This window comes from Panthera tigris, chromosome D1 (genome assembly GCF_018350195.1).
Source record: "Panthera tigris isolate Pti1 chromosome D1, P.tigris_Pti1_mat1.1, whole genome shotgun sequence".
NCBI lineage: Eukaryota > Metazoa > Chordata > Mammalia > Carnivora > Felidae > Panthera > Panthera tigris.
In genome coordinates, this window is record NC_056669.1 from 16717624 (window position 1) to 16786718 (window position 69095).

General features: G+C 52.2%; 4 protein-coding genes across 7 annotated transcripts; 1 reads left to right on the top strand and 3 right to left on the bottom strand.

Annotated features, from left to right (window-relative positions):
• The first annotated feature begins 18174 nt into the window (after window positions 1-18174).
• RNF26 (ring finger protein 26) lies at window positions 18175-20258 on the top strand. Its single transcript, XM_007072884.2, has one exon. It carries the CDS (start codon window positions 18856-18858, stop codon window positions 20155-20157), a length of 1302 nt encoding a protein of 433 aa, XP_007072946.1. The 5' UTR covers window positions 18175-18855; the 3' UTR covers window positions 20158-20258.
• A 2471-nt stretch (window positions 20259-22729) lies between these two features.
• Window positions 22730-24910, bottom strand: C1QTNF5 (C1q and TNF related 5). Its single transcript, XM_042958518.1, has 3 exons — window positions 24521-24910; window positions 23977-24233; window positions 22730-23613 (listed from the first exon to the last, which is right to left on the bottom strand). Exons 2-3 carry the CDS (start codon window positions 24188-24190, stop codon window positions 23096-23098), a joined length of 732 nt encoding a protein of 243 aa, XP_042814452.1. The 5' UTR covers window positions 24191-24233; window positions 24521-24910; the 3' UTR covers window positions 22730-23095.
• Window positions 24911-25052: 142 nt separating this feature from the next.
• On the bottom strand, window positions 25053-33217 carry LOC102951895 (membrane frizzled-related protein). 4 transcript variants are annotated; one of them, XM_007072882.3, is made up of 13 exons: window positions 30273-33217; window positions 30051-30147; window positions 29848-29961; window positions 29570-29728; window positions 29223-29436; window positions 28694-28824; window positions 28441-28566; window positions 28135-28211; window positions 27610-27758; window positions 27050-27180; window positions 26771-26902; window positions 25673-25800; window positions 25053-25565 (listed from the first exon to the last, which is right to left on the bottom strand). In XM_007072882.3, exons 1-13 carry the CDS (start codon window positions 30324-30326, stop codon window positions 25341-25343), a joined length of 1737 nt encoding a protein of 578 aa, XP_007072944.1. In that variant the 5' UTR covers window positions 30327-33217; the 3' UTR covers window positions 25053-25340. The 4 variants fall into 4 exon arrangements, with proteins under 4 accessions (XP_007072944.1, XP_042814450.1, XP_042814449.1 ...); XM_042958516.1 differs by lacking the exon at window positions 27610-27758 and adding an exon at window positions 27471-27529 and having other exon boundaries at window positions 30051-33217; XM_042958515.1 differs by having other exon boundaries at window positions 30051-33217.
• Window positions 33218-34399: 1182 nt separating this feature from the next.
• Window positions 34400-59911, bottom strand: USP2 (ubiquitin specific peptidase 2). Its single transcript, XM_042958380.1, is given in 15 exon segments — window positions 34400-36761; window positions 37035-37155; window positions 37326-37433; window positions 37652-37730; window positions 37883-37963; window positions 38047-38150; window positions 38370-38434; window positions 38610-38720; window positions 38823-38934; window positions 39118-39241; window positions 39734-39784; window positions 50778-50963; window positions 51192-51643; window positions 51646-52008; window positions 59688-59911. Coding segments are annotated over 14 exon segments (2004 nt in total). The 5' UTR covers window positions 51968-52008; window positions 59688-59911; the 3' UTR covers window positions 34400-36673.
• Between the last annotated feature and the right edge of the window lie 9184 nt (window positions 59912-69095).

Here is a 69095-nt window from a genome sequence, read left to right on the forward strand (position 1 = left end):
CTCTGTTCCTTCCCATATCCAACTTGAAGTGGGGTTCACTTTTTGAGCCCCCTATACACAATCCTTAAACCCACACGGCGGAGTACTATGCAGCTGTTAAAAAGAGTAATGATTTCTGTATGCTGATAGGAAGTGATGGCCAGAACACGATTTTAAATTAAAAAGCTAGTTATAGAACACAATACAGACAATGCTATTTTTTTTGTGTAAGAATGGGTGAACATTTGGGGCGCCTGGGCGGCTCAGTCGGTTGAGCATCCGACTCTTGATCTCGGCTCGGGTCATGATCTCGAAGTTTGTGAGTTCAAGCCCCACATCGGACCCCACACTGACAGCATGGGATTCTCTCTCTCTCCCTCTCTTTACCCCTGCTCATGCTCTCTCCCTTTCTCAAAATGAATAAATAAAACTTAAAAAAAAAAAAGCGGGTGAACATTTTATACATTACACCTCTATATTTATACTTTCAAATAGAAATGGTGAAAGGACCAAAACCAAATAAAAATCATTACCTGCAGAGGGATGGAAGGCACAGGCCCACCCCCAGTATTTGTGGGGCCAGGTCAGAGTACAAACGGAGGCTCACATATTGTATATCGAAATATTTGAGTTATTTGGAAGCTAACTATCAAATATGCTTTACCCTCTTACCTTGACAAATACACTTTCTAATGACAAAATTAAAAAATAGGTAAAGCTGTGGTTTTTGTATGACTTAAAGTCAAGAAAATATTCAAGGTAAACTAACTTTAGGTTTTTTGTCTTTTTTTTTTTTTTTTAGATTTTATTTTTGGGGGGCACCTGGGTGGCTCATTCGTCAAGTATCGGACTTCAGCTCAGGTCATGTTCTCACAGTTCGTGAGTTCAGGTCCCACATCCGGTGAGCTTGAGCCCTGCTTTGGGTGAGCCTTGCTTTTCTCTCTCTCTCTCTCTCTCTCTCCCCCTTTCTCTCTGTCCCTTGCTCACTTGTGCCCTGTCTCTCTAAAAAAAAAAAAAAAAAAAAAAAAGATTGTTTTATTTTTTATTTTATTATTTTTTTTAAGTTTCTTTATTTTGAGAGAGAGAGAGAAAGCACGTGAGAGCACAGGAGGGCCCAGGAGAGAGAATCCCAAGGAGGCTCTACACTGTCAGCACGCAGAGTCTGATGTGGGGGCTCCAACTCATGAACCTTGAGATCAGGACCTGAGCTGAAACCAGGAGTTAGACACTTAACAAATCGAGCCACCCAGGCACCCCTTACTTTATTTTAGATAGAGCAAGTGGGGGGAGAGGGGCAGAGGGAGGGAGAGAGGGAACCCAGGGATTCTCAGCATGGAGCCTGAGGCAGGGCTTGATTCCATGACGCTGGGATAATGACCTGGGTTGAAATCAAGAGTTGGACATTCAACCCACTGAGCCACCCAGGTGCCCCAAAGATTTTATTTTTTATAACTTTTTTTATTTGAGAGAGAGAAAGAGAATGAGTGGGGGAGGGGCAGAGAGAAAGGGGAGACAGAGGATCCAACTCGGGGTCTGTGCTGACAGCAGAGACCCTGACGTGGGGCTGGAACTCACCAACCATGAGATTATGACCTGAGCCGAAGTCAAATGCTTAACCAACTGAGCCACCCCGGCACCTCCCAAAGATTTTATTTTTAGTTACTTAAAATATACACTTAAAATACTCTATATCTAACGTGGAGCTCAAACTCACAGCCCTGAATTCAAGTCACATGCTCCACCGACTGAGCTAGCCAGACGCCCCATAAATTAATTTAATTATTTATCATTGCCTGTGCCTGGGTATTCTCACGACGGGCCTGCAGTGTTTGGAAGGAATAATACAATCATACACAACTCATAAATTATTATATATTTATCCCATGAAATTAATGTTTGCCTTAATTTTGGCAAAATCCCTAATTGTGTTGTTATAATAAAAATGTTCTCATGATGCATATTCTGTTGCCAGTAATGCTAAACTAATTGACCTTTCTTGAATGACTGTTGTTCTTAGATGTTTTAAAAAATTAGTTCCAATTTAAAGAAACTTTGCTCCAAACTGAAATTATTCCTACTATTTTTAAACCGGTGCTTTGATTCAGAATTGGCTCATAAATTTTACGTCATGTTCAAATCTGATACAGGAGTTACATATAATAAATATTTTATCCCAGAAAATATTTATTTTGTTTATTTTTTATTTAAAAAATCAGTCGCTTAACTGTCCGACTTCAGCTCAGGTCATGATCTCAGGGTTTGTGAGTTTGAGCCCCGCATCGGGCTCTGTGCTGACAAGTGAAGAGCCTCCTTGGTATCCTCTCTCTCTCCCTCTCTCTGCCCCCGCACCCTCCCCCCCGCATGCTTTCTCTCTCTTTCTCAAAAATAAACAAACATTTAAAAAAATTTAGGGGTGCCTGGGTGGCTCAGGCTGTTAAGCTTCCAACTTCGGCTCAGGTCATGATCTCAGGGTCCGTGAGTTCAAGCCCCACATCAGGCTCTCTGCTGTCAGGACAGAGCCTGCTTCTGATCCTCTCTCTCCCTCTCTCTCTGCCCCTCCCCCATGCGCTCTGTCTCTCCTCTCTTTCTCTCTCTCTCTCAAAAATAAACATTAAACTAAAAAATTTTTAATTCAGAAAATAAAAAAGTGAAAAATGTGATAAAATGTTAATACCCTGTGACACTAAGTAAAGAGTATACAAGGACTCTACTGCTATTCTTGCAACTTTCTGAATGTATGACGTTATTTCAGAATACAGTGAAATGTATACATGTGGAAACTGAAACAAGGAAATAAAAAATGTTTGCATGACCATAAAGGAAAAGATTCACATGCAAATATTCCCCAAACCAATGTCTATACAGAGACTTCTGGCCAAGATCAAGTTACAATCTCAATTGAGGAGAGATTTGAAGAAATATAGCAACATACTGCTTTTCAGAGTGTATTTTTTTAATTAAAAAAAAAGCTTTTTTAATGTTTATTTATTTTTCAGAGACAGAGTGTGAGTGGGGGAGGGGCAGAGAGAGAAAGAGGGAGACACAGAATCCGAAGCAGGCTCCAGGCTCCGAGCTGCCAGCACAGAGCCCGACTAGGGGCTCGAACTCACGGACCATGAGATCATGACCTGAGCTGAAGTTGGATGCTTAACTGACTGAGCCACCCAGGTGCCCCTCTAAATGAAAATATTTAAAAAAAAAAATTTTTTTTTTTTTAGTGTTTATTAATTTTTGAGACAGAGAGAGACAGAGCATGAGCAGGGAAGGGGCAGAGAGAGAGGGAGACGCAGAATGTGAAGCAGGCTCCAAGCTCTGAGCTGTCAGCACAGAGCCCGACACGGGGCTTGAACTCACGAACCGTGAGATCATGACCTGAGCCGAAGTCGGACGCTTAACCGACTGAGCCACCCAGGCACCCCTAAATGAAAATTTTTAATAATTTAAAAAAAATTTTTTTTAGTAATCTCTACACCCAATGTGGGGCTCAAAGTCACAACTCAGAGATCAAGAGTTGTACACTTTACCTCCTGAGTCAGCCAGGTGCCCCAGAAATTTTTTTAAAAAATTTTAAATGTTTGATTATTTACTTTGAGAGAGAGAGAGAGAGAGAGAGAGAGAGAGAATGAGCGCAAGTGGAGGAGGGGCAGAGAGAGAGAGCGCGAGAGAGAATCCTAAACAGGCTCCAAACTGTCAGTACAGAACCTGATGCAGGGCTCAATCCCATGAACTGTGAGATCATGACCTGAGCTGATATCAAGAGTTGGACACTTAACCGACTGCAGACGTCCCAGCCCCAGGAAATTTTAATTTAAAATTGTATTTGGTACAGTGTATATACATATAGATAATTATTTTTCTTATGACTCATAAGAGTAGATTGCATACATCATGCTCTGAGGTCCCTGAATACTTCACTATTTCCTATGAAGGCTATTCTCTCTCTTTTTTTACAGTTTATTTATTTATTTTAATTAAAATTTTTTTAAACGTTTATTTATTTTTGAGACAGAGAGACAGAGCATGAATGGGGGAGGGGCAGAGAGAGAGGGAGACACAGAATTGGAAGCAGGCTCCAGGCTCCGAGCCATCAGCCGAGAGCCCCATGCGGGGCTCGAACTCACAGACCGCAAGATTGTGGCCTGAGTCGAAGTTGGACGCTTAACCGACTGAGCCACCCAGGCGCCCCTATTTATTTATTTATTTATTATTATTTTTTTTTAATGTTTATTCATTTTTGAAAGACAGAGACAGAGCACAAGCAGGAGTGGTGCGGAGAGAAAGGGGGACACAGAATCTGAAGTAGGCTCCAGGCTCCGAGCCATCAGCCCAGAGCCCGACGCGGGGCTCGAACTCACAGACCGCAAGATTGTGGCCTGAGTCGAAGTTGGACGCTTAACCGACTGAGCCACCCAGGCGCCCCTATTTATTTATTTTTTAATAATCTCTCACCCATCATGGGGCTCGAACTCACAACCCTGAGATCGAGTCACATGCTCCTCCCACTGAGCCAGCCAGGCACCCCGAGAAGACTATTCTCTTATATAACCACAGAACGGTTATCCAATTTAAAAGATTCAAGTTGATACAAGGCATGTCTAATCCATACTCCACATTCCAGTTTGACAAGAGTCTCAATAACGTCCATTGTAGCAATTGTGTACCCGCTCCAGGATGCAGTTCAGAACTCTCCATAGCATTTAGTCCTCGGGCCTCATTATTCTCCTTTCACCGGCAGTGATTCCCAGGCTTTGTCTTTCCTATTTGTCAATTTGGATTCGTCTGATGTATCCTGGTGCTCAAATCATGGATATGCACCCAGGCTGGGATATTATGTAAGTAATCTGTACGTTAATATCCTTTGGTGGTTCTGGCCTGAACAATTTTCAATTTTCGCTATGACAGTTTGGAAATGGTGATTTTCTACCTTCAGCCTCTCTCCTGGTGTATCAGTGAGCATTGCATTGCAGAGAAGAGCTCTCCTTCCTCATTGATTTATCTAGTGTGTCAGTTTGGACTCATGGATTCCTATTTTATTCGATGGGTTTTATTCCATTACTGTCCTTAATTAATTAATTAATTTTTTTCTAATTTTTTTTTATTAACATTTATTTATTTTTTGAGAGTCAGAGAGAGAGAGCATGAGCAGGGGAGGTGCAGAGAGAGGGAGACACAGAATCGGAAGCAGGTTCCAGGCTCTGAGCTGTCAGCACAGGGCCTGATGCGGGGCTCGAACCCACGAACTGTGAGATCATGACCCGAACTGAAGTCAGTCGCCCAACTAACTCAGCCACCCAGACGCCCCTGTCCTTATTTATTTTGATGTTGAAATTAGCCCAGATCTGGCCACCTTTGAGCTGACTCTTGTGTTCTTTGACATCGCCACCCCCCCCCCCCCGCCCCCATACACCATAATTTTTGGCAATGCTTTCTTTCTGGCACACCAAATTTACCTTGTTCTCTGCCCCAGCCCTGTAATCAACCATTTTTCAAGGAATCTCAATTCCTTTTAGTGCAGAATGGTAGTTAGAAACCAAGACCTGGGCATTAGGTATGCCCCCTTGCTATGGGGATGTTACTGTTTCTTGGCCCTTTCAGTGGACAGAGCTAGGGGGAAAAATATGTAGGTATCATTTACATATGATCTATAGAATACATATATAAAATATCTATACATAAAATAATACACATATAATACATCTAATCTAATATCTATTATATATAATACATATCTAATCTAATATGTAATATATATGTGTATATATATATACACACACACACACACACACACATATATGGAAGCATGGGTTCATGGTGGTGACTTCCAATTCTGACCCAACTCCATGGGGTTCTACCTTGCCTTCCTGCATTCCATATTTACGGCTCCCTTTTTCCAAAGGACTCTGGCTCCCAGCAATATTTCAGAATCGCTATACCCATGGTACTACAAAAAGCAAAGCTAATAACAATAGTTCGAGAGGGGTCCTTCCGCCTCAGGCTGAGGGTCTGCAGTTAGTTCTTACTCCTCTCCTTTCTGGATGGTTATGTTGTTCATATGAAATACAGTTGGGTTCATTTGTTTCTGTTTGCATTCAGTTTGGGAGATTTTTTTTTGGTAGTATTTTTATTGATTTAATTTAATTTTTTAAATGTGTAGAGCATTAGCATGCTTTCAAAAGTCAAAATTTTGCAAAAAGTATACTAACTTTTTAGTGGCACCACCTCCCCTTCCACCCCATTCTTCTACCTCTTGTAAATAATTCACCTTATCGTTTTTCTGGTTTAACCTTTCTATGTTTTTATTTCTTCAAAAATAAGCAGATATATATATTCCCTTATCTCCCCCTATTTCTTACACAAAAGGTATCATACTACAACATTTTGCACTTTGCTTCTTTTTCACTTGTAAGCTGGAAATCACTCTAAGTTATACAGATCTTCCTTATTCCTTATTTATTTATTTATTTATTTATCTTTAAATAGGCTCCATGCCCGACATGGGGCTTGAACTCATGACCCTGAGATTAAGAGTTGCATGCTTGCAATCCCTATAAAAATAACACCAGCCTTCTTCACAGAGCTAGAACAATCTTAAAATTTGTATGGAACCAGAAAAGACCCCAAATAGCCAAAGCAATCTTGAAAAAGAAAACTGAAGCTGGAGGCATCACACTCCCAGACTTTAACACATATTACAAAGCTGTAATCGTCTAGACAGTATGGTTCTGGCACACAAACAGACACTCAAATCAATGGGACAGGATAGAGAACCCAGAAATGGACCCACAAACGTATGGCCAACTAATCTTTGACAAAGCAGGAAAGAATATCCAGCGGAATAAAGACAGTCTCTTCAGCAAGTGGTGCTGGGAAAACTGGACAGCAACATGCAGAGAAATGAACCTGGACCACTTTCTTACACCAGACACAAAAAGAAACTCAAAATGGATGAAAGACCTCAGTGTAAGACAGGAAGCCATCAAAATCCTCAAGGCGAAAGCAGGCAAAAACCTCTTTGACCTTGGCGGCAGCAACTTCTTACTCAACACGTCTCTGGAGGCAAGGGAAACCAAAGCAAAAATGAACTATTGGGACCGCATCAAAATAAAAAGTTCTGCACAGTGAAGGAAACAGTCAGCAAAACTAAAAGGCAACCGACGGAATGGGAGAAGATATTTGCAAATGACATATTAGATAAAAAGTTAGTATCTAAAATCTATAAATAACTTCTCAAACTCAACATCCAAAAAACAAATAATCTGTGAAGAAAGGGGCAAAAGACATGAATAGACACTTCTCCAAAGAAGACATCCAGATGGCCAACCGACACATGAAAAAATGCTCCACATCACTCATCATCAGGGAAATTCAAATCAAAACCACAACGAGATACCTACCACCTCACACCTGTCAGAATGGCTAATATTAACAACTCAGGCAACAATCGATGTTGGCGAGGATGCGGAGAAAGAGGATCTCTTTGGCACTGCTGGTGGGAATGCAGACTGGGGCAGCCACTCTGGAAAACAGTATGGAGGTTCCTCAAAAAATTAAAAATAGAACTACCTACGACTCAGTAATTGCACTACTAGGTATTTATCCAAGGGATACAGGTGTGCTGTTTCGAAGGGACACATGCACCCCAATGTTTACAGCAGCACGATCAACAACAGCCGAAGTATGGAAAGTATGGAAATAGCCAAATGTCGATCGATGGATGAATGGATAAAGATGTGGTATATAGGGGCGCCTGGGTAGCTCAGTCGGTTAAGCGTCCGACTTCGGCTCAGGTCATGATCTCACGGTCCGTGAGTTTGAGCCCTGCGTCGGGCTCTGTGCTGACAGCTCAGAGCCTGGAGCCTGCTTCAGATTCTGTGTCTCCCTCTCTCTCTGACCCTCCCCCATTCATGCTCTGTCTCTGTCTCAAAAGTAAATAAACATTAAAAAAGATTAAAAAAAAAAAAGATGTGGTATATATACAATGGAGTATTACTCGGCAATCAAAAAGAATGAAATCTTGCCATTTTCAATTACATGGATGGAACTAGATGGTATTATGCTAAGCGAAATTGGTCAGAGAAAGACAAATATCATATGACTTCACTCATATGAGGACTTTAAGAGACAAAACAGATGAACACAAGGGAAGGGAAGCAAAAAGAATACAAAAACTGGGAGGGGGACAAAAACATAAGAGACTCAAATATAGAGAACAGACAGAGGGTTGCTGGAGGGGGTGTGGGAGGGGGGATGGGCTAAATGGGTAAGGGGCATTAAGGAATCTACTTCTGAAATCATTGTTGCACGATATGCATTATATGCTAACTAACTTGGACGTAAATTAAACAATAAATAAATTAAAGAAAAAAAAGAGTTGCATGCTCTACTGAGACAGCTGGAGGCTCTCCCCCCCCCTCCCCCGCCTTTTTTTAAACAGCTGCATTGCATGCCATTGATTTACCTACCACAGTTTTGTCAAACAATCTCCTGTTTGGACTTGTGGATAATTTCCAATATTTTGGAATTACAGATTCCAAATACAGATTCCAAATTACGCTAATTTTTACTTTGTTGAAAGTGTCCAGGACACCTGTGTGCCTCAGTCGGTTAAGCTGCCTCAGTGAAGCATCTGACTCTTGATTTTGGCTCGGGTCATGATATCAGGGCCATGAGATCGAGCCCCACATTGGACTCTGCACCAGGTGTGGGTCCTGCTTGAGATTCTCTCTCTCCATCTCCCTCTGCCCTTCCCCGATTTGCGTGTGTTCCCTCTCTCTTGAAAAATAAAAATAAATAAAAATAAAGAAATTGTCTTAACAGTAAATTCATGGAAGTGGATTGCTGGGTCAAAGGGTAAATGCATATATAGAACGAGGAGACAGAGAATCCCAAGCAGGCTCCGCGCTGTCAGCACACAGCCCAACATGGGGCTCGAACCCACGAACCACAGGATCATGACCTGTGCCGAAGTCAAGAGTTGGATGCTTGACACACTGAACCACCCAGGCGCCCCCAGTATCACCCGTTTGTGATTGACTTCTCTCGCTTAGCATAATGTTTTCGCGTTTCATTCATGTTGTAGCATGTATCAGAATTTCATTTGTTTTTATGGTTGGATGATATTCCATTGTATGCATAGACCCCATTTTGTTTGTATATATTCTTTTGTCAACGGACACTTGGGATGCCTCTACGTCTTGGCTGTTGTGAATAGCGCTGCTATGACCCTGGGTGTGCCAAATCTCTTTGAGACCCTGCTTTCGGTTCTTTTGCACGTATTCCCAGAAGTGGGGTTGTTGAATCGTAGGGTAGTTCTATTTTGAAGTTTTTGATGAACGTCCATACTGTTTTCTATCCTGCTGCACCACTCCGCAATCCAACTAACAGCGCACGAGGGATCCAACGGCTCCACATCTTTGCCAACACCTGCGATTTTCTGTTTCCTTCATAGTAGCCAACCCACTGGGTAGAAGGGGACACCCCGCCTGAGCCCTACTAGTAACCTTTCTTTTCCTTTAAAAAAATTCGTTTTTAGTGTTTATTTTTGACAAAGAGAGAGACAGAGCATGAGCGGGGGAGGGGCAGAGAGAGAGGGAGACACAGAATCCGAAGCAGGCGCCAGGCTCTGAGCCGTCAGCACAGAGCCCGACGCGGGGCTCGGACTCACGGACCGCGAGATCATGACCTGAGCTGAAGTCGGACGCTCAACCGACTGAGCCACCCAGGTGTCCCTGCTAGTAACCTTTCTGATGACCAGAGATGCCAAGCATCCCCCCATATACCTGCTGGCCAAATGCACATCATCCTTGGAGAAATGGCCATTCAGGTCTCCCACACAATCCTCCTCTATGTGATTTTCTGCTACTGACTGGGAGGAACTCTGCAGACACCAACCCCCATTAGATACATGGCCTGCAAATACGATCTGTCCCCTGCTTGATAGACTTGCTCCCTACTCTGTTGATTGTATTGCTTGATGCATAAGAGCCTCCACATTCAATGGAGTACGATTTGTTTAATTTTTCTGTTTTGTTTATGCTTTTCATGTCGGATCCAAGAAGTCACTGCCAAGTTCAATGTCATGAAACTTTTCATGTATGTTTTCTCCTAGGAATTTCATAGGTTTGGGTCTTATGTTTAGGTCTTTCTTCCATTTTCGGTTAACTTTTGTAAATGGTGTAAGATAAGGGTCTAAATTCATGCTTTTGCATGTGGATATCCAGTTTTCCCAACATCATTTGTTGAAAAGACTGTCCTTTCCCCCACTGAGTGGTTTTAGCCCTCTTGCTGAAGATCCTATGACCAAGTATGCAAGAGTTTACTTCTGGGCTCTCTCTTTATTGGTCTGTATGAATTTCTGTCTTATGTCATTACTACCCTGTCTCGATTATTGTAGTTTCGTAATAATGTACATGTAGGTATTATAGATACTGCCCTCCTCCCATTGGCTTGGTAAAGTCTTGCTTTCCTACCAGCAATGTATAAGAGTGCCTGTTCCCCCAGAACCTTGCTAACAGAGTGTTCTGTCACGTTTGTTTCCTTACGAGTTTATTAGAATAGAGCTCCCTTAGATTTAGAAAGTATTTTAGAATTTAAAAGAAGTTAGTTAATCCTTTGGGAAGTAAAACAACTACTAGACAGGCACATGCAAAAGAATTAATCTAGACACAAACCTTGCATGTTTCACAAAAATTAATCTCATAGACCTCAATGTAAAATGCAAACCTTTAAAACTACTAGATAACGTAGGAGAAAATCGAAACGATCTTGGGTTTGGCGTGACTATGAAAGAGAAAATTGACAAGTTGGACTTAAAATTGAAGATTCCTGTTTTGTGGAAGGCACCGTTGAGAGACTGAAGAGACAAACCACGGACTGGGAGAAAATATTTGCAAAACATACATCTGATAAAGAACTGGCATCTAATGGGGCCCCTGGGTGGCTGAGTCAGTTAACTGTCCGGCTTTGACTCAGGTCATGATCTCCCGGTCTGTCAGTTCAAGCCCCAAATAGGGCTCTGTGAGGACAGCTCAGAGCCTGGAGCCTGCTTCAGATTCTGTGTCTCCCTCTCTCTCTGCCCCTCCCCTGCTTGCATTCTGTCTGTCTGTCTCTTTCTCAAAAATAAATAAAGATTAAAAAAAAAAACAACCCTAGCATCTAAAATATACAAAGAACTAGGGGGCGCCTGGGTGGCTCAGTCATCTGACTTCGGCTCAGGTCATGATCTCACAGTTTGTGAGTTCGAGCCCCCCATAGGGCTCTGTGTTGTCAGCTGGGAGCCTGGAAACTGCTTCAGATTCTGTGTCTCCCTCTCTCTCTGCCCCCCCCCCCCACTCACGCTTTGTCTCTCAAAAAATGAATAAAAGTTAAAATTTTTTTTTTAAATATACAAAGAACTTAACAGACACCTCATCAAAAAAGATATACATGGGAATGCAAGCTGGTGCAGCCACTCTGGAAAACAGTATGGACGTTTCTCAAAAAGTAAAAATAGAACTCCCCTACGACCCAGCAATTGCACTACTAGGCATTTATCCAAGGGATACAGGTGTGCTGTTTTGAAGGGACACATGCACCCCCATGTTTATAGCAGCACTATCAACGATAGCCAAAGTATGGAAAGAGCCCAAATGTCCATCGATGGATGAATGGATAAAGAAGATGTGGTATATATATATATATATATATATATATATATATATACACATACACAATGGAGTATTACTCGGCAATCAAAAAGAAGGAAATCTTGCCATTTGCAACTACGTGGATGGAACTGGAGGGTATTATGCCAAGTGAAATTAGTCAGAGAAAGACAAAAATCATATGACTTCACTCATATGAGGACTTTAAGAGACAAAACAGATGAACATAAGGGAAGGGAAATAAAAATAATATAAAAACAGGGAGGGGGACAAAACAGAAGAGACTCATAAATATGGAGAACAAACAGAGGGTTACGGGAGGGGTTGTGGGAGGGGGGATGGGCTAAATGAGTCAGGGGCATTAAGGAATCTACTCCTGAAATCATTTGTTGCACTATATGCTAACTAATTTGGATGTAAATTTTAAAAAATAAAAAATAAAATTAAAAAAATAATAATAATAAATAAAATAAATAGGTCAAGGGGATGAAAAATACAGCATAGGGAATATAGTCAATAATAATATAGTAACATCCAGTGACAGATGGTAACACTGTTGTGAGCATTACATAATGTATTAATTGTTGAATCACTATCTTGTACATGTAAAACTAATGTAACATTGTATGTCAACTATATTTCAATAATAAAAAATTTTAAATAAAAAAAAAGATATACAGATAGCAAATACCCATATGAAAAGATGTCAACATCAGTTGTCACTGGGGAATTGCAAATTGAAACAACAAGGTGCAGGCTGCCTGGGTGGCTCAGTCGGTTAAGCATCCGACCTTGGCTCAGGTCATGATCTCACAGTTTGTGAGTTTGAGCCCCGCGTCGGGCTCTGTGCTGACAACTCAGAGCCCGGAGCCTGCTTCGGATTCTGTGTCTCACTCTCTCTCTGCCCCTCCCCCACTCACACTCCGTGTGTGTTTCTCTCTCTCAAAAATAAATAAACACTAAAAAATTTAAAAGAACAACAACAACAACAAGGGGCTCCTACGCATCAGTTAGAAGGGCTAAATTTGAGGACACCGGTGGGTAACACGAATGCTGGTGAGGCTGTGTTGCAACAGGAGCTCTCACTCAGTGCTGACGGGAATGCACAGCGGTACGGCCACTTCCTAAGATCGTTTGGCAGCTTCCTACAAAGCTAAACATACTCTTTACCAAACAATCAAGCAATCGTCCTTCTTCGTATTTACCCAAGTGAGCTGAAAACTTACGTCCGACAAAAACCTGCACGTGGATGTTTACGGCAGCTGTATTCATAATTGCCCAAACTGGAAGCAACCAAGATGGCCTCCAACAGGACAATGGATAAACAAACTCGTAGGTAAGGGATAAAAAGAAATGAGCTATCATGTCACAAAAAGCCATGGAAGAACCCTGAGTACATATTGTGAATACATAGCATATTAGCACGATGCTAATTGGGAAAGGCTACGTACTATAAGAGTCCAATGACATGACATTCTGGGAAAGGCAAAACTATGGAGACCATGAAAATATTAGTGATGGTGGGGTTTGGGGGGGTTTAGATGGCTCCGTCGGGTAAGCGCGGACTCTTGATCTCGGCTCAGGTCGTGATCTCACGAGTTGGTGAGTCCGAGCCCCGCATCAAGCTCTGCTCTGATGGCTTGGAGCCTGCTTGGGGTTCTCTCTCTCCTTCTCTCTCTGCTCCTCCCCCGCTTGCGTGCATACGTGCACTCTCTCTCTCTCTCAAAATAAATAAATAAACATTTTTTTTAAAGTTAAAAAAAATATTAGTGTTGCTAGGGGGAGGAGGAAAAAAATTTAGCGATGGCCAGGGGTTGGGGGTGGGGAGAGGGAGGGAAGGGATGAATAGGTGGGATGTGGGGATTTTTAGGGCGATGAAAATATTCCAGATAGCACTGAATGGTGTATGTATATGGCCTCATACATTTGTCAAATCCCATACAAAGAGTCAACACTAATGGAAACTATGGACTTCAGTTAATAATAATAATAATAATAATAATAATAATAATAATAATATATTAGTATTGCCTCATCAATTATAAACAAAGTAAAATAGTCAAATAAACTTAGATTTTCTTGGTTAAACTTTTGTCAATATTATTATTAATTTTTTTTAATGTTTTATTTATTTTTGAGACAGAGAGAGATAGAGCATGAGCAGGGGAGGGGCAGAGAGAGAGGGAGACACAGAATCCGAAGCGGGCTCCGGGCGCCGAGCTGTCGGCACAGGGCCCGACGCGGGGCTCGAACTCACGAACTGTGAGATCATGGCCTGAGCCGAAGTCGGACGCTTAACCGATTGAGCCACCCAGGTGCCCCTGTCATCATTATTATTATTATTATTATTATTATTATTTGTAAACATTTATTTATTTTTGAGAGGGGGGGAGGGGTGGGGAGAGAGAATCCCAAGCAGGATTCACGCTGTCAACACAGAGCCCCACATGGGGCTTGAACTCGAGAACTGTGAGATCACGACCCGAGCCGACATCAAGAACTGAACACTTAACCAACGGAGTCACCCAGGCGCCCCGAATCTACTTGTTTAACAGCATTGAGCCTGTGTTCGCGTCATGTGTCCCAGAGAGGTAGTGAAGTCAAATGTGATGTGTGTCTTTCCAGGATGTTTTATCTTTGGGCAGAACCACAAAACATTGTATATAGTCTTTTTATTGTTCCCAAGAACACCACCACGATCAGCACAATTGAGGCCAGGTCTAGAAACAAGTTCACCTTTGTGCCCTACAGGGAACATGGCACAAAAAAATGCTTCTGGAACCTTGTTTCTCTTTACCTTTACTAACCACGTCAGTCACATCGTCATTGACTTGCCCTCAACGATCTTTTAAATCAATGCCTAAAATTACGAGGTGCTTTTTTTCAGTCTTTTCCTTCCATTAAAACAGAGCTACAACCAATTAAATATGTATGCATGTTTCATCTAGATGTACATATATGCACAGTTTAAAATATCTGAGTTGACATTACAAATGTTCCTCAGCCATTGCATTAGTTTCTGAGTACTTCTGGAACCGCAAATTAGAACAAGAAGAAAAGCATGAGGATTTGACTAGTTAATTAATGTATTTCTTTTCTTACCTGAGCATTTTAACTGCTCGAATCCTCTCCCACATAAAAATTCAGGAGTTTTGTTTGTGGCTTTTGGACACAGTCCCCTCAGAGATGCAGGAAAGGGCTTCCCTGGGCCCAAATGGTGTCATGAACAGAGCTGATGTTTAGGGTTATGAGTTCTGCTGTGCCAGTGCCAAGCCCTGGATCCTGATTGACCAAGGAAAACATTTTTTGGTATGTTTGTGATTTGCGGGGCCCTTAGCTGGTGTTGGGAGGGAACAGGGTGGAGGGGGCAGAATGAAAACAAACCTATGAATGTACCTTTTTATACAGTTTGGACTTTGGGACACTGTAAATGATTTGTATAAGTCAAAAGCAAAATTGGATCAAAAAGAAAAAAAAATCCAACTCTAAGCCACAGCAGTAATAGAACTTACACCGAATGCTTGATGGGGAGCCGAAGGGGAGGGTTAAAGTACACCCAAGATTACAAACAAGACCCCTGAATTGGACATTCTTTCATGGTTTTACCCCATCTTTAAAATCCCCTTTCATTATGGCAGCTCACGTCTCTCACCTAGCAAAACAAAAGCCCTCCCGCACGCACTTAGCGCCACAGCAGAAAACGAGTTGTTGATCCAGGAGGCCCCTTGGGGTCAGGTCTCCCCACTACAACTTCCGTGATAAAATTCTACAAGGATAGAATGTGCTTCTAGGCCTTACCTTTTCTCAAGATCTGGCTGATTTTCTTCTCAATCACTGCAACTCATGCTAGTAAGCAATTTGAACTTCCTCCTTAATGTCGGTGTAAGATCTTACCGCCAACTCTCTCCAGTCTCCTTTCTCCAGCCTCCAAACAGGTGATGACCCCCGCTTTGGCAACTGTGGGTTTGAACCCGCTCTTATCTGAAACACAGTCCTGGAGGAAAAAGAAACATTATCAAGTTAGTAAGAGATACCACTTGACTCCAAACCAAGTGATCATTTCCAAGGTCACCTCAAGGGGAGTGGTTTAAAACCTCTCAGCTCTAGGACGTGCCTTGGCTTCTCCACGGGGGTGTCAGCCCAGCACTCCTTTAAAAAATTTTTTTTTAGTTTATTATTTATTTATTTATTTATTTATTTATTAAGAGAGAGAGCGAGCAGGGAGGGGCAGAGAGAAAGGGAGAGAGAATCTCAAGCAGGCTCCACACTGCCAGCGCAGGGCCCTACGTGGGGCTCAAACTTGCAAACCATGAGATCATGACCTGAGCTGAAATCAAGAGTCAAAGGCTTAACCAAAGCCCAACACTTCTTTAATATATATATATTTTAAAAGTTTATTTATTTTTGAGAGAGACAGAGTACGAGCAGGGGAGGGGCAGAGAGAGAGGGAGACACAGAATCCGAAGCAGTTTCCAGGCTCTGAGCTGTCAGCACAGAGCCAACACAGGGCTTGAACCCACAAACCATGAGATCATGACCTGAGCCGAAGTCGGACGCTTAATTGACTGAGCCAACCCAGGCATCCCCGAAGCTCAGCATTTCTTTTGCATGGTGTTCACACGGTAATTTTCAGCTGTTTCTAGCTGAAGAATGGAGAGCATTTTGTCATACACCAATTCATTTATCACAAGAATTTTGGCCACACAGAAAACCTCTGCCTGCCCGCAGCTGGGCTGCCAGTTGAGTCAAAGGTTATAACTCCTTTAAGTGGCTTTGGCGAGTCTCAGGTCACTCAGAGGGAAGGCTTTGGTCCCAAACTAATGGAAATACCGTTTTAGAGGATCCTGCCAATTCTAAGAGTGTCTTTCTTGGTGTTGAAAGCTGGCTGGTTAATTGCACACGGTGTAGGCACAGCAAGTTTGCTGAGTTTGAAACATGGTGAGTTTCAAGTACCATTGTGATATTCAGGCACTGTCTATGTCTAGGAAGCACTTGGCACCTAAACTTTGCAAGAGATTCAGGCTGAAGGCACAGAATTGAAAATCATCATGTAGAGAGAAGGGGCCATGAAAGAATACAGGAGAGTGTAATGTCCAGGGGCCAAAGGTGGAGGAAGTGGTCACGGTATGAAGTGTTGCAGAAATACAGATTAAGAACACCTTAGTGTTCACGGAACAAGGAAGGTTTCTGAAGAGAACAGGTTACCGGTGGGGAGATCAAACATCTTGAAAGGGAGGTGGGCGTATTCTCCAAGATTTGAAATTGGGGGAAAAATGCACAGTCGGACAATAAAAACATCAGTAACAATAATCACAACAGACCATGATCTGAGCAGGAGGCTAAACCAAATCTTTATTTATGCTCCCTTGTTTAGCGAGATTAGCATTTTGTGGGGGTAGAGACAGACTCTTCTGTAAAATCAAATAACAAAATAGGAAGCTGGAGTCTGATGGCTAGAGAAAGGGAGGGGAAATCCCAAGAGGAAGAGGAAGAGGAAGAGGAAGAGGAAGAGGAAGGGAAAAACATGTCTCAGAGAAAACATTAAGTTGGGGCCTGACAGGTGTGAGAGAGAGGCTGGAGCAAAACCAGTGGAGTTGTAGGAACTGCAGTCCCTGCACCACACTATGGTGTAACCCTGTTGGGACCCCGCATCTCAGTGAAGGCTTGCCGCATACCTCAGCTTTGTATTAGTGATGCTTTGGGGAATGAGGGATTCAGGTAGTGCTTGGGGTTGGGAGGGTGAAGGGGGACAAACACTTTTAGGAGTCCAGGCCAGAGTGGAGATGAAGCATTCAAACGAGCAGGAAATTAAAGCAACGGTGACCAGGGGAAGGATAAGACAGACCCCCAAGTATCCTTGGCATTGGTAGAGAACACCAGGTTTGGCTTCCCAATATATTTGGGGTGGGGACTCAAATATATTTTGAATATTAAAGGAAAGGATAACTCGTTGAGGAACCTGGAGCCGCCCGGGTGTAGATATCTAACTACAGTGTTCAAGTAAACAAATAATAGGGGCTAGTGTAGGAGGGTGAGCTATTTCTCGTCTGTGGCCTCCTTTTCATAATCACAATGAGGTAATCTAAAGATGCTGAGAAACGCTGATGGCGCCAAAGGAAACAGTTTGGAATAGCAGCTTGGGAATGTCCTGTAACAACAATGTTTCCCCTTGTGAAGGGCTTGAGAGAAGGCACCCCCTTAACCATTATTTGTATCCCCAATGTATCTGCAGGAGCTCAATAAATGATAGACTAAATGAATGAATGAACAGAGGAGGACGAGGCAGCGAGTCTGAGGAGGATGTGGAGGCGGTCAAATCCCAGAGTCCAGCCCAGAGGCAGTAACCGTCAACAGCACCTAAAAAGTTCACAATCGAGGGCTAGGAGCAAGAACAACTCCTGTACTTGGCCCAGTCCAAAATCCTGCTGTTAGGGGGCGGGACTAGGAGGAGGGCGTATTCCACGTCTACCCGTCAACTGGCCAATCACCGCCTCAAAGGGGCGGGACTTCATTCTGTCTCCGCCCTTTCCTCTGGAAAGTAAATACGTTCGGGCACCGTTCAAACAGACCAATGGGTGCCGGATGTTTCCTGCGGTTCCTCCTCAAGATTGGTCGGAATTCGTCGTCCCGCCCTCCTTGTCACGCTTTTTGCCCCACCCTTTCGCACACAAGATGGCGGCGCCCAGCGGAATAGAGGCCGCGTTTGGGGTTTGCTGAAGCTGACTCCCTTTCCCACTGCCCCTTTGGACGCAAAGAGCCGCGAGCCCCGAGGACAGGGGCCGGGCGGGGACAGCGGTTCCTGCGTAGCTGGACCGCGAGCCCGCGCCCAGCCTGCGCCGCCCCCACCCGGCCCCGGCCCGATCCCATCCGTTCCCGGTCTCCTCTCGGTCTGACCCACTGCCCGGCCGTGGTTCGCCACCACCAGGCCTCCAAAGCTGAGATATCTCCTCCAGCCCGGGCTCACCTCCACTTTAGAGATGTTTGGCCTCTTCCCTTCCAAACGGGCCGCATTCAAAACCGGGACTCCTGGACCAGCATCTGGTCTCCTCTCCCTCCACTGAGACTCCACTTCGCTCTAACCCACTCCTTCCTCTGTTTCTTGATTCTCCCTGGCTTGGAGACTGCCTCACTTCCCTTCCAAATTAATCTCCGACGCCCCCAAATATTATTAACCTTGACACCCTCCTCAACCGGCAGTCAGACTTCCTTTTGGATTAACCTCCACAGTCCTATCATGGAGGCTGTGTACCTGATAGTGAATGGGGTGGGCCTTGTGCTGGACCTGCTGACCTTGGTGTTGGATCTCAACTTCCTGCTGGTGTCCTCCCTCCTGGCTTCTCTGGCCTGGCTCCTGGCCTTCATCTACAACCTGCCACACACGGTACTGACTAGTCTTCTGCACTTGGGCCGCGGAGTCCTGCTTTCACTGCTGGCCTTGATCGAAGCCTTGGTCCGGTTCACCTTTGGGGGCTTGCAGGCCTTGTGTACTCTGATGTATAGCTGCTGCTCTGGCCTGGAGAGCTTAAAGCTCCTGGGGCACCTGGCCTCTCACGGGGCACTGAGGAGCCGGGAGATACTGCACCGGGGTGTCCTCAACGTGGTCTCCAGTGGCCATGCTTTGCTGCGCCAGGCCTGTGACATCTGTGCCATTGCCATGAGCCTGGTGGCCTACGTGATCAACAGTCTGGTCAACATCTGTCTCATTGGCACTCAGAACCTTTTCTCCCTGATGCTGGCCCTGTGGGATGCCGTGACGGGGCCACTGTGGAGGATGACGGACGTTGTAGCTGCCTTCCTAGGCCACATTTCCAGCAGTGCTGTGGCCATGGCCATCCTCCTCTGGACCCCCTGCCAACTAGCACTGGAGCTCCTAGCGTCAGCTGCCCGCCTCCTGGCCAGCTTCGTGCTTGTCAATGTCACCGGCCTGGTGCTGCTGGCTTGTGTGCTGGCGGTGATGGTGACCGTGTTGCACCCGGACCTCACTCTGAGACTGGCCACCCGGGCACTCAGTCAGCTCCATGCCCGGCCATCCTACCACCGGCTGCGAGAAGATGTCGTGCGGCTATCTCGCCTGGCACTGGACTTGGAGGCCTGGCGCCGAGTCTGGAGCCGCAGCCTGCAGCTGGCCACCTGGCCGAACCGGGGAGGGGCCCCCGGGGCTCCTCAGGGTGGCCCGAGGAGGGCGCCCTCGGCCAGGACCTGGCGACAGGACACTCTTCCTGAAACAGGGCCCAGATCAGAGGCAGAAGAGGAGGAGGTCGGGACGGTCAGAGCAACAGCTGCCCGCGGCCGGGAGAGGCTCAATGAGGATGAGCCCGTAGCTGGGCAAGACCCATGGAAGTTGCTCAAGGAGCAAGAGGAGCGGAAGAAGTGTGTCATCTGCCAGGACCAGAGCAAGACGGTGCTGCTGCTGCCCTGTCGGCACCTGTGCCTGTGCCAGGCTTGCACTGAAATCCTGATGCGCCACCCCATCTACCACCGCAACTGTCCACTCTGCCGCCGGGGCATTCTGCAGACCCTCAATGTCTACCTCTGAAGACTCCTTCCCTGTCTGCCCACCCGTCTGTGCTCCATGAAGCCACCTGTGCTAGGACAGCTTTAACACCCGACCTCTCGGTTTCCGGCCTGAATTCCCTCCTGCCCCCATGGCTGTCATGCCAAGCCTCTAAGCCATACATCCAGGACATTGAGATAGGATACTCTGGAAGACTTATGAGCCGGGTGGGGCAGGGTAACAGCTCTTCCTTACCCTGTGGGTCCCCGTGACGCCGGAGGTGGTGAGTGTGTCACACTATGCAAGGCCCCGAGACTGCCGTGGACTCCCCTCCAGGTTGCCAGGGCCCATCCAGATGCCAGCCTCTGGGGCTCCCCTCCGTGCTTCTGGTTTTTCTGTTGGGGATTTGCAGGTCCTCTCCCTGGCCCCTCCCCATTTCCTCCCCAGCTTCAGCCACAACAAAGCACTGTCATTTGGGTGTTTGGGCAACTCAGGGGCCTTGGAATGATCTTGAACCTTTGCTTTCAGCCAGAGCGCCTGTGCCCTGGTAAGCCTTGGGGATAGTATCTCTCAGGTGCCCTTAGAGCTACTACTTCTGCCTGTCTTGATCTTACGAGGCTCCCTCCCAATCTGATCCAAGAGCTAGGATCAAGAGTTTACCCCTTGGAGGGTGGGTGTCTGCACCTGGCTTTGGGACCACATACCCTCTGGCACCCCAGCTCCACCGGGAGCCTCAGGAGGGATAACCAGATTTCTACTCCTACCCTTTTCACTCCCCACATCACAGAGAACATTGGCATTCCCCTTCTGTTTGTCTCTCCCTGGCACTGGGGAGGGCAGACCGTGCACATTTGACGAGGGTCCAAATACAGAAGGGGCCAGCCTAGGGGCATGCAGCTCCCTGCTGGGTCTGTGTGGCCCAGTTTCTAGTGAATAAAGTTCTGTTGACCGCTCTGACAGCCTCTGTGTGCATCCTTACAGGGGCGAGCAGTTGGTCAGGTTGACTGATGCTGCAGCAGGGTCCTTTGGTCCTGCTGGAGTCACTGTGGTCTGGGGGGACCTGGTGGGGGAAGAGATAAGATAGGATGTGAGTACTGTGCCTCGGGGAGAGCCCGTGCCAAGGGTGGCTGAATCCACCCCCGATTTGTGCCTTCTCACACACCTGGCTTTGGAAAAGCCCTCCCGTCTTTTCTACTTTTGCCAGAATGAAGTCCCAGTACGGAGGAGTTGCAAACGGCTTCCCAGCTTCTCTGGTGCCACTCGTCCCAGGAGGGATTTGGGGTCCTTGCTGTCTGGAGTCCAGTCTACCCTCTGGTCCCTGGAGGAGCTGGCCCTTGACTTTGTGTCTCTTGGCATGGTGTGGGGCTGTGGTGGGCTGGGGTGTGGCTGTGAGGCCTCCTGGTGGAGAGCTGGGAGCTGAAGCCTAGAACCTGAGCCCAGTCCCCAGGGTCATATCTGCCCTCACATGACCAGCAAGAGGGGGGCGGGGCACTCCCCCATAATTGTATGTTAAATCTAGGAGCATAATGCCAGGGGCAGCTTTCTAGAAGCCGTTGGGTGGAGGGGGGGGGGTGAAGAGGGAGAAAGGGTAGGTTGGGAAGAAACTGAGAAGAGGCCCCACCACATTCTTTGGGGGTTGAGAGGCTGAATTGATTGTGGGTCTGGCAAGCCCTGGTTTGTTAGTCATTGGGTTGGGGGTGGGGCTTGGGGCTGGGGCTGGCTTCTGGAGGTTTGAGGAGGGGAACCTTGAAGGGGCTTTGTGGCTAGCCTCAGACTTAGTGGCGCGGCCCACCCAGGCTATGCCCAGCATGGTGGGGGAGTTCTTCACGTCCATTTTGGAGTTGGGAGGCCTGGGGAGAGCTCCCCGCCCCCCCCCCTCCTTTGCCCAACCCTAAGGGAGTTGAGCACGGGGAGGCTTGGCTCCTTTCAGTCTCTGTTTAATGTGAGGATAAACATTTTCTGAGAGAAGATAAACTTCCTGAGCTGGGAGCAAAGGACCCCTTTTTCCTGCACCCCCATCCAGAATTACATTGGCAGACGTCAATACCCCATCCTCCCCCCTAACCACCCGAAGCAGGCATGAGCTCAAGCGCCTCAGGACCATTGCTGCATTCTGGAGCTGGGACGCCCTCTTGTGGTCATCTCAGAAATTACTTATCTCTAGCCACTCAGGAACGCACCACTTCCCCTGGGATGGGGGACAGAGAAATAGCTTTCCAGTCATCTAGAGACCAGGCAAGCAGCCAGAGCAGTCACAAATGCAAACCCCGGGCTCCTTTTTTTGTTGATCAGGGCAGGGGTGTGTGTGTGTGTGCGGTGAAGGTAGCTCCCGCCCCGTTCATATGACATCTTTGAGTTAGGAAAAGGTGGTCAGAGCCCCATGTCAGAAGGCCACCCTCCTCAGCCAGGCACTCCTATTCACGTCCCACACGACTTAGGGGCAGCTCTATGGAGCGGCCTCTCGGTCAGCTAGGCCTGCATCCTGTATCTCTTGCCCCACGGCTCGTCCAGCCCAAGAGCCCTTCCTTCCGCATCGCTCCCTCTCCCCTCCCCCATCCTCAGAATCAGGGCATCCCCACCACTTAAAGAAGAAAGGCTGAGCCAGTAGGAGGATTTTTTGGGGGGAGATTTATTGAATGGTCTCTGAGAAAAGGGCCCAGGAATAGGAAGGACAAGAGAGGACCCAGAGAAGCAGAGCACCAGGAAGAGGGCACCCCACCTCTGGGGTCCCGGGCCAGAGCAACTGGGGGACCCACACCTGCCAACACAGAGTGCCCCTTGGTTTTGGGCAGAAATCCAGCCACTGCCCATATTGCCAGCCCTGATCTCAGACAGCCTCTGTCCCCATTCTCTGCCAGCAGCAGGACGGAATCATTCACAACATCCCAAGGGGGGGCCAGCCCTCCCGGATATGTGACTGTCAGAGTCACACCCTCCTTCCCTAGGAGTGAGAGAGCGCGAGCTCGCTTTCCAGTGAGCATCAAGCGAAGACAGGGGAGTTGTGCCAGTCAGAATACACCAGAAACCCCGAGAAGGTGCTGTCTGTCTTGATGCTGGCATAGATGCCAATGTAATCACCCACGCCCACCTGCACCCACACCTGGTCCTCTGGCTCCAGCCTCACCATGGCGCCCCCGGACAGCGAGGCTGGCTTGGGCCACCCTCCAAAAAACTGGAAGAAAGAGGCGATGGACTCGCCGTTCTTGACCAGATCGAACTGCAGGCTAGCCCGGTAGACGGTGGCGTGGACCGCGAAGTAGTAGACCCCGGGCACCTGGCAGGTGAACTTGCCGGTGGTGGCGTCGTAATGTCCCTGCTCGTTCACCAGCACGCGGTCGAAGGGTAGGGGCGCGTCCGACGGCGGAGGCACCCGGCTCTCCGAGCGCTTGGCGCTGAAGGCGGAGCGCGGAGGTACTGAGCACTCGCCCGCAGGCCCGGTCGCCCCCGCGGGTCCCGCCTCTCCTCGCGGCCCGGGCTCCCCCCGGGGCCCCGGCAGTCCTGCGGGGTGCGGGCAGCGGTTAGGGCGAGAGTGGCGGCGGCGGCGGCGGCCGCCCGCAGCGGGGTGCACGGAGGGCGACGCTGAGCACCCTCCCCACCCTCTCTGGGGCCCCCTGCCGCCGCTTCCCCGGCGAGGGCCGCCCCGCCGCCCGGGCCCCGGGCTCCGCTGCCCGAAGGGCCGGGGCGGACCCGAGCGGCCGGCCGCAGAGGGTCCCCGGAGCCGTGGCCTGCGGCGGGCTGAGTCACCCTCTCGGCGCCCCGCTCCCGGAGCCCGGCGGCGCCCCCTGGCGGGACCCCGAGGCCCGGCCCTCCGCCCCGCGAGCGCGGACGGCCCCGCGGACGGCGACCCGGCGGCCTTCTTACCTGGCCTCCCGCCCTCGCCTTTCTCTCCCGGAACCCCGGGCGCGCCGTCTCGCCCGTCGCGGCCGTCGCGGCCGGGCAGGCCCTGGCTGCCGTGGTGGCCCGGCGTGCCGGGGAGGCCAGGGTGCCCCGGACACAGGCTGGGGATCTTGTTGTCGTCCAGCGGGGGCGAGCCGGCCGCCAGGCCCAGGAGCAGCACGGCGACGAGCGGCCTCATGGCGCTGGCACGGGGACTCCGGCCGCCGGGGTCCTCTCGCAGTCTGTGGGTCAGGCGGGACGGGAGTCGGGACCCAGAATCCGGACCCAGAATCCCACTCGGCGCGGCCGAGCGCGTCCCCACCCCACTGCCATGGGCCTGAGGCTGAGCGGCCGCGGGGGAGAGGAAGGAGGGTCGCCCCCGGAGCCGAGGAGACGAGAGCGCTGGGGCGGGGAGCGGGGTGGAAGAGGGCAGGAGAGGCTGGCCGCCCCCGTCCCGCGCCCCCCGCCCGGTCTTTCCCCCAGCCCCCTCCCGTCCCCACTCCCCCCTCCTGCTCTCCGCCAGACTCACCCCCTCCCGGCTCCCGGGGCCTCCTTCGGGGCGCTCGCTCGCTTCTCCGGACCCTCCAGCTGACCCCTGTCCCGCCCCTGCGCTTCTCCCCTGCCAGGCGTCCCCTGCCCTCTTCGCCCCCCTGGTCCCGGTTCGCTCCCTGCCGGCTCCGCTCTGCTCCTCCCAGACTCCAAGAGGAAACCAGTTGTTCAGGGGCCAAGAACTCCGAGCCGGGAAATAGCAGGGAAATAACTCGTGGTGTCGCCCGGCCGCTGGCCAAGGTTTGGGAGAGAAAGGAGGGGGGAGAGAGTCTTAGCTGGGCACAGAGAGGCAGAGCTGTGTGAGACAGACATTCAGGACACCCACTGCTCCAAGGAGCCGATGGAGAGGTGGTGCAGTGATGGAGACCAAGCACCAGACTAGTCCAGGAGAAATAGAAGCTGAGAACCCAGGGTGGAGAGTTCTAGAGGCAGACGGACAACTGGATCCCCAGGACTCAGAGCAGGGCCTGCCACAATTCCTAGGCACTCAATACATTTTTGTTGAATAAATGACAAAAGTCAAAAGGCAGGTGATGGAGAACCTGAAAAAGGAGGTGGCGAGGGGAGGGCAGAAGACAGGAAATGGGGGTCAGAGGCTTGGGTGGGAAGCAGTCCTCACTGTCAATGGCATGGTGTGGAGCTGGGGCAAGTAAAGGGACAGGGAAGCTTCCATCAGCCCCTCTGGGGACTCCTCTTCCCCTCCCTGGGAGGCTCCAGAGAGGATGGGCAGAGTCCCCTGCCTGCCCGCCCTGATAGGCAAAGGTGGATGGGCAGGCAGAGGGCAGGTGCCTGCTTCAGGGTCAGGGCTGGGCACAAGCCTCCAGGCCGGCCGCCTCAGGCAGCCTGTTGCAGTTGAAAGGCCAGGGGGTGCCCAGTAGAGCCAGGCCGGACTGGCACTGGAGCTCTGCCTCCTGGCAGACAGAGCGGCAAGGGGGAAGGACGCTGCCTGTGGGGGTGCAATGGGGCACAAGCAGCCCACAGAGGAGCCTCCGGAAGTTCTGGTAACAGGGTAGACTTGTCAGGCTCTGTGGAAGGAGGAGATCAGCGCTCAGGAGCCACACTCTCACAGCTCCCTCCACTTCCAGCGGGGGGGGGGGGGGCGGGGGTCCCTCCCGATCTCTGCCCGGAGCACCTTGTAACTTCTGAGGACCTCCATCACTTCCTCCTGGGTGGCCATGCCCACCCAGATGTTAGGGAAGGCTGTGGCGTTGTAGCTCAGGCCGATGCACATCTCCACCTGGACGGGTTCACAGGCCAGCTCTGTAGGGGCGGGAGGGGACAATCACTGTGGGGATATACTGGCCGATGACCCGGGGCAAGTCACTACATTGCTCTCTCTGGGCCAGATGGGCATTGTTGTGGGAATCAAAGGCAACAACGTGGAGAGATGCTTTGCACATATCGCGGGTTCTATCATCCTAGAGAGCCTGCCCAAATATCCTTTGCCAGCCCTGGGCATCATGCAGGTGTCTTTTCAATCTCTCAGAGCATGGGGCACTGACACTGGCAGGGACTGCTCGGCATCCAGAAGGAACTCCCTGCTCTCACCTCCATCTTCTTCTGCTTTTTTTTTTTCTTCCCCTTTTTTTAATAGGCTCCACACCCAACATAGGGCTTGAACTCATGACCCTGAGACCAGGAGTCACATGCTCTACTGACTGAGCCAGCCAGGTGGCCCTCACCTTCATCTCTGAGGTGGGCTGTGGAGAGGGGCTCTTTGTGTGACAAGGCTGGTCTGGTTCTTTTCTTAAAAAATAAATTTTTTTTAAATGTTTATTTCTGAGAGAAAGAGTGAGTGTGAGCGGCAGAGGGGCAGACACAGAGGGAGACACAGAATCCGAAGCAGGCTTCAGGCTCCGAGCCGTCAGCACAGAGCCCGACGCGGGGCTCGAACCCACACACTGTGAGATCATGACCTGAGCCGAAGTCGGACGCTCAGCCGACTGAGCCACCCAGGCGCCCCAAGGCTGGGCTGGTTCTTGAAGCCCCACCCACTGACTCCCTGATTCCCACTTCCCTCGGGGGTGACATTAAGTACCATTGCCACCACTGGGTGAGAGTCCCTCCCGGACTCTGTGGAGTGGCCCCTGAGTCAGGATGGGGAACTCTCCATCAGGGAGGACAAGGGAGGGCCGTTAGGAAGTGTGCCTGTAGGGCTGCTACGAACAGGCACCCAGCTGGCTCAGACCTGCCGCGCCCTGCCCACGGTGCTCTGGGCCAGGCTTCTCACCTGGGGGCGGGAGCAAGGGGCTGGTGCAGTTGCCATTGCTGCTATCTGTGCAGTCTCTCCACATGTCACACATCCACTGCAGACTCTTACACCCTCCATCGCGGCAGGAGAACTCTCCGGGCCCACAGGGATCTGGAGGCAGAGGGGGCGTGGCAGTGCCCTGGGACGTGCCTGTGCCCCCACACTGCCTTCGCGGTGCCCCGACCAAGGTCCAGAGCCCTTCCTCGTTCTCCCAGAGGCAGCCGTACCGCCCACGCCCACTCACCCCGGGGCACCTACTCTCTGTGGCATTGAGGGCCCTGTAGGTGGCAGAGAAGCCCCCACTGCTGATGCCACGGTCTGTCCTAAAGAGCACCACCAGCTGGTGGCTGGAGGAGATGAGGCGAGGTGGTGGCTCCGCTCCACAGAACCTGCCCAAGGCGGAGAGCAGACCTGGGCAGGGCGCCCTCGGAGACCCGGGGTGTTCCCACAGGCGTCACTGTGACTGGCACTCGGGGCGATGCCAGAGGGGATGGGACACATGGCTGCTGACTCCTGGAGCTTAGGGCCCCGAGAAGAAAGACACACATGTGGAGTAGACGAGGAATTAAGCAAACTGCTTGAACTCGAGCCAGTTGGAGATGGGAAAAACCAGGGAGGGTGTGAGGGGAAGTGGAACGGGCCCTTCGGGGCAGGAGAGGCAGGAAGGGAGGGCGCTGACCTTCCGCAGAAGGGCAATGTGGAGCAAAGGCTTTGGGCTGAGCAAGGACAAGCCTTTTCCTAGGGCGACAGTGAAGAGACCTCTGGCTTAGAGCAGAAGGAAGGATGGGATGTATCCGGGGCTCCTGCTCTGCTGCTACCTGCCCAGGAGGCCCAGGGCCCCTGAGGTGCCGGTCTCATACACCGCCACGTAGTCCAGCTCGCACTCGTCCTGAGCTTCTAGGCTGAAGTTGTGCAACTGCAATTCCACGCCACGTCCCGCGGGCACCGAGATATGCCAGGTGCAAAGCTGGGGGAGGGCACGGATGGAGTGGTTCGAGGGTCCCTTCTCCCATCCCCGTCTGGGCATCCAGGCTGAGCTCCAGGAGGGTTCCCTCCCCGCTGCAGGCTGGGTAGGGTGCGGGCGGGTGCAGCCCCCGCTGGCTCTTATCCTCGGCGGTAGAAAGGCCCTTTAACTTGTCTGCTCCGAGAGGTAAGTTTACCCAGCAGGGGAAGCTTACCCGGCCACCTAGTAAACGCTAAATACGGTTCCCTTTCTGCCTGTTTGAGCTCTGATCTTCCCCAGAACAAGGCGGTGTCTCCCATGCCGTTCCCAGTCACACAAACTGGGGGCACAGGTGTGCCCACGTGTGCCACACCGCCCTCCCCGTGGACCGCTGGCTTACCCGTTGGTGAGGGTACCTCTGCAGGTAGCTGGGAGCAGAGAAAGTGCCCTGGAGCCCAGTCAGATTCCCCCCACACCCTGCGGAGAGGAGGAGGGGCTTGTGAGTTTGCCAGGGTCTGTGCCTTCACCCAGTCGGGCTGGCAGGGACCGCAGGGGAGAGTTTTCGGCCAGGCCCATGAGGAAGCAAGGTCTGGGCCAGAAGAATGCCCTGGCAAGCTTGGGGCTGGGCCAGAGCTGGGGAGCTCAGGCCGAACCCGAAGCAGATGCCCGAAGACAGTACATGCCCTGTGCCTGGCGGGGCCCGTACCCAAGAGCTTGGTGCTGCAGTTGGCCTCATCGCTGCCGTCAGCACAGTTGGCAAAACCGTCACACATTGAGTCAGGTAGCAGGCAGACGAGCTGGTCACAGGGGAACTCGTCATGAGCACAGTTCCCTGGGGAGGGGCATCTGGATTCAGAACCCCCCTCCCCCCCCCACCGAGTCTCCACCCCTTCGGCCAGTGCTGGAGGGGCGTGGAGACACTTGAGAGGTAGCCAGAGACACAGTGGGAAAACACTCACCGTTCCCGGGGGTCACAGCCTGGTACCAGGCATGGAAACCAGATCCTTCCACACTGCTGTCAGAGACGAAGGCCACCCGGAGGCGGCTGGCGTTGGTGTTGAGTGTAGGGGGAGGCACCTTCCCACACACTCTGCAAGAAGCCAGGTTGGGCGCCATGGAGGCTCAGAGCTCAGGGCCAGCCAGACTGGGGGCTGCCTGGGCCCCGTGGTCCTCTTTCTTCAAGCCCTGAACCGGTGGCGATGCGGTCAAAAGGGGCCCTTTCATTTCCTGGGGAGCTCTGGCTTTCCTGACCTGGCACATCCATCCTTGTGGCTTTTATTCATGGGTAAGATAGGTGGGGGCCCCATTTGACAGAGAGGGGAGGGTGACCTTCCCAAGGTCATACAGCAGGCACGGGGCAGAGCTGGGTCCAGAGTCAGGTCTCTCGGTGTCCTTCCAGCCCAGCCTTTCCCAGCGCTGCTCCCTGGTTCTGCCCTCTAGACGGCAACGCAGGGCAGCGGTGACCCACCTGGGGGCAGGGGGACCCACCTGAGGAGGGGGCCCTCAGGCTCAGGGGAGATTTCCAAACGATCGAAAAGACAGGAGGCCACGCTTTCCATGCTGAGCGCTTCAATCTTGAGTTGTACTGCATGGCCTGCGGCCACCTGGATATGCCACACGCAGTGGGCGTTGGGTGGGTAAGGGTCTGGGTAGTTGGGGCTGCTGAAGAAGCCCCTTGGGCCAGGGAGGAGGCCCCCACAGGCTGCAGAGATGAAGGTGAGAGTTCAGAGCTCAAAAGGAGAGAGACCCTTTTATTTCCAAGGTTCCTCTTCCTAGCCCCCCTTCCTCCTGCCATCTTGGGCTTTTCTCCAGGAAGATCTTCCCTGGGTACTCACAGGACTGCGGTGAGGGGCTCATGCCTGCCTCCTTCAGCTGTCCTTTAGGGTTCCCTGTTGCTGGAGAGGGGGTGGGAGTGGTGGTGGTGGTGGTGGTAGTGAAGCCTTGGGGGGGCAGTGGGTGATAGGAGGCCCCGGGCAGGGGTGTAGTCTGCAGCTCTGGAGGGAAGATGGGGGAGTGGGATTCAGAGGAGCTGGTTCTCTAGGGGTGATGAATAGAATGGCACATGGAATCTCATTCAAGAGCACTTTCAACCCAAGCAGGGCCCGGTACTCACGGGCTAGAATGATGGCCACCAGAAGCCCGAGCAGCAGGAGCAGGAGGCTGGCCAGCAGGAGGACACAGAGCCAGGAGAAGTGACAATCTGGCTGCAGCCCTCGGGGGCGCCGACCTGTGGGTGTGCGGGGTGGGATTTTGAGAGCCCCTTGGGCTCTCAGCTCCTGGGCCGGTTCTCCCCCGGTCACCCCCTGAGATGGTTACCATGCCAGGGAGCCGGGACGCTGCAGCTGGCATCCTCCCGGAAGGCCGGTGGGGGAGGCCCTGATTCAGGCTCAAAAGCAGGATTGCAGAACTCAGTCTGAAAGGGAAAGTCTTGAGGGCTGGGGGCCAGTGGTGGCACTGCCTGGCTGGCGTGTCCTCTGGGCACGGCCAGCCCTAGGCAGGGGTCTGGGTCTTGGGAGAGGGGTCCTATGGGACCCTTACCTTGCTCAGCTCTGTCGCCTCCGCACAGAGGATGATATCTGAGCATTCCTTCATGGCTCAAGGCTCTGCATGGCTTTCCTCGAGTCCCTGTGATAGCCCAAGACCGCCAAGGGCCCACTCTCTGATCCGAAACTGCCTATCAAGGGGCAGCCTCTGCTCCCTTGGGGGAAGGGCTGCCAGACTAGACTGACTTTCAGACGGCCCTTGGTGGACCGGTTCAGGCTACTGGCTACTCGGTCTCTGTGTGGGGGAAGGACGCAGGCAGAAGGAATTCGCAAAGGCATGAAAGGGTCCCTTAATCCAACTCAGCTGAGGATGCTGAGGTCAAGAGCTTGGCTCAGGGCAGCAGTCCTTAAAGGCACAGGCAGTGGTGGAGGACACCCTGCAGAGGAAACCAGGTGCTCAGTGGGGGTGTGACCAGGGGAACTGGACACCACACTTTCCTAACCTCACCCAGACTACTGAGTGAGCTGGGGTGGGTGGGAAGGAGGACAATGCAGGCATAAGGGAGCCTTAGAAGCTAGGTGTCAAGGTTTGGCAGCTTTAAGGCCTATGAGCCCTAAGGGCCCTGGAAAAACCTGCTGCCCTCCCATCCGGGGACTGGGGCATTTAGCCAAGCCTGGGTCTTTGGAAGGTCCCTGTTAAAGCACCGGTGTGACCAGGACAAGGAGATAAGCCAGTATAGGAAAAACGTCGTATGTATGGGCTTCTTCTGTCTGTGCCGATGTGACTAGGGGAGCTTCAGGGGCTGGCTGCCTTTTCCCGGGCCCTTTAGGCTGCAGAAAAAGGGCAGAGGAGAAGAGGAGCCAAGTCCTTGGACAGGGGCAGGCCCTCAGCTAGGCGGTGGAGTCTGGCGGTCCGTGGCATTTGCTGCTGCAGGATAGAAAACCCACACTCTGCCACCTGGACCACTTCATGCCTCTTCCTCTGTGACGACATTCTCTTGGAAAAACCCAGCCTGGCCCAGCTGTCCTCCGGGAGAGAGAAAAGGGCTTGTTAACGGGTTTTGTGTTAGCCATGCTCAGGCTGAGTCGGGCAGGGCAGGACAGGGTGGGGGCGGGGGCAGTATAATGACATTTCTGGCTGCCATTTGCAGAACGTTATGTAGTAGGCCCTGGGCAGGAAGTCTTACTGGTTTCCCCTCCTTAGGTCGCGCTATGAGGTAGCATAATCATTTCACGAATGATGGCACCAAGGCTCCAAAGTGTTCTCTGTGGCACGCCACTTTCACCCTCCACTGGGGCTGAGGCATGCTGGTGACAGAGGGGAACAAAGCCAGAAACCCAGAGCGGAGAAAAGGGACAACAGAGATAGGTTCTGTGTTTCCTAAGGCAGCTGTCCTCATACTCTGGGGAGACCCTTCACCCCCAGGTTCTTCTCCATTCCTCCCCTGGGGGGCCTTGGGCTGCTTTTGTACAGGGGGGCAAGCCTTTCTTTCTTGGACCCTCAGATGGGGACTGCTTTTAGAGGGTCTGAGAGGTCAAAAGTATTTCCATAATAACACTGAGACCTTATTTGTCTTTTCATCTGTGAGCACAGGGTACAGTTTTCCAGAGGCTGTGTGGGAAGCTTCTCTCTGGCTTTGCTGTTGCCCACGGCCGTCCTCTGGGCAAGGGAAACTTGGAGTGGTGCTCAGGTGGTTTCTAGCTCCCTTGGGCTTCTGCTTGTATTCCTGAAAGCATAGCTTCCTGTAGCCCCCCATGCTGACCCCAACCACAGTTCTCTCTCCTTGGCTCTCTGTGGTTCTTCTTTCACCAGGAAGGGCGAGGCCAGACCGAGGTTGGCTGTTAATACTCTGGGACTCCGGCTTTCTAGCGTTCTCTCCTGCTGGTTCTCTAGCTCACATTTCCACTCCAGCCAGACCAGCCTGTTCGTTGTCCCTGGAACACGCTGTGTCCAGGCTCAACCTTTCATCTGGAATGCCTTATTTTTCCCTGTGCTCAGGGCCGGCACCAGAGGTGTGCATTAGGGCCCGACTTCTCCTTGCGCACCCCAATCTGCCAATTTTACTCCTCCTCTCCCTGTTCACCGCCACCCCTAGCCTTGACCCTCATCCCATGGCAGTGCAATCCCAGCCAACCTTCCGCTATGTCCGAGAGGCAGGCGATGCTGAGTATCAGGAAATCAGAAATGCTCATCCCTTGGATTTGGGTCGTCCATATCGTGGCTCCACGTCAAGAATTCTGCTTGGTTTGGGCAATGCTAAACTTACTCGGCATTCCGAGCCTTTATCGTATGTTGTTCAGAGGAGAAAAGGCGGCACGGGCATCCTGGGAGGCTGGGGAACCAAACACTGGCTAAGCATCACCCACTAAGAGAATGTGAATGGAATGTTGATGGTACAGTCCTGGAAATGTGTGTGTGTGTGTGTGTGTGAAATGCACAGCTGAGTACCTAGTATGTTCCAGACACTCACAACTCTGAGTAGGTATTGTTATGTTCGGATTACAGAGAAGGAAACTGCGAGGCTCAGAGAGATTAAATAATTTTCTTGTGCTGAAAATACTAGTCTCTTTCTGCTGCCTCTTGCCTCCCGCCCTGGTGCTTGTGTCTGCCTACAGAGCGATGAAGGATGGGGGCCCTCAGAGGTGCCCGGCCCAGACCCTGCTGGGGCCCAGGTAGGTGATAGGTTGTGCTGGTTTTGCTCTCGGGTGTGTGTGGATGTGTCGAGTCGGGAGCTCCCTTGCTATCCTGCCGTTCAGCTCAGTTCCTAACAGACACGAGGTTGGAAAATTTGCTGCGTAAAGTCCTGCAAAAAGCTGTCAATTATTCACCCAAAGGCAGAGTACTCAGATGGAAAGGGAACTGTCCCGCCTCTGCCACTGACAAACCAGGGACTTGAACAAGCCTTCTCTAGTGCTCGTGTCCTCACTGGAAAAGTGAGAAGGTGGACAAGGTGACCTCTGTGGTCCTGACGGTAAAGCTTTACAGAAAAAAGTATTTTCTGAGCGCTGGTCATTAAAAAAAAAAAAAAAAAAAAAAAAAAAAAAAAAAAAAAAAAAAATCTAGAGTAACTCTATAAGCTGGAATCATGGAACCAGAGGCATGTAAGGCCCCCTAACTTGGGACTTGGGAGGCATGTACTTAGATAAGAAGTGACTTAGAAAAGGACACTTGGGCTGAGAACTTCAAGGTCCAATCTCCTTAATGCAGATGAGGCACAAGGCCCAGAAAGAGGGAGGTTCTTGCTCAAGGTCACACAAGAGCAGTGGCGGGGGGGGGGGGGCCGGGAAGAACTCCCTCCCTTCCCCAGGGAGAGGCCCGCTGGAACATAAGCAAAGAGTGGGGGAAGAAATTCCAGTTGCTAGGAGGCAAAGCTGATGGATAAAGAAACGTGGGGGACAGATTGTGTTTGGGATCTGGGTAGCATTAGGACCTGTTGCCATGGGAACGAGAAAGCGCCATAGGTTAAGTACAGAAGGGAGAGCTGGGTGCAAGGGTGGAGTGGGCTGCCTGTAGCCGTCTGCTCCCCTGTGGGAGACCACAAAAAGGCCGCGGTGGCTTCCACATCCAGTGAAAAACTGGTTGAGAGGTACAGCAGGTTACAGTGATTTGGGGCTCACCCATCCGCTTCGCTAGAAGCCGGTTTCCACCTTGAAGAGCATCCTGTTGACTTGTGGTTTGGGGGAAATCATCAGCATTTAAAACCTCACCCTGGGTCAGGCCACTTCCAGGGCCTGTCAGGGAGAAATCCCAAGGTTTGAGTCGATGTTTTTCCCACTCTTGGAAAATGCCCAGGAGAGATGCTCCCAGCATGGTCTCATCCCACGTGAGGAGTTTGACAGCAGGCGCTGCGGTCTCAGCAAAGATGCGATAGACAGGCCTTGATTTTTCAGTGTCTGGAGCAGGGAGGCAGTTAGGAAAAACCCCAGTAAAATACTCGTAAGTTCAGCTGGCGGAGGCTTCAGCTTCCAGGGTTCTAAAATCAGTGGCAGAAAGGGACAAATCTAAATTGTACTAAGAGTTAAAAGACAAAACCAAAGGAGACAAGTCCCCGAGTGCTCCAAAAAAGCATTCTCTTTAAAGGGTTAAATCTGTTTTTAAGTCTTGAAAAAAAGCACCTTGGAGAACAAAACCTTCAGCATAAAAGCGGCTGTTTCTAGGTATTAATAGGCCGAGTCAGAGTCTCAGGTTCATCAAGGCCAAGTCTTTTATTCCTCCACATCCAGGTACAGCCACTCTGCTCCAAGAGCAAACTGTTACACCCAGCCTGTGCTGGAGACACCGGTTGTGGCTCATTCTAGGTCCGTACAAGACACCCAAGTGTCAACAGAACCGGGAGTGCCCACGCCAGCAGTTAAATGGCAGACGGTGGAAATGTCTAGTAGATATGCTAATTTTCTTCGGTGTGAAGACGACGTCGAGGTTATGTGGGAGAATGTCCTTCCTCTCAGGAGACGCATGCTGAAGTATTTAGAGGTGCCGAGGGCACCTCACCACTACGTGTTTGGCCCCCAAGAACAAAGTATATGTGAACAAGCCCGGCAAAATGTTGATCGGTGAATACGGGTGCGGAGAGCATTCAAAACGTGCACTATTTCAGTTTTGTAGAGTTGGGAAGTTTAGACTGAAAAGTGGGCAACTTCTTCAAGAACTTGGCATTTACGGTCTGGTGGTAGCAGTAAAACATGCGGCGACTAACAGGCTCACAGCTCTTCCCGGGAGCAGACCCTTCCCAAATCAAGATGCCGTCACTTACCGCCTTCTTTCTCAAAGCTATTATTTATTCTGTACAAGGTTCCGCTGTACATCAGACATTCTTCTACTCTTGCTTACACAGTAAACAAGTGCACACCAGCCCTTTGGCTCAGGTTCACAGGGCTTCCCTGGGGAAGGGGGTCAGGCCAGTGAAACTTGGGGCGTCTCCCTGTGATGCCTCCTGGGAGCGTCGGAAAGCTTCAGGCTCCAAGGGGCACAAGCTGGGCCCACCTGCGTGGATGCACAGAGCTCCGTGCCTCGGTGCCGGACAGCTTACTCTCCGGGACAGCACCGAGTTTTGTCCAGAACCACTCAGGGCAAAATCACGCCCGTGGGAAAAGAATCATACGGCTGAGGCAAGATGTCCCCAGACACCCAGGCTCCAGCTCCTGGGGTGGGGCTGACGACCGATGCCAAGAGGGGCTGAGGGGTGGCATGGGCATCCCTGAGAAACTCGGTCCAAAGGGCCTATGTCTAGGAGGCTCTGAGAAGGGGTGGGGGCATGAAGGTCAGGAAGAAGAAGCACATTAAGAGGGAATAAATTAAAGGTGAGAGAAGTTCTAGGGATAAGGGGCTTGTGCTATCCTTCAAACAGCTGGGGAGTAGACCAGGGGTGGCTTAGAGGAAGTGGGCAGGAAAAACTTGATACGCTACCGTAAGAAATCTCCTTCCACCTACTCTCCTCTTCACCTCACTGCGATGTAAAACAAGCCAGGGGCTACGGGCACGACCCCCATCTCCCCCAGCGGGTTTGAACACGGCACTGGGGAAAAGGGAAGAGGCTGAGGGATATTTCAGGGAGGGGCAGTTACCCCCTGGTCCCCAAATGCTATAAGGCACAATTCTTGGAGGCAACTAGATTCCATCCAAAACATTAAAACAAAAACAAAAACAAAAACTTGTTAGATCCCGGGTCTACTGTGGCTGTACTTAGGGCCTGGCCAACACCCACCTAGCACCACTGGGGGCTAGCATTAGAAAAGCTGTATTTGAAGAACTAAAAAAAAAAAAAAAAAAATGACCAGCATAACGTCCCAGCTGTGAAGAAGTGTGAAGGAGAGCATCTCCAGTCTGAAAGCTTTAGTTATGGTAATTAAAAAAAAAAAAAAAAAAGTTGGGCTTTTAAAAACCAAAATCAGCTTTTTTAAAAGTCATCCCCTTGTCTGTCTCCCTGGAGATAGCAGCGTTAAGAGGGCTCTTGGCTCATGGGTGTTTTTCTTGCTTCTGGACTGGTGAGCAGGGTCCAGGCGGAGACAGGTGCCAGGCTCCGGCGCCGGGGCTCCCAGGCGGCGATCCTCCCAGCAGGCTCCAGAGGGCGCTGTCTTCTCGGGAGGAACGGGGGCTGGAAGGGCACCAAGAGGACGAGATCTTCTCCCCACAGACCGCTGTTGTTTATTACACACAGGAAAAAACCACAAGCTTAAAAACGCAAACAAGAGAAGCCGAGGGCACACTGTGCTGGCTCCGGGCTCTGTGTCCTGTCGATCTTCGTGCCGCGTATGGCTCAGGGGCTCCTGGCTCCGCGCTCCAGACCCTGACCAGGCTGCAGCAACTCCTGCTCGGCAGCTTTAGTTTACTTTATTTTTCTCTTATTTGTCAGGATTTTTTTTTTTTTTTGTCTTAAAAAAAAAAAAAAAAAAAAACAACTTAGGGTGGGGGGCCACCACAGGAAAGGGAGACAGGGATGTAGCTCCTTGCTGCTGCTACATGCGGGAGGGTGGACTGGCCAATTCGTAGAAGAGCAAATAGGCGTCGCTGGTGCGCACTTGGCTGGAAGACATGGGTGTGACGCTGTGGAGAGAGAAGGGAAAAGTCAGGGCCCTGGTGAGTGGGCCACCGGACACAAACTGAGTGGCTGAGGGAGTCGTGAGGGCCCGCTGCTTCTCTCCCTACTGTGCCCCCAAAGCCAACCTCTCTCGTCTTCCAGAAATTCTGCAAATGGGCAGCGGACTCGTATATATCACACGGCCTTTTGGCTCTGACCTTTTGCAGTCAAGTGGAAGCCACACAGATGGGTGAGGTACAGGTGTCCGACAGCCAGGAACCCTGAGACCTCCGTCTCACCTGGAGTCATTGAAAGTGTGCCATTCGCCCGTCACTGGACTCCGGCAATAGGCTGTATAATGGCCGCCCATGGTGGTTCCAGAGTGATTGGACACAGCGTACAGGTTGTAAACAGCGTGGTCTGAGGAGGAAATGCGAGGTTTCAGGCCCCCAGGGCATTCCTCTCCCACCTGGCCTCTATTCCTGATTTTCATAACTCACTCTTCGGCAGCTTCCTTCTACCTCTTGGCCTCCCATCTGGATTTTAGGCACCTGTACCTTGTTTCCGCCCTTCCAGCTCAGAATACTCACTGGTGTTTTCTGAGGCAAATTCTCTCAAGTCCAGGTCTCTTAGTGGGAAATTCACAAATGTTGTGAGCTTGCTGGTTCGTATCCTGGATTCTGAGAACCGCTTCAGATCTGGGGTTGATGTGAGTCAAGGACAGACAGGGTGGCAAGAGTAGTCACAGTAAAGGAGACTGGGTCCTAAGAGGGCGATGCGCTTCTCAGAAGCATTAGAGCAAACAGGGAAAGGAAAGTCTACCAAGTTTCCTTTTTTCCTACTCTGTTCGCCCTCACTTAGGCCCCCAGTCACTCATTGAAGGCAAGGCCCTGCCAAGGGGGATGTTTAAGGATACGGAGCACCAAGATCTTTGGGAACCTCTGGATGGAGAACTTCTTTATACATCGTTTTCTGGCTCGGCAGCGACAGCATGTCTGAAAGACACGACCAACAGAGCTACAGAGGACTTGGGAGAGAAGGTAACAGGCCACGTCCTGCAGCTCCTGGGCTCGATCTGCTGGTGACAGGTCTTTCCCAGAGAGGTCTCTTGTATGCGTGCTCTTGCTCTCATGGAAGGGGGACTTACTGGCTTTTCATCGCCATCAAGCACATCCTCTTTGGTGAAGAGCCTCATGCAGTCCATTAAAGTTACCTCAGGATAACCTCGCTGGGAGAGACAAAAAGTCACAGGTCGATGACGTGAAAAGATAAGAGTGGGAGTTTCCAACGTGGGGCAACAGGAGTACATACCTTAGCGATGGGCAGTGAGAGGTCCCAGAAGGGATCAAAGACTGTAGAGCAGTAACCACAGTCAGTGCACGTCAGGGAGCTCTTTAGCTGCCCAACAAAAAGATCTGCAGAAGAGATGGGACAGCGAAGCTTAAACCCGGAGAAGGAGCACACGTCTTCTCTGGGCTGCGTCCCTTCTCAGCGCTCCTGACTCTGTCCGTGGGCCACTGGGCAGAAAGAGGGTTCCCTGGGAGGGTGATTCTCAGGGCCTTTCATGCTCATTCTCTACTCAGGCAAAAGCAGTTAAGGGGGAGAGCAGGCATTCCTCCCATTCACGCACTTACCCCCAATCCGACTGTCTTCCCGTTCTAGATACTTCCTCCACATCTGTCGCCCTTTCTCATCATCACTAGGAACCAGAGAGAGGGAGACAAGTGGGTCAGAGCTCACGAGAAGTTTAAGGACCCATCGATCTAAATCCTTAATATTAAGAATTCTCTCCAAATTATTAACCCCAAAGTAGTCAGCAAAAGATCACAAGTTCACGAAGGGTTTCTTTCCTATGGCATTCTCCTCTTACTTACGGAAGATGATCGAGGTTCTCAGGGTTGGACTTAGGCCTCACTGTTACCCGGTTCACCTCGTTGTGGAGCCCATCCAGAAGAAAGCGCAGAAACTCCTGAGCATCTTGCTGACTGAGTCCAAAGAAAAGAGAGTGAGCAACACCTCTCGTTCTAAGAACCGACCTGCTGTGGCCGACTCCCACCCCGGAGAGGACATGTCTGCAAGGCTCTTACTTATAGCCAACGAAGCGCGGGGCGTATCTCTGGATCTGGGTCTTGAACTCAGATGGGCTCACCACATCATTGGGGGATGAAGTCCATATGGTCTGGATTAGTTTTGCAAACTCTACAGGAAGGAGAGGGTAGAGAGGGGGCACGGAGGGCAGGTGAGACATTTTCTGGAAGAAACTCCAACTAGAATCCCACCAAAAAGCAGCTAAAGGAAGAAAAACAGGACGGATACGTAGAAAACACATCTACTGGAGTATGGTAGTGGAGCGGAGAAAGTGTCCTCGGATGGGCTCCTCACCTTCCATGAGGGCTGTGTGGACACTGCTGCCGTGGCTGAGATCCCGCATGTAGAGCCTCTGGAGGCAGTAATCCCTCAGCTCCCGGGTGTTGCTCAGACACTGCAGAATGGAGTTCATGAAGCACTGCAAAAGATCATCCAGACCATGAGCGGAGAGAGGCCCCCGTCATGCGTGTCTACTCACACAGTACCAAAGGCCCTCTGGTTCATCTACTCCAGAAGCGAACCCTCCCACAGCCTCAAGTTCCTCTTTTCGCAAGTGAAAGGGGTGCAGTGGGGCAGATTCCCACTGCCGGCAGAGGTGGCCTAACCGGTTATTTACCGTAGAGATGTACAAACCGGTGTGGGTGAGCTGGGCAGAAGTGGGTGGGAAGTGATGGATGTCCTTCAGGAGAAGGATCCAGGAATGTAGCTGACGGTGAAGGGGGCAACTCCCCTTTAGCAGTGCTTCCTGCTCGGGGCGAAGAGTGAGGCAAAGCCCCGGCCACAAGGGCACATTTCAACGGGCCTAGAGGATGGGGAGTCAGCAGGAGCTGGGAGGGAACTCTGGTTAGGTGGTCCCAGGTGGGACAGGAGGGGGTGGCCTCAGGAAAGAAGTGGGCTGGGAAGAGCTCACCGTGTTCCCAAGGTTTCGAAGACCAGCCAGACCCTGGGCGCTCTTAGAATTCTGTAAGCAAAGAACACATGGCGTATGAGACTGAAGGCAGAGAGGCTGGGCCTGGGGTAGGCTCTCCCGGGCACTTTTCTGCCAGTTGGAGCCATGAGCAACAGGCACACACATTATTCTCTCTTCAACTTTAGACTATGTACGTGGTAAGAAAGAGGGTTGAAGGATGCCTGTCATTTTCAACAAACAGCAAAAATATTCTTCAGGGCTTTCTTTTGTTGAGATGTGTCCCCCCCCCCCCCCCCCCCCCATCTCTACATTACTCTTCATTCTCTGCCACACTGGAGGCTGGAGATTAGAATGAGAGACTAGGAACTTGTGTATTTGATTCCGGCTACAAGGAACTCCAGGTCCCCAATCCAGGCATTATCTCCAATGACCCACTTTTCTGCCCGTAGATGTCCAAAACATGAAGCAGCTGTCATAACAGGCACTTCAAGGAGGTCTTGAAATGCTCAATGACAAAACATCTGAAGCGAGTCAGATCTTCAGCTGGGGAAAACCGAAGTTGGCCTGCCATCCTGAATTGCCGGGAGACAGGTGGGATTCCTTCCAGCTGAGCTCAGCTCCTAAAGGCTGATTACAGCCTGGGAGAGTCCTCCCTGCCTGGCTCAGGTTTCAGCATCCTGACTGGTCACTGGCTGGGAACACTTCTGATGGCAGACTGTGGCCACACAGAGGTAAGCACCTGGCTGAAGGTGCCACTCTGGATCTTGTCCTTGTTGTGGAGGCCGGTGAGGGGGTTGGAGCGAGGCAGCTGCCAGGCCGAGGACTGTGAGTATTGTTTGTCCAGCTCTCTTGGCTAATTCCGGCCCTACCTCCAAGGAGTCAGAAAACATTTGGGCTCAAAGGGTTAAAGACACAGTGCGCAGATGAGCCTGCCACCCCCTCTCTCCGGGAGGGGACGCGGGAGCCGGCAACTCTGGAGCAACACTGACTGGGGCATGCGTGGGGCCAGCTCAACCCTGATCAGAACAGGAGCCTGAAATAACTCAGCTAAAATTACTCATGCTGTGTGCTGACAGCCTCTGAGGCTGTCAGCAGCTCAAAGCCCATGAGGTTGTCAGCTCAAGGGGGTGGGGTGGGGACAGGCAGGCTGAAGGAGGGCTTTTCTCAGGAACTGCCCTGCTGATCCCACAAGGAAGTGGATCCCTCCTTCCTAGTTACCAGGTCTAACACTAACAGGGAAGGAAATATACTCAGAAGAGAGACCTGGTTTCCACCTGCAGTTAGAGAGCAAAGCTCATTGGCAGCAGGTGGGCAGAAGCATCCTCGAACTCAGCCAGCACTAGAAGTATATGGCCCCAAACACAAATTTAAATCTTACCTGACAGTCTAAACCCTGATGTTCCAGTATGAGGGCCACAACAGAGATAATTCCCTGGACAAAGACCTTATCAGCATTTTCAGGGAAGCCCGGAGAAGGACTCCCCGCTGCCCATTTGGAACTAAACGTTAAAGCCCGTCCACAGAAGGATACCCACTCTTCCCTCCCCCAACAGCCACTCTTACTCCTATTTTTGGCAGCGCTTTGTTAGTTCTTACCCCCTGTGCCTCAGACGACACCTGTCTAAAGGAGCTGTAGAAGCAAAACATTCTACCACTGGTGATCATGTCAAGGTCCATCAAGGTGGGCCCTCAGCGGAGACAGTAGTCACTCAGTACTAATGGGGGACGGGCAATGGAAAACTGGAGGCACTTCTGTGGCCTTGACACTTTTAACTCCGACCCAGCACAGGGAGGGTCAAGAACACGTCATCACCTGTGGTTACGGTTCTTGATCTAACCCTACTAATGGCCTAGCCGGTGCAGACATGGGGAAGGCTCCTTTAAGGTTTCGCCAGACCCTCTGTTAGTTTTCCTTTTCGTAAGGGGTGGGGGGTGGGTCGTGCCTCTGTCTAAAATTTCCTGAGTTCAAAACTACTTGCCAATTTCTAAGCGCTCTGTGTAGAAGGCCGTTGGATAACAGGAGTCTGGGGGTGGGAGTGGAGGGGAGAGCAGGGCTGTTCTGTGCCCAGCCAGATATTCTTCTGCCATGAATAGGAAATCAGGAGCTCCGGGGAAAGTCAGCACTTTCCATTCCAGAGAGAACAAAATGTCCTAGGAGTGACCTTTCTTATGGGGAAAACAATCCTACCTCAGGGCTGACAGGGAGAGGCTGGACCGGGAGACCCCCCACCCAGCGAGAGCCTCTCACCCAGCGGGAGACAAGGAAAGGATTCCGGCTGCTAATGTGGAGCTCATATGCCAAGACCTGAGAAAGTCTGGATCAAGAACTTCCTCCAAATGAGCCATCAGCCAACCTAAGCTTGACTTAGTAGCAACGGCCGTTCTGAAAAGTAGACGCCACCTCCGCAGTTAGTAAACAGGCAGCATTCACCTTCCGTGAAGGGGCAGGGGGCTCAGCAAGAGCCCGCTCTGGGTTAATGGGGCGGAAACATCTGGGGATACAGAAGCACAGGCTTATGGGTCACATAAGCAAGGCTGATGGAGGGTTTGAGTCTTCACACTCAAGACCCCGCTAAAGGGCTTTCCTGCTTACTTCACCTGTGCCACGAGTGTCAGCCATGAGTCCTGGCTGCGGCCAAGGAGCCTGGTGTGGCCCTGGCACGGGGCAGGGCACGCACTGCCAACTCGTGGAGCTGGTGCCTGTTACATAAGATCTGTCAAGCTCTGGCCCCTTCTCCCTTCCCCAAGGGGGCAGTGCCCAGCTTCTAGCCCCAGCATTACCCCGGGGGCGGGTGGTGGCTACTTCATCTGAGGGACCCAGTGCCCACTGAGCAGAACTGGGGACGGCCGAGAAGAAAAGGGAAGTTGCCCTCTTTCACCTGTCTGCGACTCCTCTGCCCTTCGCGGGGGTCAAAGGACCCCCGTTACCAACCCTTTGGGAGAGCGCCCTTTGGGATCAGTGAGGGGGAGGCGGCTCCTTTCCCACCAGCCTTTCTTGCCGGGTTTTGGTCTTGGAGGAGTCACACGCGCAGAGTCCAGCGTGCCGCCGGTTCCCTCACACAGCGAGAGCCAGTCAAGGTTACGCTTTCCCGCACCTGTCCTGAGAGGTGCCAGGAATTAAGAGCCCAGGGGCCACCTGGTGCCGGGGTCTCCAAGAGGGAGGGGAGGAGGGGGGCTCGGCCTGGGACCTCAACAAGGGGAGGGGGCCGCGAGTAAGCCTGAGATCACCTGGGGAGGGGGCATTCCTTGCCGGGAGAAACTGGGAAAGGAGGGGCGGGGGCTGGGAAGAATCGGTCCCCCAGGCCGGGGGCGCGCGCGGCAGATGGGGGCGGGGGGGGGGTGGGCGTCCCGGGGAGGAGGCGGAACCCTAGGCCCTCGGCGTGGGGGTTCCGGAAAGGGGGCCCCGCGTACCTTGGCTTTGTTGAGCAGGAGCCCCACGAAGGTGGAGAGCAGCAGGGAGGGGGAGAGCGGGGAGCGCGGCCGCAGCTCCTTGGCGAGGGCGGGAAAGGGGGCGGCGGGGGGCTCCTCGGGCAGGGTCACGGTGTACGAGGTGCGCATGCTGGGGGGCAGGCGGCGGGCTCGGCCCCACGCCTAACGTTGGCAAAGGGGGCGCGGGGGAGGACCGCGCGGTGCCGCGGCCCGGACGCCGAGGCCGGCGAGGCCGCCACAGGACACCGTCTGCGGCGCCCGGCGGTAACCGCTCCGGCCGGTCGACCGCGCGCTCCTTCGCCTCAACCTCCCCGGCGCTCGCCGCCAACCGCCCCGACACCCGGCTCTCTCGCGCTCCGGCAGACTGGCGGCCCCGCCGGCGCCTCGGGCCCCACGACGTCAGCGCCGGGGGCGGGGCCGGGGCTCCAGCCCCGCCCCCGGCGCCGGCACGCGGCCCCCGGCGCGGCCCCGGCCCCGCTCGCCCCCGCGCCTCCCGCGGCTCGGCCCCCGGCCCGGACAGCCCCCAGCCCGCCGACCCCACGGGCCGCCTAGAACCCCCGTCCCGGGGAAGGGCTGAACGGGCTCCCGCGCCGGCCTCGGGGTCGGGGCTCAGGAGGACACGACCCCACAGGACCGTGTCGGCCCGGTGAGCTTCCCCCCAAGGCGGTTCACAGATCCTGACTTCTGGGGGCCGCGGAGCCTTTGGCGAACCCCGTGAAAGCGCCGTTCTCTCCTGGGGCGGGGGATGCACTTGTGCACAAACTTCTGCACGGCGTTCGGGGCGGGGGGGTACCCAGGCCTTCGTGGAGCCCAACACTCATACAAACCGCGAGGGTCGAAGGGCTCCCGGTTAGGAGGATGGGTTTCCGCCGCGTCGGCGCTGAACTTTTTTACCCCCCAACCCCGCCCCAGTCCCACCTGGCCCATTATCAAGAGAGGCACTGCTCCTATTTTATAAAGTGCAATAGGTCACTGTCCCATTTGGCCCCAGGGAAGAACATTTTCTGGCGTCTTCTGTCCAGTTACCCAACTGCATCTCTCACCGAATCTCAAATTTTGATTTGTTTTGGGAGGTGGGAAGAAAGAACCACCACGTTGAGGAAGCAGGTGCTCAGCCCGGGTGGGTGGGGTGGTGAGTGTACTGCTCTGACCCTAAGGGCGCCAAGGCTTGAAGAGCAGAGGCCTCTGCGTTTTTATTTCGATGCTCCACCCCCCCCACCTCCCCACCTATCAGGGACCCACACGGAATCTGCCTAGAGAAAGTATCTTGTTTGGAGCCTGCTGGCTATTTTTAGCCAGTATTTTTAGCGTTTAAAAATACTCCGAGAAGCAGCAGTGTGTGCTGTTACTCATCTGTGGCCTCCTTCTGTGCCTCTTGGCGTGCTCATCCCCACATGTACACGCGCACCGCACACACGACCACAGCCCCATGGAGAATGTGCCCGGGACACATGTATGGAGTGGGCATGAGGCAGGAGCCACAGGGCATTTCACCCGATGGTGAGTGAGGGCACCAGTGTTAGGGTGGTGAGCTCCACAGCCACTGTCTTCACTCGGTGACCAACACTGGACACACTGCCACGGCCTTTTCCTCCATGCTTCCCTCTTTCTAGGTGCACTCTTTCCAGCAAGTCCCACACAGTCTGCAACAATTCTTGCATTGGATCACAGCACGCTTCTGCCCCCAAACACCTAGAGCACCGGACTCTTGCCTCCAGTCCAGAAGCTGAGCTAGCTCCGTGAGGCTGTCCGTCCACAGGCTCCTTCCAGCATCACCACCCTCCCTCTTCTCTGATCCCTGCTGCTAACCAACCTGCTCTTAGTTCGCTGCTTCGGCACTTGCCTTCTCTCACTTAAAGAGCAAAACTGCCACGGATTAAGTACTTATTAAATGCCAGGCACTGGCTAAGTGCTTTATATATGTTATCCTAGTTAACTTACATAATTAACACAACGCCGTAGGAACTATTACCTCTATTTTCTGGATGAAGGGCCTTAAGTCCTGAGAGGTCAAATGACGTGCCAGAACCACAAAGCTAATAAATGACAGTGTGGGGCTTTGAACCCCAGCCTGCCTTACGGCAAAACCCATGCTTTTAACAACTACCAGGAGACTCTGGAATGTCCTTCCTGCTCTCTGCCAATTACCTGCTTGTAAATTCTGCGCAAAACTTGTGTTTTCCACAAAGCCCTCTCCAAAGAGTTCCACCCAGCTCAGAACGCCCCATTACTGCATACCCTCTGTCTATTGGTGTTCAGTTTACATAGTACTAATTTATCTTAATATGTTTATCTTTGATTTATAAGTGTCTCCAAAGCTTCTGTAAATGGTCTTCGAGTGTGTGTTGATTGTGCCATCGCAATGAAACTCCCTCAGGGGCAGGACTGTGGGTTCTCTTAGTGGGTGCTTAATAAATGGTGTTGATCTCATCTGTAAAGTGGGGGCCAGGATTCTTGGGTATCCTGGAAGTCCCACTGAGCCTCACAGGGTGGGGTGAGTCTGGATTTGCATGTGGAATAAGCATGCTGTGGTAAGTGCTGTCTAACAGGTGCTTACCCACGGGAACATTTGGCTTCTCGCCCCATGACTTAGTCCAGTGATGTGAGTACTACCCCCCCGGGATTCTGTTAGCACATTTTCTCCCTCTTTCCTGGGATGTAGAAGGTTAAGGGCCCGGAAGGGGAAAGCTACCTGGATGGGAGCTCTTTGAGAAGCCTGGGGTGAGGGGAAAGAATTCACACAGGGTCCGGTCTTGTCAGGCAGGTCTGACTGCTGCAGGACACAACCAGCAAAGAACTGTGGCTCATTTCTCAACTGGCCAACCCCCCCCATGACATGCTTTCTCCTCAGTGCCATTTCTTGAAGTGGGATGGGCAATCTGGGATCTGACTCTGGCTCTGGCTGCATTACTCTCTGCCTCCTGAACGGGGCTCATTCCGGCAGCTCGAGACTGCCATTTCTCAGAAGCCTGTGCTTGGGCTGTCTTCCCTGTAGGTTAAGAAATTTTCTTCACCTCAAATCTTTTTTGGCATGGATGGAGTATAAATAAATTAGAGTCAGGGTTGCCTCTGTGAGGGCAGGACTGAGAGTATCCTGCTTCCTCAGATCTCAGGGGCAGCTTGGTTCAGGGTTTGGAAACACTGAAGCAGGCCTGCTCCCCGCAAAGCAAGCGCCCTTTATTACTGTCACAAATGGAGAGACTGGTGGCCTGACTGATTGAACCGGCAGGGGCTCAGAGTCCTTCATGGGGGTTGGACTTTCAGCCCACAAATGCCCCTGGGGAAGGAGGGCGCTCTGCTTGCCTGAATCACTCAGACCCCAGGAGGCCAAAAGCTCTGTACTCCTTTGAGCCCCTGGGCAATCTGGCCTGAACCAGCTGGATTCCAGAGGCCCACACATTTCCCTCTCTTGCATATATTTCTGTGTGGGTGCCAGTTTTACGTATCCATTGAGGTGACAGGGTGCAGGGGGCCACGTGTGCAGCTCTGGGCCCTGAACATGATGTTCATTTCTGTAGCTGATGGTCAGTGGAGCGGCTCCCCCATGGGCACGGAACATTTTGCCAGGCTTGGATTAACTTCTACATTGCTGCGCCCCACCCCAGCACCACATGAACTCATGAAGGCGTCCTGGAGTGGGGGTGGAGGAGGAGGCGGGGAGGATGATGCTGGGCCCTGATTGAGAAATTGAACCTGGGTAAGGCAGCACTGGGGCCACCAGCCAGCTGACAGTCCATAGCCAGTGTTCCAGGGATGGAGATGGTCAGTACCTTGCTGACTCTAAACGCAAACCCCAAACTGACTCTCCTTTCTTTCTCAGCAGTTAGCACTGGTCCTGGCCAAGGGATCCTCCTGCTTAAGGTCTCCTCTGAGTGACCTTCCCATGCTGTCAACACAGATTCAAGCCCTTAGGAAGTTCAGCTTCCTCAGGGTGGCTGAGTGGGTGAGGGCAGCTCCAGGGTCTTGGGCTGCTAAGCTGGACAAACGAGACAGTGGGGATGCAGTTCAGCGTGGCTGAGTAAACAGAGGGAGAAGGCAGGGGAGGAGAGAGGAAGGTCACACTTCTCCGCTTCTCATCCAGGACTTCTAGGGCAGTCCCTGCTGTCTTCAACTTGTTCTCTTTGGAGTAACCCCTGCTCACTGCATGGCAGCAGTCAAGTTCAAAGTCCCACCCAAGAGAAAAATCACATGACCTCCGCTTATATAATCTCTCTGTCACTGAACAGCTGGGAACCCAAGTCTTTGGGAGATGAGTCAGCAGCCCCAGTGACAAAGAGGACCCAGGTAGTCTAGGTTCCTGGACCTTTTGCTCCTAGCAACAGGTTTCAGAGCAGAGGGCAAGGGTCTGGAAGAGGCTGCATGGGGAGAATAGGTGGGGCAGGCTCTGAGCCTCACTCCCTGGCTCTGTATCTGAGCGGCAGGTACTTGGCATGATGACTGCGCTCTGGAGGGCCCTGGGCCAACCGTAGTTTTCTTAGAGGAGAGGGTGGCCTGGGCAGGGCGGGGTGAAGGCAGGGCTGAGGCCGGCAGGCAGAATGCCAGGGAGCAGTTGGAGGGGTGGGGCGGGGGAGGATTAGGATGGATTGTAGGGGTTAAAGCGCAGCCCTGGCAGGGCTCAGTGGGAACAGCTTGTCCTTCCATAGGCCCAGGGAACAGGAGAGGTGGGGCGGAGGGGGCTGTAACCGGTTGGGTGCTTGGGCTCCTGGCTTTCTGCAGGGCCAACCCACCTGGCCTGGCTTGGAGTCCCCACAGGCAATGGGTGGGGGTGGTAGTGAAAGCTTTTTTTTTTTTTTTTTTGCTAGTTTTGAACTATCATGTCCCTCCCCTCCAATCTGTCTGCATTTTAAACAGAAGGTGGAGCCTGGGGCAGCCCTTGTTATCCTAGGCTGAGGTGCACTCTTGGCGGACTGGTGTTTTGTTGGTGCTTATGCAAGCAGGGTGGGGGGGGGGGTTGCGTTCAGGATTCATGTGTCCCCTCCACCGGTCCCTTACTTGTGCTCAGCTGAGTCTGTGAAATTCTAAGTTCATGTTGGCTGTTACTATTAATGAGGGAAATGAGTCTGGTTAGAACTCTTCTACCCCCTGGTGGGGGGCCTGCTTTTGACCTCCCTTTATGAATGTCAGCTAGTTCAAGTCAGCTACCCTGAGAGCCCCTCGGGGTCAGGCCTGCTCCAGGGGACCCCAGAGGAGTCCCATCACACTGGGCCCTGCCACTTCCTCACCTTTGTTCCTCCCAAGGGTGGTCCCCTCCCGCCCCATTCTACTCAGCTGTCAAGTGCCCCTGTCCTATCGTGCTCTTCCATAGCATTTTGTAGGTTTCAGATTCCTTCACATCCACTGTTTGCTTTGAGCCTCCTGCCCGCCCTGTGAGGTGGGCAGGGCAGGCATGACCAATCCCTTTTATGGATGAGGAAACAGAGCTCAGATGAGAGGTGTCTAAGGTTAAAGAAGCAAACTGTTCTTTCCAGCCTCAGACGACCCCTCCCTTTCCCACCATCTATGACACCTAACAGCACCTGGGGCTGCCTCCTATCACAGCTGTTCTAAGAACTTCTTTCCCCAAGCTGTGAATGCGCTGAGGGCAGGGACCATGGCTTGCATCTGTCTTGCCTCCCAAAGCACCTAGAAGGGTACAGGGAGGACTAACGTTTATTGCGTGCCTACTCGGTGCCGTGCAACCTTCGATTTCTCACAATGATCTATGAGGTGGGAACGACGAACACTCGTTTCATCGAGGTTCGGGTTCAGACAGTAAGGAACTTCTCTAAGGTCGCGCCGTCAGTAAGCTGAGCACCATAAATGAATGAATGAGAAGGCGAGATCCCCAACTGGAGATCTGAAAAGACACTGCACCCGCTGTTAGAAAGAAGTGGTCCAGGCCCCCTGAGCAGGGCTGTTCGCACCTCAGGAGATGGAGTCAGCAGCAGGAAGTGAGGCGGAGCGTGGTGAGGAGGGGGTGTGAGGCTACGTCGGACCTTACACCAATGACCCATTAGGAGCCTTTCCCGTTGGTAGTGTCTTCTTGAATGTGAGCTGAGGGTGAGACACTAGCTCAACCGTAGGCTGTTACTGGCCACTTAAGTGCGTTGGGAATTGTTTCTGGATGGGAAGCGAGGGATGTTAGGGGGGCTGAGTTTGTCCCGGGGCAGTCTCAAAACTCCCTTCATCTGGCTCTGGAGGTGGAGGAGGAGCTGAGGTGTCCCCTGTGGGAGAGGCGGAGGGCAGCAGACCCCTGGGGGGTTTGAGGTGTGCCGGTGTAGGAAGGAGGCAGAGTCCCAACAGGGTTTGACACCCAGTAGAGGAGACCTGGCCGAGGGGGGGTCTGCGGTGTAGTCTGTGGAGAGGAGGTTTGCAGACCTCAGGCTGCTGACAGATTACCCGGAGTGCTTGTAAAAAGGGCAGAGTCCCAGGCCTATCCCTAGGGACTTTGATTCAGGGGCTCCGGGTGGGGCCCAGGCCCCTGAATTATTAAGCCCTGCAGGTGATTCTGGTGCAGGCGGTCTGCAGACCTTACTTGGAAGAGCGCTGCATACCATAGAGAACCCTTCTCTTGCGAGCAAAGGGAGGAACCTCTCAGAGGCCTTTAGGGCCCAAGCCCCTCCATCGAGAGCTGCTTTCTGATTGTCCCTGAGATGAGCCACCCCAGACCTGCCCAAGGAGTCATGCTCCAGTCCAGCCACACATCCCTCGGAGAGCTCGTATTTCTCCCAGGCCAGTGCTGTCGCCCCTCACTTCTCTTTCACACTAGCCCTCCAACACAGCCACCCCTGCCCTGTCAGGTCCTGAATGTGCCGGGAGGCACCAACTTTTGTGTCTCCCATGGCACCTCACAGACAGCCCCTAAGGGCCAAGACTGTCTCATCAAAGTTGTCCTCTCAAGACCTTTAGTTATGACAGGCTTAACGGTCTCTGATCCAAAGTTCTGCCCCTATTTTGCACCCCTGCTCCATTTGTCTGGACAAGCCACTAAGCAGCATTTATTTCTTGCTGTGGCACAGCTATTATTTCCAAAAGGCACCTGTCCTAGAAGTAGGGGACTGGTACGTAAGGTGATGAAGGAAACCCAGCACCCAGCTCTCCTGACCATTTACTTGTCCATCTGTCTATCTGTCCATCCATCCATCCATCCATCCATCCATCCATCTACCTACCCATCCACCCACCCAAACACCCATCCACACATCCAGCAGGTTAGCTGAGCTCTGTGCGGTGCTAGGCACATGGGGAGAGATCTGGAGGTGGGATTTCTTTCTCATCCTCTGAGAGCTGGCCACTTTACGGGTACGCTAATAACTAAAGAAAAGGCAGAGAGGTGACCCAGAGAGGTGTGTTCAGGGATTAGATGCAAGCCAGCCCTCCTTTTCCCTCATTCTAGCCTAGGCAGGACAGGAATATAGACGTATGGGATTGTCTCACGCCCTAGACAAAAATTTCTCCACCGTTCTCTCCCAAGATACAGGATGAGCACTGCCGTCCAGACACCCTGGTCCTGAGTCAGGACCAGTGTCAATCAGAGGGGAGCCGCGCTCCCCCTGATGCCTTATGCCAACGTTAAGCCACGTCCCCAGGCTGAGCAAGAGGAGAGATGCAACCAGAGCAGGGAGGCCTCTCTTACCACAAGGAACACTGGCGGTTTGGGGGCCTCAGCACTCAGTCCAGGATGGTGCAGGGCCTGCAGGGGACACTGGCATGTTGGGTGGTGAGGTGGCGGGTGAGAATTGCAGTGTATGTGGGGGTAGCCGACCGTTTCCGAGGGTACTGCTGGATCGTCGTTGAGTGCATGCGTCCTGAAATGGGTGTCCTAGGGAGAGTGGGAAAGTCCCTGAGCAAGGCACCGAGCTACAAGGGTACGAGACCCGCCGAGATGACGTCTCTGGCTTGGGCTGCAGGAGTAGCTGTCATGAGGTTTAGGAAGAAAACCTCTGCCTTCAATCATCAGTCAGATGGGGAGTCCTTCCCCGAATCTGGCTCTTCTACATCATTCGCTCCCTCCCCAGCCCACCGACGGGTCCCCACGGGGCAAACTCACCATGGTGTCTCGCCCTGGGGAGCTGGAGCGGCTGGACCCAGGGGCCTGGCCCTTACTCTTCTCCCACAGAGTGTAACGGCCAGTGGGTCGGTAGGTGGGGCTGAGGACTTCGGGGACTCGAGAGGAAGGGGCCTGGGTGGGCACCTGAGGGGCGCTGCCCTTTCGACCATAGTTCTCCAGGTAGTCTGTCAGGTACTCCGAGCGGCTGGCTGCCTGATAGAGCCCCTGCAGGGCGCACAGCTCCTTGCGCGTGCGGGCCAGCATGGGGCTGCGGCCCAGGTTCCCAGGGTCTATCCGAGAGCTATCTGAGGTCCGGAGGCTGGAGAAATCCCGGGCCAGGTCTGATTGACTGCTGGACTTCTTCTGGGTCAAGGTTATACCCTGGTCCCGGGCAGTCCCGGGCAGGTAGCTGAGGGAGTTGTTGGTCACTCCATAAGGGAATCCACTGCCCCGCTGAGTCCGCTCCCTGAAGGCCGCTCAGTGCCTCGAGTCTGGCTCTCTGCCCGCTTACCACCCCCGATGATGTCGGGTCTCAGCAGGGGGCGGCCCCTGTCATAGTCCAGGATGGAAGAGGGGCCGTAGGTACGGGGACGGGTGAGGAAGCTGGTCGGGGGGCCTGGCTTAAAGCCAAGCTTCTCCTTCTCCAGGAAGGAGGCAGCCAGGTTGGCCCCATAGGAAGAGGGAGTGTAGGTGCCATAGCCTGATTTGGCATAAGGGGCATCTGTGTAGCGGGCCGATTCTGTGTAGCGCTTCAGGGTGGAGGAGAGCTGGGACATCCTTCAGGGCGGCACTCAGTGGGGACTGGGAGCCTCATGGGCTGAAAGACAAGGAAAGCAGTTGTCAGAGGGCCCTGCCAGGTTTCAGGCTGCCCTGTACCTGCTCTTCATCCCCAGCTGGCCACAGCCAGAGACCACACTGTCCGTGTCCGCAAGAGGCTGGCCCGCTGTTAAGAAATACCCCCGTGCGTGTGCGTACACACACACGCGTGCGGGTTTGTGTACGGGTTTGCACGCCCCCATGTAGTCACGCCTGAGCGGGAGCACAAGACGCCAGCTGGCTTTGATAAACCGTACGGGGCCATCGATCTCAGCACGTCCTGGCCGCTCCGGGTGCTCCCCGGCAATGACCCAGACTTGAGAGTGGGGACTGCCCTGCCTCACAGGCCTCCAGTTGACTCACAGTATTCCAACCCAGATCTCCTCTGCTTTCAGGGGGTGCTACCGCCCTCAACCCCTGGATTGAAAATACGGGACATTTTAAGAATTAAGACTGCTTCCCTCCCTTCCTGCTTAAAGGAGGGGCAGGAATCTTTTTGGAATCCTACATTATCTGAGCTGGAGTGGCCCGAGGATCACTTGGTCAGATCCCTGGTGAGGAGAAGGAGGCTCATGAGAGGAAGTAATGGGGGCTAGGGAGGCAGTGGTGAGTGAGCATGTGGCAGAAAGGGGACTTGACCCCAGTCTCCAGATCCAATCCCACAGTTCTTCCCTGGACATGGTCACTTGCTGTGGTGGGGAATCCTCGTGTGGTGGAAACTGCCCTCTTCACGGATCTAACTCTTCTGTTCTAGGTGGAGTTAAGGTCCTGTGGCCTCCAGGGGTTCCTCTACCAACATCCAACCCAGCCGCCTCAAGCGTGATGACTTGTGCACAGGGGGCCCCCTAGAGGCTAAAATCCTTCACTACAGGCAGTGCTCTAGTGGCTGCGTGCCGTTTTTTGCAGCTGGGGTGGGTCTGGCGAAGGCACCCAGAACTCTCTGAATTGAGGGGTTGGAAAACCAGGATTGGAATCCAGGCCTTTTGGGTTTCTAGACCAGTGCTCTTCTTGCTGTACCTTGATTCACCACTCTCCCCCCCCCCCCCCCCCATCAAGTTTAGGCTCACTTGGGGACCACCAGAGTCCCTTCATCACCCTAAGGGCACAGGCTTTATCTACAATGGAGCTGAGGGGCAAAGGTGCTTTGGAGAGGGGAACCAGTAAGGTCAGGCCCCTTTCCTTGAGGACTTCAGGGGCTCTTGTGGGGCTCCTGGGTTGGCGGCAGAGTGGGGGGGGGGTGGCGCAGAGCCCTTCAGGAACCTCAGAGTAGTGGTGCAGGGCTGGTTTTGACTTGCCCAGCGACTGACTAGCTGGGTGATTTTGCACTATTCATTTAACTTGTCCGAGCCCCAATCTCCTCACCTGTACCGGGAGTATAATCATCATCATTATGCTTCCTATCTCACAGGTTTGTTGTGAGGAATAAATGAGATAATAACACGTGAAAGCCCTCGACTATGACAGTGGTTATTATCTCTTCCCCTGGCCCCTGCCAGGCCCTGGGCTCCTCCTTCGTAGGCCTATAATAATGTCAGGGCCGGCCGTCTCCTGGCCTGGCCGGCCTCTGACCTCAGCCCTGGGCGCCAGGCTTCCCCTGCATCCCTCGGTGAGATGTGCGGATGAGCAGGCAGCGGGCAGAATCTAGCCGTTCAGCAGACACCGGCTCGGGCAGCCCACAGCCTGCCCTAGGCTGGCAGCCCAGCCCATTTGGGCAGAGAGGAGCTGATGCCAAGCCCTAAATGCTGTTGGCTTGGCAGAGAGCCCTAGAAACTCAGTCCATGCAAGGCGTGGGATAGGTGCAGGGGTGGGAGATCAGCAGGTGGCAACCTCCGTATGGATCCCAGAACAGAACTTGTAGACCCTGCCAGAGATCTGCAGCAGTTTTCGGTCTGGGCTGGCTCCGAAAGGCCTGCTCTGCAGTTACTGGGTATGCTTCTCCCACCTGGCCTGGGGACCCCTGTCTTCGCTTGCATGCCCTTGCCCACTGTGCTTCCACCTCTAGCACGGCTTCCGCTCTTTTCTAGGAGAAAGTACCTGGAGGAGGACCTTGTGTCCGGTCGGAGGGGAACCACAGGTCTCCTTCCATCTGCTTAGTCTCTGGGGTGCAGAAAGGAAGAGCATGAAGGCTGAGGGAGGCCAGGGGGAGACCCAGATAGAGCCACCGGGGGCAGGGGCGTGGGACTAGTCCTGCTCTATTTCACTTTGGAGAACTCCATCAATAATTCAAAGTCAAAGAGACTCCAGGTCTCAGGAACTGGGCTCTGGGACACCAGGCAGCCAATCAGAAACAACCTCCTCCCCACCCCCAAGGGCATGATGAGCTCATGCCTCCTCCCCGTGGCTCTCACTCCCCCCCCTCCACACTAAGGCTCCCAGGGAATTGGTATTCTGCAGGCAGTGCCCCAAACTCGTGACCTCTCCTGGCCCTGCTAATGACGCAGAAGTGCTGGGGCCAAACAAAGTACAGGGCACAGAGACAGCCAGTCCTGGGAAGGCCCACGAATATTCCTTGGGAAGGGATGGGGCTACAGGTGGAGTCACACCTTCTGGCCCGTAGAGTCCCAGGAGGGCTCCTAAATCCCACTCTCCTGTCTGCTCCCATCTGGCAGGCAAGTGACAGACCTCCCCCTTGCCAAGGCAGCCCTGGGGGGTCATACCATCACTAACAGCTCCCTGGAAGCTGACTCTCAGTGCTGACATCTGGCTTATGGTTCCCCTGTCTGGGGAGAGGCTCCCTTTTGGGGCTGAGGCCTTGAGCATGCCTGTCCCCTTCCCTAACCCCTAGTTTCATTCTTGAGAAAAGTGTCAACACTTTCCAGGTGAGCAGACAGCTTGGGTTGGTGCCCCTTGGCATTACCTGGCACGGCTGTCCCCGGAGACTGCAGAATTCACCACGGGTGGGAGAGCAGGCTGGGCCCTGGCTGTAGCCTTGCTGCGCAAGACAGGGACAGGACGGGCACTCACATGGCTTCGAGTCTCCTTGTTGCCACAGGAACGGGCTGGACTGAATGGCCCTTTCATGGGGCAGTGGGAGGCGAGCCGATTGGCTGGGATCCCCCCGTCTCCCTCTCTGCCCGGCGTGGGGCCCCCGCTGCCCGTCTCCTTCTGCTGTTTACCCAGAGCTGGCAAGTATAGGCATGTGGCTCTAGGCAACTCCTCCCCAGGTGCCCGCCACCTCGGACAGCGGGGGCCCTCCACCTGCCAAGCTCCTCCACTCCCATCTTCGCAGGGGCGCCTCCACTCCTCCCTGCTCTGTCAGAGTTCCCCCTCACTTTGCTGTTTCCCCCCGCTTTGGAGGCGCCTCTGCCTTCATTCCTCTGCCCAGAGCACTCAGCTTCCTGAAGGGACATGCGGTGCCTGGCGCTCTCCTGAGTGAACTTCGTACCGAGCGTCCTCAAAGTCTCAGTGCGGATTTGGGCTTGGATTCTTTCAGAGAAAGAATGTAAACTTGCAAACATCATTTGAAGGCTTAAATGATTTATGTTACATTGAAATGACCATTTTTGCTCAAAAGTCAAAAAGCAGACAAGAAATTAAATAATGAAACTTTGAAGTGTGTAGCACTCATATTTCTGAAGTTACTGCAGTTTGGAGCTGCACTAAGGCTTCTGGGACACCCTGTATTAAGCTGCTTAATCCTCACGATCACCCTACGCAGCGGGTGCTGTTATTCTGCCCACTTGCAGATGAGGAAACCAGCGTTGGTGGAAGTGATGTGGATTTCCCCAAGGTCACACTGTGAGCAGTGGCAGAGCTGGACTGGGGACCTGTGCTCTGTCCCCTAACAGCCCCCCTCGAAGCCCCCCTGTCACTTCACACTTCCCTGGCCTCTCCCTGAGCTGCACAGGGTAGGACCTGCGGCATGGGGTCTGGGGTGGGGGAATGTAAGCATCCACTGTCTAGGCAACAGCGTGGCAGGTACAGACTCCCGCGGGAGCGGCCCTTCGAGTTTCCACGGCCGGCAAATGAGAGCGAAGCCAAGTGCAACCTGAGCGCCAGTACAATTCTGATCGGCCAAGAGATGGTCCAGGAGGCCTCCATTTCACCTGCGGTGCCAAGCTCCCAAGTGTCCCCTGGCCGGCCTGGGCCCTTGGCCCCAGGCCTGCTTATGGACATGACCCCCAGCCTCCTACCCTCGCTGCAGCTTGGCCCACTCCCCAGTGTACCCAGGCTGGATGAGTCAGGGGTTAAAATGAGCCCTGTCTCCCTGGGGCAGCCAACCCCCTTGCGTCAGCCACTGTCATTTCCTGTTGCTCACGTGAAGGGCTCCCCAACCTGCCCAGCCAGGGGAGGGACTTGTTCCCCAGGAATCCCAGGCACTCCTGGCCTCCGGGGTAGGGGATGGGTAATGCCCCACATCCCAGAAGGCTTCATGGCCCCTCTCTGCCCAGATCCACTCTGCTTTCTGGCGTGAAGGCATGCCAGCTTCTGTGCCCTTGCCATTGCCTGGATAGAAAGCCCCTAGCTGAGTTTCCGAGGCGTGCCTCCACAGAGTTCAGTCCTTCCCTCCTACCCAGGTGTCCGGGACAGGTGAGTGGAGAGTCCCGCCAGGTGCTTGGGAACCTCCACAGTGGTGACCTCAGAGCTTCCCAAAGCCACTTGCTAACACCATTGGAATGAGGCACTGCTGATGTGCTGACCTTGAAAGGTAAAGAGGGCTGAGAGAGGGGTCCTGTCTCCCTTCAGCTACACTCTCTGACCCTTAACTGCTATCTGCTTGGGCACTGTCTGGGCACAAGCATCAGCTCCTAGGTTGAGGGATGTTCTGGGAGATGTGGTGAATGCAGATCGGGTGGAGGACCGGGGTGGGGGCCATTTGCGCCTGCATGTTCCAGGAGCTCTGTGTATACCTCTCGGTCCCCGGCAGCCTCAGTGTGTCCCCTCGCCTCCAGCCTGTCACTGGTGGCTCTGTCTGTCCAAGGCTTGCACTCAGGGACCCACCAGTTTAGTGCCTAATCCCCTTGCATGCCTTGGCTGAGGGTCAGTCAAGGGAATTTGGGTCTGTCTCAGTCTCTTTTGCTCCTAGTAGTTGCCCAAGGGCTGGGAGAGGGGTGAAGGGGTGAGAGAGATTGGAGATTAGGGCAAGAATCCTGACTGGTGGAGAAAGGGGTGGGCCCAGGGTAGTATGTCTATAGTATGCTTCTTGATTTAGGGTTTGGAGGGGGTAGGCATCTCTACACTTCCAAGAAAAGGCAAAGGAGTGGGGCCCTCAGGCAGTATCGGTATCCTTAAATTCTCTTTCCGAATCACCTCTCTTGGGAGCTCTCCTGGTGCCCTCTCCCTAGGGGAGAGGCCCAGTCTCCCTGCTTTTCCTCCAGGGCTTATCTTTTTTCTGTTCCTGCTGCCTCCTCTGCCTCTGCCTGCCTCCTCTGAGCCTTCGCCTTCAGTCTTGCCCACAGCACCTTCCAGACCCTGTTGGACAGACTATCACATGCTCCTCCCAAACACCCAGGGCTCTCTGGACAGCAGCCCCGCAAAGCTCACATACTACAGGGGCAGCTACTGACCTGTGTCCGGGGGCACTGGACAGGATCTGGGGGCTTCTCCTTCCCCAGCAAGGCAGGGAGAGCAGTGGAGAGCCGGGAGGCTGGAGTCTGACTGGGGCTGGGTAATCCGGAGCTCAGGTTACCGACTCCGATATATATAGTATCTTATCTGACCTCACAGAGATGGCTAGCTCAACTCACTTGCATTCCGAGCCCGGGGAGAATTAAAGGGGCAGTGGCAGGCCCTCCCTCGAGGTGCTGCCCTTATGGGCTAGGGCCAGGCAAGGAGATCCTGCGAGGGCTCTCTGAAGGAGGGGGCATTTTGAAATGGACAGAAGGGGGACCCAGAGGAAACAGAACTGGAAAGAGGGTAGGGGGATGGTGGGGGTGGGAGGAATAGAGGCAAGAATATGGAGAAGGAGGTGTCGGTCACAGAATGAGAGGAGAGGATGAAGCCTCAGTGCTAGTCCCAATCCTCCCTTTCGAGGTGGAGTAGCTCCAGAGGTCCAGGGCATACAGGTAGTGGGAGGCAGGCGGGACCTGCTCTCAGGTATTCAGTCCAAACTCTTAACAATGGACTTCTAGGCCTGGGCTTATATTCCAGCTCATTCCTTTTTTTTTTTTTTTAATAGTCTCTGACACTGTGGGCAAGGCACGTTAAGCTGTCTGAACCTTAGGGCGTTAATCTGTAAATCAGGAGTAAAAGGGATAATAACGCTATACCTCACAATTTTAAGAATTAAATAGAATAACCTAAGTTTCCCTGGCCTATGGTTAAGAGTTCAATAAACGATAATAATGATTATGCTGAATACTTCCACTTATTATTATAGTTAGTGGCGGTGTGTGTAGGAGCACCTACCAGGGAAACCTTCTTAGGGAGAACAGGGCCTCGGGGCCACCCATTGGGAGTGCTCTGTTCTAATGCCAGACGACAGCCCCATGGGTTTCTGAGCTGGTCCATGTCCCGTAAGTGGCGTGGGCAAACGACTCTTGCGATATTCCCAGATGTCCAGCCCATCCAGCCGAGAAGGGCCAGGCCTGTTTGGGCTCCTTCCCCCTTTGCCTAGAAAAATAGAGCAAGTGCGGCTGCCCCCAGGCTACCAGGAGAAAGCTGCTCTGGGGTGGCTCCACTCTACCTGTAGGAGTGCTCAGGATTCCAAGGCCACAGAGCTGGGCTGGGCAGGCTCACAGGAGGAAGGAGCAGGATTCTTAACCTCTTGGGCCTTTGGTGCTCTTGTGTGCTCCCGGTCCGTGGCTCCTGTTTCCCGATGGCTCTCCCTGAGGACTGGGAGTACCCAGTACTCCACCCTGTCTCAGCAGAGGCCACTGACTCAGCTTGGGTCCTGGTGATGCACTTCAGAGGACGCCCTCGTCCCTGGCCCTCATTCCAGTCCTCATTCCGACTCCGGTTTGGTACGCATCTACAGTATCAAAGGAGTGGGGGATGCCCCAACCCCAGCCCAACCAGCTCTCCTTTCCTCCACTTTCCGGGGTTGGGCTTGGGGGACCTTCTTATGCCGGTGCCTTGGGGAGGTGAACATCACCACGATCTTCAGTGCAGCCCCATTCTAGAAGGCAGATCAGGAGGTAGGTGTTCATTCCTCCGAGGACAGCTAAAATGGGTTGGTCAGGGCTTCCCTTGGCTGTTAAGTAGAAGTTACTCGCCTTGGAGCACCGCATGCCTGCTTCTGGTTTGGGATTGGTGAGAATTTCAAAGATGCCTCTTTCTGGTTTGGGATTGGTGGAAAATCTCCCCCTCCACTTAACTGCTGCCCTACCCCCACCCTCACCCCTTCGGCGACCTGACCGGAGACAGCCCCAGGAGCTGAAACAGGGTGGAGTAAGTGAACTGGATGTACACGTGGGGAGGGGGGTTGTCAGTGTCCAGGCGTCACTGTCAGGCCATATACCACACAGGGCACAGAGACCTGGACCTGCCCAAGCGGCACTTCCTGAGCACACACTGATCAGCACACAGATGGCTCTTCCTGGCACCCCGGGTCTGTCAGCTGGCAGGTTCCCCCCTCCCACAACTGGCACCCACAGCTGGAGCTCCTCCACACAGCTGGCGCCCGCCCTACATTTCTGGTGCCCGTTCTACCCAGGCTGTCGTTGACACCTCACTTTCTGAGCCTCCAACGGCACTGACCTCCGCATCCCTCCTCCCCAGTCTGCGACAGGTGGCACGTACCTGCCTCTTCTCCGAGGATGGACGAGTCGAGCCGGGCACAAGCATGGAGCTGCGGGTGAGTCCCGGCTGGTACTGGCGCGGCGCAGTGAGCAGCAGCTGACGCAGAGGGCTCCCTGGCCTCGGCTCCTGCCCGCCTCTCCCCCACCTCCGCCGGGGGCCCAGAAAGGACCTCCCCGGGAAATCGGCGCCACCCAGCGGGCAGCCGCCTCATTGCGCCCGGCCGGCAAAGCCACGCCGCGCGTCTCGCGTCACTGAGATGCGTCAAGGCTATTGGCTTGTTCCAATTGTGACGTCAGGAGAGCCCCGCCCGGCCTGGGTCTCCCAGGCGACCGGTATATACAGAGAAGCACGTGGAGGCAAAGCCCGCGAGTTTGGAAGGGGTGGAGCTCGACCAGAAGCGGACGGGTATGTGTCAAGGTGGGACCCAGTGGGAGGGTATTGGGAACGAGAAGGGGTTCCCGGGAGAAGGCCCAGCCTTTGAGCCCTGGGGTACAGATACCGACTTCCAGGTTTGAGGGAAGGCTAAAAGGTTCCCGCTCCTTCCCACCTGTCTGGGAGAGGGTCTGCTTTGGCTCTCCTAGTTTTCTCTCCTCTCCCCTTTCTCCACCTCTCTCTCTGCTAACATGAGACCAGTGATTGGGGATGACTCTCTGGGGAAACTGAGGCACCGAGTTAGTGGAAGAGAGGTTTTTTTTTTTTTTTTTTTTTTTTTTTTTTTTTTTTTAGTTTTTTGGGAAAAAGCTAAGACAGAACTTTGCAGCTCCCATTTGTTGTGTATCCTGTGGTGTTGAAGAAAATCACACAGCCAGGTGGATTGGCGCCAAGGCAAATCCAGGTTTTCGGTCTTTCCAAGTGTCCTTAGCTCCTTCTCCTGTTCTCTGTGGCTGGTATTTCTGTCCTTCACCGTTGCCTTCAAGATCTTCCTTGTCTTCCGTTTCCCAGAGACACTAGAGCCAACCAGAAGGGAAATACTTAAATTTCCGCCTACAAACATATCTGAATCCATTCTTACCTCTGCTCCAGGGCAGTGAAGGAGGCTTCCCTCTTCTTGTCCAAGATGACTCCCTTTGATCTTGGTTCTTTATACTCCTTTGGGGTCCTCCTTCCTTCATGTTTTATGGATAGCTCTTGGATGTGCTGGGCACTCTTCTAGGCACAGAGGATACTGCAGTGAACAGAACAGGCAAAAGTTTTGCCTTCAGGGAGCTTACATTCTAGTAGAAGCAGAAGACAAATGAGTGAAATATGTAGTATGTTAGATGGCAGTAGGAGCGATGGAGGCAAACAAAACACAGGCAGATACACAGTGTGTAAGGTGTTGTCAGAGATGGTCTCAATGAGAAGGTGACATCTGAGTGACCTGAAGGAGGTGAGGGAGCGAATCATCTGGCTATCTAAGGAAAGAATGTTCTAGGAAGAGGGGAACTACAGATGCAAAGATCATGAGGTAGAAACACAGTTGCCATTTTTGTGGAAAAACAAGAAGGTCAGTGTGACTGGAGTGAGGACAGCTTGGGAGATGAGGTCAATGAGGGAAGGCAGGGAGTGCACCCTCTAGGGCCCTAAGGCCATTTTCATGGACTTCAACTTTTACTCTGAGATGGGAGCCATTGGAAGGTTTTGAGCAGAGGATGGGGACATCCTCTGATGTCTGAGAACACATCTGAAAAGAGCCAGGGAACACATCTGAAAAGAAGCAGACCATTAAGGACGTCACTCCAATTATCTGGTGAGAGATGGCGGTGTTAGTGTGGTAGGAGGCAGGAGGGTGGGGAGGTGTGGTTAGGTTCCGGACGTACTTGGGATGTTAGAGCCAATAAGGTTTTCTGATGGATGAGGTGGTGTGAGAGAAAGGGAGGAATTTTTGGCTTGAACATTAACTGAGAAAGTGGGTAGGAGGAGGGCAGGAGCTTGGTTTAATAATGTCAAGTTTGAGATGTCTGTTAGGCGTGTCAAGATGTCAAGAAAGTGGCTGGATGTGCAAGTTTGGCAGGGTCTGGGTTGCAATATAGAATTGAGAGCTGTCAGCATATGGCTGTTGTTTAAAGCCGTAAGATTAGGGGAGGTCACTGAGGGAGCAAATAGAAATAGAAGAGATGTGTAAGGACCGAATCCTGGAGCTCTCCAACATTAAATAGTTTTAGAAACGAGTAGGAGCCATCAGAGACTTAGGAGTGGCTGGTGAAGTAGAGAAGGAAAAAATCCAAGAGATGGGTGCTATGTTGTAAGCCAAGAAAGGAAATTTACCAAGGAGTAGAGAAAGATCATTCGTGTCAAATGCTGCTGATGGATTAAGTAACCCAAGTCTGGGAATTGATTTAGAAGGCTCCTGATGACCTGGACAAGAACAGTTTTGGTGTCGTGGTGGGGTGAAAGTCTGTGGGTGGGCTCAAGGAAGGGTACGAAGAGAAGGATGGGGTACAGTGTAGAAAACTCTTTGGAGGAGTTTTGTGGTAAAGGAAGGTGGGTGGGAAGTAAAAGGAGAAGTGAGGTCAAGAAAAATTTTTATTTTTATTATTGATTTTGAGAGAGAGAGAGAATGAGCAGGGGAGGGGCAGAGAGAGAGAGAGAGAGAGAGAGAGAGAGAGAGAGAGAGAGAGAGGAGAGAGAGAGAGAGAGAGAGAGAGAGAGAGAGAGAGAGAATCCCAAGCAGGCTCTGTGCTGTCAGTGCAGAACCTGACTCATGGCTCGGTTCCACCAACCGCGAGATCACGACATCAGGAAACCTACCCAATCTGGGCACGAAGATCTCCTATGTGCAATCCCAGTTGCCTGTTTAGTTATAACCAATTACTGGATCTCTTGCAAATTTAGTCCCTTTCACCATTTCATCCTTGGAGCTCTCTTCTCCTTTAGGTTGTATCATATGAGGCTTTTCTGGTTTTCCTCCTGACAGTTTCTTCCTCCTCTTTATTTCTAGTAGCCCTTATAGCATGGTGGTTGTTCTGGGTGCAGATTGTAGATTTTCTGGGATGACTTCTGATTCCTCTGGTTACTAGCTCTGAGGCCTGCAGCATTCCTATCTGTTTCTTCACGTGTAAACAAATGAGGCTGGTAGTAGTACCCGCCCTGTAGAGTTGACTCGAGGATTAAATGAGTTAATATGCATGAAAAAAACCATTACAGCAATGCCTGACCTATAGGCAGCACATGAGAAGATCGTTCTGATCTGCTACTCATTCATCACCTGCTCCTTGTACGGACTGATGACGCCAAAACCTGTAGTTTCAGCACCAGTCATAATTATCTGTCTGCCTCCTGACATGCCCTTGGACACCCCATCACCATCTCACCCTCAACGTGTCCAAGCCCTAAACTCATCATTCTTCGCTTAGTTTGTTCCCATTCCTTTATTGCCTACATCTGTGAATGGCATGATCGTTCATTCAATTTCCTACTCAGAATTTGCTGGTTTCCAACTTCTCCCCTCACTTAATTCTTAAAAAAAATTTTTTTTAACATTTATTTATTTTTGAGAGAGAGAGACAGAGTGTGAGTGGGGGAGGAGCAGAGAGAGAGAGAGAGAGAGAGAAAGAGAGAGAGAGAGGCACAGAATTCAAAGCAGGCTCCATGCTCCCAGCAGTCAGCACAGAGCCTGACTCAAACTGTGAGATCATGACCGAAGTCCATGACGTCCAAAGTTGGACGCTTAACCGACTGAGCCACCCAGGTGCCCCTCCCCTCCTTTAATTCTTACAGAGGGATTATTTTAGTCCACAAACTCAAAGATGCAGGAAACATAACATTGTTTTTCTGTAATATACCTACATTTTTCCCTTCCCTTCCCCTCCCTTCCCTTCCCTTCCCTTCCCTTCCCTTCCCTTCCCTTCCCTTCCCTTCCCTTCCCTTCCCTTCCGTTCCTTTTTAAGGAGAGAAAGAGAGAGCAAGGGAGGGGCAGAGGGAGAGAAAATCTTAAGCAGGCTTCAGGCCCAGCCCAGAGCGCAAAAACGCAGGGCTCGATCTCTTGAAATCAAGAGTCCAACACTTAACCAACTGAGCCACCCAGGCACCCCTGTAATATACCTACATTTCTGTTTGGAGTGGTGGACGCTTAGTTTCAGATGGTGATGGAATTTCCCCTCCTTTCTCCAAGGATTGCCCGAGTTTCTGAAGAAATGTCCCATATATATTTGCCAGAGCACTAGAGGAAGTGGGCCTTGTTATTAAATGGCCAGTCAAGTGTCCACTTAGATGTCTACTGCCTGGTTCCTGCTTGCCTGGCCTCTTTAGGTCTGGTGTCTTTATGCTACTTCTGGGTCACTCTTGGATACATAGGAATCATTCTTGGGGTAGCAGGAGAGAGTGTGACACTGACCAGGGTTCTAGCTGCCTCCAAAGTAGGTTACACTCTGCAGTCATTTCCTCTTTCTGGGACTGTGTCTCCTTTCTGAGGCTCTACCCAGGATGTTGGGATGGAAGCATACTGATCTCAGATCTCAGAACCTGCTTGGGGGTTTTGCTGTCTAAGGTGTCTGAGGACAGAACCCGCCATCTGTTCTCTTATCTCTTCCCTCTGGCTGGGGGTAACGCCAGTGGGAGTCTGGCTTTACCCAAGATCTTCTCTCCGCATCTTTTGTATAGGTTTTGAGTCATTTCTGTTTTATTAAGGGCCTAGGCAACTCAAATCCAAAAGCTGGAATTTTTTCCCCCTGGTTTTTGCTGTCTCATCCCTTTACTGAGGCATAAGCACAAAAACTTGGCTGCTTAAAGTGGGACTATGCGGAGAAAGGGAAGCGAGCGAAAATACTGTTTAGAGATATTATCTCACCATGTCTCCTACATCTGCTGGGATCGGATCTTTTTGATTTTCTGTCTTTTGTTCCCCTAAATTTCCCCCCTTCTATGTCTATTGCTTCTGTTTTCTTTTGGAGTTTTATTCTGTTTCTCTTAGTTCGGGCAATATATTCCTCCCCAGCCATTGACAGTGGAGTTGCTGAAATGATAGGAGGTTTTGCATTTGAAGACCCTTGATGAAAAGTAAAATTAGGAAGACTGAGTGAGTTATGAAATGCCTGATACGTGTTTTAAGTTCATTAATATCTAACACTAAAAATTTAGCACACTAGGGGTGCCTGGGTGGCTCAGATGGTTAAACATCTGACTCTTGGTTTCAGCTCAGACCATGATCTCATCATGGTCATGGTATTGAGCCCTGAGTTGGGCTCAGAGTGGAGTGCAGAGCATGCTTGGGATTCCTCTCTGTCCCTCTCTCTCTCTGCCCCTCCCCTGCTCGTGTTCTGTCTCTCTCTCTCAAGGTAAATACACTTAAAAAAGTTTATTACACTAAATAAAGGAAGTGCCAGTAGCATTTTACAGATCTTAAATTAGCAGTAACGCGCACACTATCATCCCTGTGTGAGGTCACCTTTTTTAGGATTGCCTTGCACTTTCCGCAAGAGTGTGTTAAATCTAGTTTGTTTTGATGTATGTGCTATATAGTTGGGGTTCTCCTCATGCCAGTGTCCTTCTCCAAACATCCAGTGCCTTCCTGGCTTTAGGTCTTCCAGTTGGCTGGGTCCCCCTCCCTTACCGCCCCCCCCCCCCCCCCCCCCCGCTGCCCTGCTCCTTCATGGTCTTCATGTCAGCTTTGGGGAGACTTCTATAAGGCGGGGGGGGGGTCTGCCTGACATTGGATTCTATGATTTTTGGCACCTTGGTAGGGAGATACAGGAAAATACAGGAAAAGCCATCATTTAAAATTTCAAGCAGTTTTCAGTTTCTAGAGAGAGAGGGGCTTCAATTTATCTTGGGGCTGACTGATTCTTTGCTTTGGGAAAATCACTACATACAAAGGGCTTTTCGTTTCCTAAGTGTAAAGCAAGTATCCATCACTGAGCTGAGAGGAACGTTAAATCTGGTGGAATGGGAATTGTGTTCTTATCTCTTGCTTTTTAAATGTTTATTTCTATTTTATTTTTAAGACAGAGAGAGAGAGAGAGAGACAGAGAGAGAATCCCAAGCAGGCTCTGCCTGTCAGCTCAGAGCCTGACGCGGGGCTCGAACTCACAAACCGTGAGATCGTGACCTGAGCTGAAATCGGGAGTTAGACGCTCACCCGACTGAGCCACCCAGGTGCTCCTCACCTCTTGCTTTTTATAAGGCAATGGGGAGAGAGGCATTTCTTTGAGTTTTGAGTGCTCTGTGTAGAACACTCTCGCTGGGTTGTGGTCCAGCAGGTGTTTACAGGAACCGAGGAGCAAGACAAAGGGCACTAGGGAGGACAGGAGGTGATAGAGGTGAGAAGGAACTGGGTGGACTGTGAGCATCCTATAGGCCTGTTTGCCAGCGGGCAAACATGGACATTTTTTTTTTAATGCTTATTTATTTATTTTGACAGAGAGAGAGAGAGAGAGAGAGAGAGAGCAGGGGAGGGGCAGAGGGAGTGGGAGAGAGAGAGAATCCTAAGCTGACAGGGCAAAGCCCGACGTGGGGCTCGATCTCACAAACTGTGAGATCATGACCTGAGCTGAAATCAAGAGTCAGACACTTCGCCGACCGAGCCACCCAGGCACCCCTGAACATTTAATTTGTTTAACTGTGATTCCTTTAACCTTACATTTGAGGAGCCATCCGAGACTAGTGGCTACCATGTTGGACAGCTCAGGTCTAGATGGCAGGAAACCATAAAGACGTTAAGTCCCAAAGCCTGAGCCCAGAGCTATGATGATGGCCGTCGTCATGAGAGAGCACAGAGGCTCTAAGAGGCTGAGTCACCCCCATGCGAGGGGTGCAGCTCCCCCAGAAGGCCCGGCAGCAAGAGAGGGCAGCGTCCTGACTGTGTCAGGGCTCATGTCCAGAAACTTAGTGGCTCAAAACAACACGGTCTATAGGTCAGAAGTCCTGGTGGGATTTGCTGGTTCTTTGGCCAGGGTCTTGTGAGGCCAAAATTAAGATGTTGGCCAGGCTGGGGCGCCTGGGTGGCTCAGTCGGTTGAGCGTCCGACTTCCGCTCAGGTCATGATCTTGCAGTTTGTGAGTTCGAGCCCCGCGTCAGGCTCTGTGCCGACAGCTCGGAGCCTGGGGCCTGCTTCGGATTCTATGTCTCCTCCTCTCTCTGCCTCTCCCCTGCTCATGCTCTGTCTCTCTCTGTCTCTCAATAATAAATAAAAAAAGTTAAAAAAAACATTAAAAAAAAAAAAAGATGTTGGCCAGGCTGGCTCTTAGCTGGAGGCTCAGGGTAAGAATCCACTTCCAAACCCATTTTAGGCTGTTGGCAGAATCCGAATCCTTATGGCCGCAGGTGGGGGGAGGGGGCTTTGTTTCTTCCCTGGCGGCTAGTTGGGATGGGCTGTCTGCTCCCAGAGGCTGCCCACATTCCTTCTCAAGTGGCCAGCATGGCATGTCGAATCTCCCATGTGCTTTTTCTGGCTTCCTCTCTTTCTCTTCTGCCACTAGCCAGAGAACATTCTCTGCTTTTTAAGGGCTCATGTGATTATGTTAGGCCTACGTGGATAATCTCCCTCCCTTAAGATCAACTGTGCCACATAACATAACATAATCATGGGGATGACATCTTACTTCACGTATGGACTCCAGGGATAAGGAGGTAGGGAATCTTCAGAGACCGTTTTTAGAATTCTTCCACCGCTCCCACTTTTTGATAGGACTATTTTATATTATCTACTCTCCTCAAATCTGTCTCATCTTCTCTCCATCTCCTCATCTTCTCATTCAGCTGATGACCTTGCTGCTTGTATGAAAACCCCTGGCCCTCCCGACTTCGGGTTCACACACCTCCCCACCTCCCACACCCAGTCATGGCCAGACTTCCTGAAAGAGAAGCCTGCATTCTCCCACTTACCCTCACTCACCACTGTAGTCTGGCTTCTGTTACCAGAACCCCATTATGCTGCTCTTGTTAAAGCCACTGTCTGGTTATCGATGGCTGCATCACAAACCACTTCGAAATTCAGTGGCTTTAAACAATTTATTAATGTATCCCATCCTGCTATGGTTGATGGGCTCAGCTGGGAGGTTCTCTCTTGAAATTTCTTTCTCACGAGGATGTGGTCAGTAGCAGCTGGACCTGGAGACATCCAAAGGATCTGCTGAGTTGGACGTCCAAGGCAGCACACGGACACGACTGGCAGTTGATAGTGGCTCTTGGCTGGGAGCTTAGCTGGGTCTGGGGACTGGAGTGCCTACACATGGCCAATTATTTGACTTAGGCGCTCAGAATGGCAGCTGGGACACTTCCAAGAGGGAGTGTCCCAGGAGTGAGAATTCCCGGAGAGCAAGGTGGAAGCTGCAAATACTCTTATGATCTGGCCTTGGAAGTCGTGCGGCGTGACTTCTACCATATGCTATTGGTCATAAGCAAAACACAGGGCCATCCCAGCTTCAAGGGGAAGGGATTACGCAGGGGCATGGTTTATTTAGAGGGCCATCCTTGGAGACTAGCTACCGTAGTCACCAACAACTTGGTCTCTTCATCTTACTTGACTTCCTCCTCCTCCTTTTGTCATCCTTCTCTCTTCTTCTCCTCTCCCCCTTCCTCTTTCTCTTCTTCTTCTCCTCCTCCTCCCCTTCTTCTTCTCTCTCCTCTTCCTCCTCCTGCTTCTTCTTCCCTTAGTTTTTATTTAGTCATCTTCTTTTTAAAAAAAAAATTTTTTTAACGTTTATTTATTTTTGAGACAGAGAGAGACAGAGCACGAACAGGGGAGGGGCAGAGAGAGAGGGAGACACAGAATCTGAAACAGGCTCCAGGCTCTGAGCTGACAGCACAGAGCCCGACGCGGGGCTCGAACTCACGGACCGCGAGATCGTGACCTGAGCCGAAATCGGCCACTTAACCGACTGAGCCACCCAGGCGCCCTAGTCATCTTACTTCTTAACAGTATTTGATCTAGTTGATTGCTCTTTTTCGAAACTTTCCCTTTTTTGACTCCACAGACCCCTGGCTCTCCTCTTCCCTCTCTAGCTCCTGTTTGAGATCCTTTGCTTCCCCCTGAAACTCTAAATATTCGATCATCTCAGATTCTAGGCCTGGGCTTGATTATTTCTCTTTGTCTTCCTGCATGATCTTTTTTTGCCATGGTCGGTGCCTGCCACCCAAATGCTGATGTCTACCAAGTTTTATTTCTTTTTTTATTAAACATTTGTTTTAGGGACACCTGGGTGGCTCAGTCGGTTAAGCGTCCGACTCTTGGTTTTGGCTCAGGTGATGATCTCACAGTGCGTGAGTTCGAGCCCCATGTCGGGCTCTGTGCTGACAGTGCAGAGCCTGCTTGGGATTCTCTCTCTCTGCCTCTCTCTCTGCCCCTCCCCCACTCACTCTGTCTCTCTCAAAAATAAATAAACTTAAAAAATTTTTTTAATGTTTATTTTCGAGAGGGAGGGAGAGAGAGAGAAAGAGAGAGAGAGGGACAGAGACAGAGCATGAGTGGGGGGGTGGTGTGGGGGCAGAGAG

Coding starts and splice junctions, on each gene's coding strand:
- RNF26 (XM_007072884.2), top strand. CDS start 18,856: ATGGAGGCTGTGTACCTGATAGTGAATGGGGTGGGCCTTGTGCTGGAC.
- C1QTNF5 (XM_042958518.1), bottom strand. CDS start 24,190: ATGAGGCCGCTCGTCGCCGTGCTGCTCCTGGGCCTGGCGGCCGGCTCG. Junction 23,614..23,976: donor AGGCGAGGGCGGGAGGCCAG/GTAAGAAGGCCG, acceptor CGCACCCCGCAG/GACTGCCGGGGCCCCGGGGG.
- LOC102951895 (XM_042958515.1), bottom strand. CDS start 30,318: ATGCTCAGATATCATCCTCTGTGCGGAGGCGACAGAGCTGAGCAAGGT. Junction 28,212..28,440: donor CTGCAGCACCAAGCTCTTGG/GTACGGGCCCCG, acceptor TCCTCTCCGCAG/GGTGTGGGGGGAATCTGACT. Junction 25,801..26,770: donor CCCCTTGCTCCCGCCCCCAG/GTGAGAAGCCTG, acceptor CCGCCCCTACAG/AGCTGGCCTGTGAACCCGTC.